The sequence below is a fragment of the Emys orbicularis genome, chromosome 4, assembly GCF_028017835.1.
Source record: "Emys orbicularis isolate rEmyOrb1 chromosome 4, rEmyOrb1.hap1, whole genome shotgun sequence".
Classification (NCBI taxonomy): domain Eukaryota; kingdom Metazoa; phylum Chordata; order Testudines; family Emydidae; genus Emys; species Emys orbicularis.
Window position 1 is genome coordinate 38,940,911 of NC_088686.1, and position 72,089 is coordinate 39,012,999.

The window sequence follows — 72,089 nt, forward strand, 5'->3', positions numbered from 1 at the left end:
TAGTCCCTTCCTACTCATCGGCTCTTGTTCAAATCTTCCAAGAATAAGCTTTCTTGCATCAGCACATTCTGTTTCCCAGCTGAATTAAAATAGCCATTCCCTACTTTTCAGGAGCTAAGAGGCTGCCGTTCGTCCCCCCTGCATAGATATGAAAGCACAAAGTATGCGCCTGAGCAATACTAATTCCCCTTGGGTTTGCTAGCAATAGAAGAGGGGAGGGATAGCTCAGTGGTTTGATCATTAGCCTGCTAAACCCAGGGTTGTGAGTTCAATCGTTGAGGGGGCCACTTAGGAATCTAGGGCAAAATTGGTCCTGCTAGTGAAGGCAGGGAGCTGGACTCAATGACCCTTCAGGGTCCCTTCTAGTTCTATGAGATAAGTATATCTCCATATATTATATTATTATTAAGTGGTCAACACTTTTCAATTTCTGATTAAATTTCAAAATTTCTAGAAGAAAGTAGGTGACATTTTGACAAGAGGTTCAAAATTTGCTACCAGTACCATATTTTCTGTTCAGTTTTATGGCGGGGTGGGAGTTTTCAAATTTTGTCATTCTAATCAAATCTGGAGATTTAAATAAAATGGGAAGAATTTTCTACAAAGCTTTTCCTGATCAGCTCTACAGGGGAGCTTGGTGGTTGGTCTCCACTCCTCAGGAACTGGGGGCAGAGGGGGTGCGGGTTAGCATTAGCTCTGGTGTTGCCCTTTGAGGGTCTTTCCCAGTAGGGTTGCCAACATTGTATTTAAAAAACACAGGACAGACCTCAGATGACCCCAATTTTGACTTGAACCTCTGGAGGGAAGTCCCTTTCCCCATAGGCGCCAACTTTTCCCAGCACCGGTGGGTGCTTGACCCCTCCCTCGCCCCCACCCCTGCCCCACCTCCATTACAACCTCTTCCCCAAAGTCCGCACCCCAACTCTGCCCCCTCCCTGTCCCTATTGGACTCCTTCCCCAAATCCCCGCCCTGGTCCCGCCTCTTCCCCGAGCGTGCTGCGTTCCCCCTCCTCCCTCCCAGCACTTGCTGCCGTGAAACAGCTGTTTCACGGCGGCAAGCACTGGGAGCTAGGGGGAGAAGCGTGGACGCAGCGCGCTCAAGGGAGGAGGTGGAGGTGAACTGGGGCGGGGAGCTTGGCTGCCGATGGGTGCAGAGCACCCACGGAGTCGGCGCCTATGCCTTTCCCCAGCCCCATGCTACCTACGGTTTCTCTCTCTCTCCAGCTGTGGATGTAGCAGAGAACTCAGGGCCTCAGTTGCTGGGCCAGAGCCCCTGCAACTCCTGTTCAGGTTTGGCAGGGGTGCCAGGAACCAAGTTGGAGACTGCAGTTGCTGGTCTTTGCCTGCTACAGCACTGTGCATCCTACTGGGGACATTGGCAGAGACTCTGCAAGCCGGGAGGCTACACCCCAGAAGTAATGACCCCCACTGCCAGACAGAGCTCCTTCCTGACTCCACCCTTCAGCACAGCTCCAGGACACACAGTCTGTACACTCGCTCTGCCTGACATAGCCTGCGCAGGGAAAGTAGATGGGATTTCTGTGCTTAAGGGCTGGAGTCAGCAGGGACCCTGTCCAGCAATGGGCCAGTACTCACAGGGTGCATCTTTCCACTCCCCTCCCAACCCTGGCCCTTGAGCACCGCCTCATCTCCCTAGGTTGCCAACCCTCCAGGATTGTCCTGGAGTCTCCAGCTATTACAGATTAACCTTTACTTAAAGATTGTCATGTAATGCAACCTCCCGAAAATATGTCCAACCACAATTGGCAGCTTCCCCTCCGCAGCACAGAGGGGAGGAGAGGAGTGGAAAGATGATGCACCTGTGAGTACTGGCCCCCTGCTGTTGAAACGTGGGATAAAAGGCCTCCCGTGCTGAAGATTTAGTAGGGGACAAGGGACGTCGCTTATAATACAGGGCTGTTGGGACCCACCAGCTCTTATTTGCACCTCACCCCCACCCCCAGCGGAGGGAGCACATCCCACTGTTCCATCCCACGGTTAAGGGTGAATTAGAACTTGATTCCTAACACTGGCCGCCTCAGCTGGTGTATGACGCACTCTTCGCCATGCCTTGTGGGTATTGTGGTGATAGGCCCGTAATGCATTCTGGGTATTGTGGTCCGGACATTTGATCTCCCTGGGCCGGCGCTGTCGGGGTTGCGTTTCCCGTCTTGAGATTCGGTTGGCCGGGCGAAGGTATCCGTCAGTAAATAATGTGCTCAGCCAATCCGAGTGGGCCATGTCGGAGAAGCCATCGTCCAATCGGCCGCCCGCGCTGTGAACGGCCCACAGTAATTGGTTGTTGTCGTAGAGCTGGTGTGGCGTGATTGGCCCCCTCAAGGCAGGTGGGCGGGGTGGGGAAGCCGGACTTGGGGCTCCTCGGCGGCGTTGTCGCCTCACAGGAGCCTTGCGATGGATGTGCGGAAGCGGCTGGCGTTGCTACTCTGCGCCGCGGCGCTGTTGAGCTGTGGCCTAGCCACCGCTGGTCAGTATTTAGGGCCCCGAGGGTGTAACCCCCACGTCCTTCTCCCGGGCGGGGCAAGAGGCTCGCCTCTCCACCGCCTCCCGGCGCGTGGGGTAGCCACCCCTCTGGGACGGCAGCGCGAGGTGCCGGCCTTGGGGGAGAGCTGGGGGGAGGGTGGCGCGGGGATGGGGGTACTGGGTGGCAGTAGCGCGTGAGGCTTCGGGGAACTCGTGGCTCAGCGACACGGGAACGGGCGTGGTGAGAGGAAGCGAGTGGGCGCGTCGGGATGGCGGGGTGATAGGTGCGTGTGGGGTTAAGTGGGGGTGGGATTTGGGGGGACGGGCGGTGTGGGGTCAGTTGGGGAGGGCGTGTCGGGATGGTGGGGGATGAGTGACAGCGGGGTGGATGGGGTGGTGTAGGATCAGGGGGAGACTGTGTTGGGAGGATGGGGGACAGCAGGGTGGCTGACTCAGCGATGGTTGTAGTCTGGGGTAAGGTGGGGAGGGGGAGTTGGGATGTTGGGGTATAGGTGACAGCAGGATGGATGGGGTGCTCTGATGGTGAGGGGAAGGGGCATGGGTAACAATAAGGTGACTGACCTAACTTGTGGTGTAGCATCAGGGGGGATCACATGTCAACACCTTCTAGACTCCTGACTCTGGTTTGCTGCTGGTGAGGGACTTGTCTGTTTTGGTAAACTGTTTTAGGGAAGGACTGAAAAACATCATGCTTCAGTTAACACACCAACTGCCCCAAATCTGTTAGGTCTTATGTAGAGTAGAAAAAAGGTGTTTTTATTTTTTAAGCATGTTTGCGAAGTGCTGTTAAGGGGGATCATGGAAGGTGTTAAGCATTGTCCACACTGGGTGCCAACATTTTTAAACACCTTGTAACCAAAATGTGTTAGATATATTTTTTTTATTAAAATACCCTTTTCCCTAATTTAGACATGTCCTTACTCAGTAAGCAGTGCTGGAGTTTCTTCTGTTAATAAAACATCTCTAGTGTTGTAAGTGTGCATAATACATCCACAGTGCTTAGTTATGTCATTCCAAATACTTATTTCTTGTTAATTACATTGTTTAATTTGTCTCTCTTTCACATCCTCTCAGCCTCCAGTTCACACAAACATCCCATGTTTTTACATACAGATGCTTCAAAGGATGATAGCTGGCTACAGAGGCTATGACTGCAATAACACTTTTGTTGGTAAAACTTTTGTCGGACAGGGGGGTGAAAAAACACACACCCTGATCGACAAAAGCACCGGTGTGGACAGCGCTATGTTGGTAGTAGATGATCTCCTGCCGACATAGCTACCGGCAATTGTTAGGGGTGGTTTAATTATGCTGGCATAGAACAGCTACATGGGAGACCTTACACCAGCACAGTTGTAGCAGCTGTTCCACTGTAATGGCCGTATTGTAGATGTAGGCAGAGACGGCTTCACCCTGAACTTTTTGGGGAAAAGATCCCTTCAAATGGGCTTTTTGGAAGATTTGTGATCTTGGAAGGTGTCACTCAAGAATATGACCTCACAGTCAGTCTGATAGGTTTTTGGTAAACAAGTCCTAGACTTGTTGTCTTTTGCATATGCTACCAGCTAGCGCAGGGGTGGCCAACCTGTGGCTCCAGAGCCACATGCGGCTCTTCAGAAGTTAATATGTGGCTCCTTGTATAGGAACCGACTCCCGGGCTGGAGCTGCAGCCGCCAACTTTCCAATGTGCCGGGGGGTGCTCACTGCTCAACCTCTGGCTCTGCCACAGGCCCTGCCCCCTCCCCTGAGCCTGCCATGCCCTCGCTCCTCCCTCCCCCCTCCCAGAACCTTCTGCATGCCTCAAAACACAAAACAGCTGATCTGACTGGGAGGTGGAGGTGCTGATTGGCAGGGCTGCCGGTGGGCGGGAGGCGCTGGGAGCGGGGTGGGGGAGCTGATGGGAGGCTGCTGATGTATTACTGTGACTCTTTGGCAATGTACATTGGTAAATTCTGGCTCCTTCTCAGGCTTAGGTTGGCCACCCCTGAGCTAGAGGGTTAAAAAATTAAGGTTGCCTTGTTCAAGGACAACTTGGATCTCAAATACTGTTGTCACAGCTTTTGTAGATAACATAATTGGCCACCTGCGTGTTTCCCAAAGTGTAGTACAGAAGCATCTAGCTCTCTGAAGCCAGAAAGATAACATAACCCCACTTACCCAATACACTTGCTATCTACCACTTCTCAGAGTGCTTATAAAGAAATTAAAAATGAAAACTGGTCTCATCCCACCACATATGAATCAGTCAGTTGTACATGCAGGATATTTAACTGCATGTGATTAGCATGGCTGGTATGCAGCATGTAATTTTTTTGACAGGGCTGTGTTCTCTGGGTGTGATATCCTGGTAGTTGAACTTTGAACCTAGTACTCAAGGGTTTTTTTTAATACAAAATTAAATCATGAGTATATTGAAGGTATAATGAATATCCTCAACAATAGGGTACATTTAAAACACATTGCACTATGTATGTCTGTTGGCCGCCCTCTTTGCTGAAATACTGGGGATTGATCTGGGGACATCCAGAGCTAAGAGCAAGAACAGCTAAAGAGCCAAGGCTCTGTAGCTGAGGGCTGTAACAACTCATATCCTCTGTGGATCAGCACAGAGCGGGACTTGGAACACACATTCACCTGTGTATTATGTATTGCAGAGTTTGATGCTGTCACCAAATTATAATTTTCAGATGCTTAAGTTAGGTACAAACATCTATAATAAAATGCATAGGTAATATGTATTTGGTTTGTTAGGTATTGCTAAGGGGTTGCTATGGCTAAAAATTGGAATGGTCATCATGTCCAGAGCTAGATACAGCTTTGAATGTACCATAATGATTTTTGGCAGCCACTGTGATCCTGGAAAGGCATTTCTTAACTAACATTTGCTTTAGAAGGTTATTTTGTGAACTGGTTCTGGCTTGTGATTGTTATTATTGGATTATCTGATATCCTGCAAAAAAATTGGTACCTGAAACATTCTTTGACAGGGTCCAGTACAAGCCTAGAGGCTTGGTGTTGAATACTAACTCAGTTGTTTTACGCTTGGAGCAGGCCTCTCAAGTGGATATTTGAATTCCTAAATACTCACCCATAACTTCTGGAGGCTAATCCTGAATCATCTGGGTTGTGGAAAAATGATTTCTGAGAAACCTCAAATTCAAATTCTTGAATCTACAATTTAATTGTCTGGATTCAAGAGTTTTTGATAAGGTTTCTATTTGGGTACATAGCTTATCAAGTACTGTCTTTGGCCTTGTAACCAAGACTCGCAATCCTAGTTTGAAATCTTAATTTAATGAAAATCTTAAACTTTGCTCAAATCAGTAATTTACTGGAGACTTTCATGCTTGCTGTTAAGCCAAGAAAAGTGTTGGGCCTCAAATGAATGAGCCTCACCATCTGTTTATAGTATAAGATGTAAATTTGTTTGGTAGAGATTGTGCTTTAGATGAGGACTCTCTTGATGAAGCTCAATCCAGATAAAATTGATGAGATGCAAGTAAATCAGGGGAAGCAACTGGAAGATGTGGCAAGGATTATATCTACCGTTTTGGTTGAGGTTCTGTACACACCACTTGTTAGTAGAGTTTGCAGTCTCTGGTGGTGTTGGACTCCCCCCTGCTATTGAATGTAGAGAAAGGCTTGTTTTTGTTTAATCTGTATTGGGTATGGAGATCTGGTATGGAGATATCTAAACAGTTATTTAGTGGGGTCCAGAAAAAGACTGTTCCAAATCATTCCCTCCTTTGTTGACTTCTTTGGGTTCTTCTAGGTATGTTTATGGAGTATGATACCTGTTTTGATGTGTTGGTTTATTTCATGTCTCAAAGAGTCAGAAATAAATCTTGACCAGGTATTACTGATCTTCCTGCAACAAATCAGTTCCCAGATTGTGGAAGTACTAAGGGAAGGCCTGATATTTCATTATTTTGGCTTCATAAGTGGCTTCCAAAAAAAGTCTGTGTAAAATACAAATGCTGAAATTGCTGAGTCTAGAGATGTGTTTCTGCAGACCTTCATATACAGTTCTGGTTGTTTGTTTGTTTTTTTTACCCACCACCTCAGTCACAGTATTGTACTTGCTAATGCTATCCATTTGTTTTTATCACATTCTTTCTATGTAATATGTTGACAGTCCTCCAGTGAGAACACTTAGATGGGTTAAGCAGGGATAAAAGAAATCTGATTCTTAATTATGAAGGTTTAATATAACCATGGGCTTATGGGAAGAGTATTTATTTATTTATTTTCTGTTTGTGTTTGTACACGCACACACATTCAGGTTTCACATCATTTGCTGTTGTTACATATTGGAAATGTTTCAGTTGTACTTCAAGGTGTTCTGGTATTTGTGAGCCATCAGAATAATGTTTTTTCCTGCTTCATTCCTTTTCACTAAAATCTCAAAACCAAATAACTGTCGCCTAAAATTTTATCCTTTATTCTTCTGTTGTTGCATATAACTATTGCTGGTCTGATTTGAGGTTGTGTCCTGCACTAGTTATGCTGAGGATGCAAGTTTGATTCCTGGCTTGTTTGTGGGATTTTTGTGTCTCTTTTTCTCTCCGCTCTCCCTCTCTCTCTCTCTCCCCGCCCCCAGGTATTTTCCATCCTATCTGATAGAGGAGGTGTTCTTGCTGCTATGCTGTGCTCGTACAGGCTGACTTGAGTGGGAAGTAGTATGCTGAAGTCTGTTCATACAAAAATAAATATTCCCTCAAAGTTCCTAAGCCCCAGATCTTAATTTATAGAAGGGGACCGCTGTAGAGGTAGCTTTGGAAAAGTTCAGCCAGTAGTTCAAAAGGAGTTTGAAGAAACCTTGAATGTTGCCATAAGAGGACTAATACTGACTGACTACAGTCTTTGCAGTGCACTAATGGAATAGTGGTGGGACAAATAACTGAGTAGGACAATTTGAAACTAATCTTGCTGAGGCAACAGCCTGAAGTGACAGTTACTGAATCACTGCATGCCTTGTGATTGGCTGTAATAAGCATGCATTGTGTACAAACTTGGTTCAGGTGTCTCTTACCTGAAGTGCATTTTGTGTCAAAATTTGGCATAGTCAGAAAAATTTATCCATGTGAGGAAAGTCATTTTTTTAATGTTTTATGTTTGTTTATCCTCTTTTTTTCTTAAATAAGTAAAGGCCAAATTCTATTCCAAAGTGTAAACAATCAATTACCCCCCCAAAATGAAGGAAATGTTCCCTAGTTAATAAAAACACACAAAGCCCTGCACTGATGGTCCATTACTGAAATATCTTGGGTATTGGTTGGGTTGTGTGGTATTGTTCAGAATTTGGAGCATTTACAAAAATCTGGATGGAAAAACTTAATTCTCAGAGATAAGTTGGGCCATTCATGAGGCTTTAGCAGATTCCTTATGGCACTACTAGATCTCTGGCTATTTCCAAAGGATGAGTAGCCATCTTAACTTGTAATTTTAATGCTTTTCTAGACTAAACCTAGCAGAATTTCTCTGCTGTTGCTGACTCTTCCACAGCTTTGCACATTGACACCTGAGTTGTCCATTTTTTTTTTCTTCCGGAGTCTGGGCTAAACCTGTCTGACCTCTGGTGGTGGTTTACCCTTAGGTGGCCCGCACTGCACAACTTTTTTCTTAATTTCTGGTTCCTCACACAAAATACTAAAAAATCTTACCCGGCCCTTGTTCCTAGAGGTACTTCTAATGTGAATAGTGTGTACTATCAGTCCTCCTTCATCATTAATAGGTTGGGTTGACTTGAGCGTGTGAGTGCTTAAAAGAAGTGGCAAAACAAGTAATTAATCCTCATGAAATGCCTCATACTTAAGTCGGTAAAATTTCATTTGGGGTATAAGAAGGTTCAGGGCTGATGAAATTTTGCATTAAATTTCTAACTAAAATGTTCTGTTTGTCTTGTATTGTTGGCTCATTACCTTTTAATAATCTGCACTATCCCTCCATTTGCTTAAAAAATGGTAGGATTAATTTCCAATCAGCCCTTTCAGAACTAGCATCTATAGCACTAGGTAACCCTTCAAAAACAGATCCAGCAAATGGTAAGTGACCCAATTTTTCTGAGCTTGGATTTGCATTTAGAAAAGCAAATGAACAATTAGCTCTAATCACTGTTTGGCAAGTGCATAAACATTATAATGTCTGTGATTCTATTCAATGGGCAAACATTGGTTAATAATTCCCTCTTATTTCCAACAGTGACCTACCACTAGCCCCTCATTAACACCTCCAAAAGATCGTTTTTAATTCTCTCTCAAAATAGGCGTGCTTTTAATTATAACTGTAATGTCCATGTACTGTTCAGCAGTTCTGTGTCAAGAATTGTAGGTCTGTAAATGATCCCTTTGCTGTTTGCATTATCCAGTATCACTGCAAGTTAGTCCACCTAATTTAACTGGAAAATCATTTAAGGGCCCAGTACAGCTAAATAAATTAATTTGCCTTTTTTTAGCAGTCTGGTTTGGAAAGAACATCTGTGTAACAGCCTTTTAACTGTGTTATACCTGCAGCCTGTTAACTTAGAGCTGGTTTCTTCTGAGAGAAGCTACATGATGCAACTGCAATGAAACAGTTCAATTGTTTTGCTTTTGAGACAAAAACAAATTTAGTCCTGGTTTGTACTACTAATTCCCTTCACCCTTCCCACCTTAATTTTACATTTGTGTCCCTATACACATGTAATTGTTGTTAATTTGCAGTGGTAGGTCACTGTTGGAAATAAGAGGGAATTATTAACCAATGTTTGCCCATTGAATAGAATGTGTATGGAGGGAATACACCCTATTAAACTATTGGTATTTTGTTCTGTATGTGACTTGGCTTTTGTATGACTTTGCCATACAATTAATAAAGTCTCTTGATTAATCAAAGAACTAAAGGAGGGTAATGTAATTAATCAACATAGATTTATGGAAAATAGGTCCTGTCAAACTAACTTGATATTTTTTGAGATTATGAGTTTGGTTAATAAAAGTAATGATGTTGACTTCTGTAAGGTGTTTGACTTGATACTACATAACATTTTAATTAAAAAACGAGAACAGTATAAAATTAACATGGCACGTATTAAATGGATTAAAAACTGGCTGATAGGTCCCAAAATGTAGTTGTAACTGAGGAATCGTCATCAAGAGGGTGTACTTCCTGTGGGATCCCGCAAAGATCAGTTCTTGGCCCTCTGCTATTTAAATTTTTTATCAGTGACCTGGAAGAAAACATAAAATCATCACTGATCAAGTTTGCAGATGACACACAAATTGGGGGAGTGGTAAATAATGAAGAGGACAGGACATTGATTCAGAGCAATCTGGTTTGCATGGTAAACTAGGCGCAAGCGAACAGTGTGTTTTAATATAGCTAAGTGTATACTTCTCGGAACAAAGAATGTAGGCCATATTTACAGGATTGAAACTCTATCCTGGGAAGTAGTGACTCAGAAAAATGATTTGAGCATGTGGTAGATAATCAGCTGAACATGAACTCCCAATATGATGCTATGGCCAAAAGAGCTAATGCAATCCTCAGATGCATAAACAGGGGAATCTTGTAGGAGTGGAGAGGTTAGTTTACTTCTGTATTTGGCACTGATGCAACTGCTGTTCCAATACTGTGTCCAATTCTAGTGCCCACTATTCAAGAAAGATGTTGATAAATTGGAGAGGGTTCGGAGAACAGCCACTAGAAAAGTTAAAGGATTAGAAAACATGCCTTATAGGGATAGACCCAAGGAGCTCTATCTATTTAGCTTAACTAAGAAAAAAGGTTAAGGAGTGACTTGATTACTAAATATTTGTTCCCCATGTAGGTACTTGTAGATTGTAATGTAAATAAGAAAAGTTGTTTACAATAGAGTGAGTGTGTCAACTATACAGGACCTAGGGAAAATTTATATGAGAAATACAGGAGTCTACAAAACACATTTGAAGCTGCTAAAAATAGATCTATGGAACAATTCTATTTCCCTCTTACCTGAGATCATAAAAACAAACAAGACTATGCAACTGACCTGTGTGTTCTAGAGTTCCTTGTCCTTCTGCTGGCTTAGAGTCTAACAAATGCCTCTTTCCCCAGGGCTAAACAGGCTTTGACAGTTCCAGCCTGCAAGCAAAGAACAAAGTTTGGATCCTTGTATGGCAACATAATGGTTTAGTGCCCTGATAACTTGACATTGTTCTATTTGAATGAATAAATCTCCACTCTGAGGCTTTGAATATGCTGGCCTGATAAACCACATAGGCACCTTTCTACCGAGAACCATGTTTAAATATATCTAACTAAAAAGGTGCTAACATAGCTTTCCTGGTCAATGCCTTTTGATGATTAAACTCTCTGGTTGGCAACTTAAAAGTTGATGCTTCTTAGCAATTCTAATTTAAATGCCTTTTAGATGTATGAGCGAACTCTAGAGCTCTAGTATATCTCAAAAGAGTAATGCTAAGCAATATTGTTTTGTTCTAGCTAACTTTATTGCTTTTTATTTAGGCAATAACACTTTAAAATAGCTTCTGAACTAAATTTTAAAATTCTTTACAGATGAAGAAGGAAGTCAGGATGAGTCATTAGAATCAAAGGTAAGCAATAAGTCTCACCAAATAACGCATTCCATTTTCTTCTCCCTCTTTGTGGGACTACTAGAGTAGGGGTTCTCAAACTGGGGGTCAGGACCCCTCAGGGGGTCATGAGGTTATTACATGGGGTGCCAAACTGTCAGCATCCCCCCAAACCCTGCTTTGCCTCCAGCATTTATAATGGTGTTAAGTATATAAAAAAGTGTTTTTAACTTATAAGGGAAGGGGGGGGGCGCACTCAGAGACTTGCTATGTGAAAGCGGTCACCAGTACAAAACTTTGAGAACCACTGAACTAGAGCAAGGGTCTGAAAATCAGAACTCAATGGAGTCTGTTTAGAAACTGCCACGAACTTGCTATATGACCTTGGTCAAGTCACTTAACATCTCTGAACTTCAGCTCACCTCTCTGAAAAAAGAATATTTGTTACCTCATGCATTGAGGGTTTAGTTAAGTAATACTAATAAAGACCTATGGAAGTATTAAAAATGTAGCATATTAAATTAAATTAAAGGAGATATCCTATCTTCTAGAACTGGAAGGGACCTTGAAAGGTCATCGAGTCCAGCCCCCTGCCTTCACTAGCAGGACCAAGTACTGATTTTGCCCCAGATTCCTAAGTGGCCCCCTCAAGGATTGAACTCACAACCCTGGGTTTAGCAGGCCAATGCTCAAACCACTGAGCTATCCCTCCCCCTTACTATGTAAGGCTACGTTTTAGTCACAGGTATTTTTAGTAAAAGTCATGGACGGGTCACAGGCAATAAACAAAAATTCATGGCCCATGACCCATCCATGACGTACTATATACCCCTGCCTAAATCTGGGGGAGGGGGAAGGGCGGGTGGGCGCATGGCCTGGGACCCCTGTTGGTGAGGGTGGGCACTGGCAGGCTCCCTACCCGGCTCCTCGGGTTCCCCGGAAGCAGCGACATGTCTCTCCCTCAGCTCCTAGCTCAGCACGCTGCCCCCACCCCAAGTGCCGGCTCTGCAGCTCCCATTGGCCAGGAACTGTGGCCAATGGGAGATGCAGGGGCAGTGCGCAGAGCTAGGAGCTGAGGGAGGGACATGTCGCCGCTTCCAGGGAGCCCCCCAAGGTAAGCGCCACCCAAAGCCCTCACTCCCTCCTGTGCCCCAGCCCTCAGCCCCCTCCCAAATGCATCCAAACTCCTGCTGCTGCTGGGGCTGGGTGGAGGGGAGCGGTTGCCTGAGATTGCCCCAGCAGTGGCCAGTGCGGCTGTCCCAAGGGCTGCCTGAGCTGCTCAGGCAACTCCCCGGGCCAGCCGCACCGGCTGCTGCAGAAGCCACGGAATCCGTGACCTTCATGACAAACTCAGCCTTAAGCATAAGGAGAGCTGGTTTAGTGCAAAGGTAAGGTCGTTTTCCCTTATAGTGCACTCTTGAAGCACCTTTCATCAAAGTGCTTTAACAAACACAAATTTAGCCTTACAGTATATCTGTCAGGTAGGTGATATACCTGTCTTACAGGTGAGGAAACTGAGGCAAAGAGACTAGGTGGGGTGAGTTATTTTCCACTTCTTTCTCCCTCCATATTTGGCTATATTAGGGCTAAAACCCATCAATCTTCAATTCTAGTTCTTTGCTCTAAAGACCACTTGCCTTCTAATTTTTCACTAATATTAGAATATAAATGGGAGATTTTAGGAGAGAGGAAACAAAGAATTGTGGTCAGAGGGTGATAGACTTGAAATTTTGTTGGGAGCACTAATATTACAAAACTGATAGGACAAGTGAAGTCCCTTAGGAAGTTTTCAATTACGTGTAATAGAAAAGCCTGTTACGATTCAGATGGAATACCTCAAACATGGAGTCAAGAACTGTTGGTGGAAGACAAGACAGTACAGGAAAAGCTTTACCCTTGTAAGGAGAAATTTCAGTCTACTTAGCTGTTTGACATTAGGATAAAGGATTCCCCTTTAGAAAGCCTTATACAGTCAGCTCTCCACTAAACACTTGGGTCCATGTGTCCAAATTTGATTTTCCTGTGACTTGGGATAGTTTTTTCTCTTAAGTACAAAGGGAACTAGTCTCCCCTTCTGCTATACTTCCAAGACTGTAGTTGAGTGCCTTAGCTTTAAACAGGTCATTCCAAATCAGCACAAATGAAGCTCCATTTTTCACATAAGCTGAAGTGATGTACACACAATCTGCATGAATGAAGAGCAACCAATTTTGTGAGAGAGTTTTGGGAGATCTCCATTGTGGAAAGAGATTTTTTTTTTTTTTAAAGAATTAAAGGGGAAGTGGGGAATAGGGGCTGAAAGAAACAATTCAACACATTTACTTCTCACTCTTGAGTTTAAGATAACATATTAAGTTCAAAGCAACAAAGAGTCCTGTTGCACCTTCTAGACTAACAGACATATTGGAGCATAAGCTTTCGTGGGTGAATACCCACTTCGTCAGACGCATGTGACACATGGGTATTCACCCAGGAAAGCTTATGCTCCAATACGTCTGTTAGTCTATAAGGTGCCACAGGACTCTTTGTCGCTTTTTACAGATCCAGACTAACATGTCTACCCCTCTGATATTAAGTTCAGTTTCCTGGTAGGCTTCATAAACTAAAAAGGGATAGAAATTGAATAATAGTAGTCAATGAGCGGACTAGTCTCCTAAATTCTGCTCTCTTCTTCTCTAGACTTCCTTGCCTTCAGAAGAACAGGTGGGGGACCACTCCACAGGAACCCGTGTTGTGGCAGGTCAGATCTTCCTTGAGTCAGAGGAATCAGACTCTCACACTGAAGATGAAGAGAGCTTTAGGAGCCAAGAAGAGGAGAAAGGGAGCATGTTGGAGGAGCTTAACTTGTTTGAAATGTCAGACCTATTAAATGAGAACTTGGAAGATGTAGAAATGCAGAAACCAGGTAACTTTGCTTGAATTCTGCAGGCTTCATAAACCAATAGCAAGAAGCAAAATCAATCTGGAAAAATTTGGGAGATTAGTGGGATCCAGAAATAATCTTCATTTGTCTCTATTGTCTAACTGAATAGAGGGTTTCAGAATGCAATGGTCATTGCAGCCTTAATTTTCCCTACTGTAATGTTGGCTAATACCTATATCATTTACTTCAGATGCATTTTAAAATGTTTTCCATAGTTTCTGTTGATTGCACAGTATAAGAAAATTCACTCAAGTTAGTGAGAGTGCCTTGCTCCTTTTTTGTTTTTAACAATTTGTGAATGGAAAGAACAATCCAAATCCTGAAGTTCTAACATGAACCTGACTCATCTCTTCTTACTTTGAAGTATAGATTATGATCTAAAGCTTTTCTCTCCCCAGAAGTAGTCACTTTTTTGGCCTGATTATAGCTTTGTTGTATGGGGAAGAGGGGAAAGACTATAAGTGGTAGTTTTGTTCTGGTAGTTGATTGTATGCAGGTTTGAGTTAAATTGAGGAGAGTGGAAGCAAACTTTGACACTGAGGCAACTTTGTGCATTGACAACCTCTCAGGAGCTGTAGGGCAGTACCCTATTTCATATAAACTAGGGTAACTTTTCAAATAAAAATACACATAACCATGCCTGGTTGTTCTCCGATCTTCCAGGGAAACTGAGTAGGAATTGCTTTTAAACTCATAATGAAAAGTTAGAGTTCATCTGATTAATATCCTTGCCTTGCAGCTGGCATTTGGGTATCCCTGACATAGGCCGATGTACATAAAAAGGAAACAACATTTTTAATGTGCCCAGAGTAAACTAACTTTTACACTCTAACCTTATGGAAAAGGGTGATTGCATGGTAACTTAATGTTTAACTCAACACTTTGTCTCTAGCAGTTCTTTTCATATGCCTTTTCACAAATGCAGATTAGCATGGTGAAAGGAAGCAGTAATTGTGCAGAACTACCTCTAATAATATCTGCTAATCTCCACCAGCTCTATACGCTTAAAAAAAAAAAAAAAGTGACTTCCTATAAAACATCAGTAGCCTCTTGCTAATACAAAATGCTCTACACTTTTCTTGAGCACTTGTATATGTTGCTGTAGGTGAGTATGACATTGTACAGAGATGAAAGATATTAATTAAGTGGAAAAGTGAGTAAAAAGACATTTTTAGTAGTATAAGCAATTGTTGCTAGCCTTCAGATTCAAGCATCATGTTTAGTCAGCCAGGCCTCTTAACTGAAGGTGAAATTTCATTAAGGTACTTTGTATCTTCCCATCATAATGCCATGAAAGGTCTTTGTCTTCACATTGTTCAAATCTGATCTGTAAAAATGCCTCAGCTGGTTGCCTGGAACATTCCCTACTATAGCAAGATAGCTGAATCCCAGACTAGACTGTGTGCAGCCGCTTAGATTGTCACCTGAGTAAATATGCTTATTAGCCCATAGCTGATATCTTAATATGTATAAGTTTATAAATAACTTCATCTTATACTTGCCTCTCATACAAAGTTCATGGTTCCATTTTTCTCCCGTAACAGCACTATCACAGTGTATGGACTGTAGCATCTTGCATTCTTTTAGGTGTTAGTAAAAACAACTGTATGTGGGAGAAACAAATACTGTGCCTGGATTTACAATAAAAACAAGAAGGTGGGTGAGGGGAAGGAAATGGGATATGGCTAGCTGAATGTTTGACTACTAATATCATAGCTATGCAATAAGGTGTGAGAGAGGCAGTTGTAAATTAATGCCACCATCTAAAGCGCTACATGATTTGCTTGGTGCATTTTATGTGTTTGTTATTTGCCTTCCTCTGAAGCATCCAGTATTTCTTCTTCGAGTGCTTGTTCACGTCCATTCCACATTAGGTGTACGCGCGCCGCGTGCACGAACGTCGGAAACTTTTTCCCTCAGCGACTCCCGTCGGGCCCGCAGGGTCTCCCTTCCCGCCAGAGCGGCGCCCCGCCCCAGCGTATATATACCCCTGCTGGCCCGACCCTCCCTCAGTTCCTTCTTACTGCCCGTGGCGACGTTGGAACAGCTCTTCTCTCAACTCGAGAGTGTCCCTTAGCATAGTCATTAGCAGTAGTTATCAGTTCTTTGTTTAGTAAGTGTTAGAGTTAAGTAGTTGTTTAGTTGTTACAAAGACCAACCAAACTCTTGGTGATAGGGGTTTGGTCAACCCCGGCACCGGCCCTGGGCGGCGGGGCATGCCGCACGCCCAAGGCTTCAAGGCTTGTGCCGCGTGCCGCAGGCCCATGCCAGTGAGCGACCCGCACGAGTCGTGTCTCCATTGCCTGGGGGAAGCTCACCAGAAGGAGCGCTGTAAGATTTGTAAGGCTTTCAAGCCCAGGACTCAAAAAGAGAGAGACTTTCGCCTGAAACAGCTCCTCATGGAGATGGCGTTACAGCCCTCCGCTCCCACGGCACCGTCGGCTTCGGTGCGAAGTGCCCCGGCATCGGTCCGCAACCCGACACAGGCGGTGCAGACTAAACCTACGGTGCCGCCTCGGCGAGATCACGCCCGGCACCGGTCTGCTTCGCCGGCCAAGCCCAAGAGCCAGCCCAAGGCCCGGGGTCGCTCCCCGCACAAGAAGGTGTCACCTACGAAGACCGCTAGTGCGCCCGAGGCCGTGCCGGCCCCAGCACAAGTCCCGGTACCAGTGGCTCCGGCGCCGAAAGGCCCATCGAGCCCCGGGACAAGCGCGTCAAGTGAGGAGGAGGGGCTGGAGGAACTGTTGGAACAGCCCTCCACCCCGGACACATTTGAGGCGGCGAAGGACCTCATTGAATTGTCCTCCGTCAGCACACTCCGCGCCAAAGACATTCCGCCAAGACTGCCTTCCAAGGGCAAGCCGGCGATGATGCGCCCATCGCGGTCGCCATCTCGGCACCGCCCCCGGTCCCGGTCGAGCTCCGCCTCGGTGGACTCCCGGCTTCCCGCCGCGCAACGGGCCTCCGCGCAGACGGGCCCCGGCGCGAGCGAGGCACCGTCCCAGCAACCCGGCCCGAGCAGGCACCGGGGCGCTTCGACGGTGAGGACCCCAAGACCGTCCTCCCGCAGCCGTTCCCGGTCCCGCGGTCAACGGTACCGTTCCAGATCCAGATCGGTACGGCGCTACTCAAGGTCCCGGTCCCGACAGCACCGCTCCCCGACACCGGACCGGCACCGCTCCACGGCACCGCCGTGGCCCTCCAGGTCACCGTCGCTTGCGTCGGAAGAGAGCTCGGGGCTGTCGAGATACGGTCGCAGAGGGCATGCCGCTACACGGCACGACGCCTCTTGGCAACCGCACTGGAGCCATCCGGGACACTGGCCGTTCTGGACCCCGTGGGCCTATCACCAGCAAGGCCCGCCATCCAGAACTTCGAGGTCGGGCCCTTCGGGGGACCGGTCCCGCTCCCCACGGTGCCGCCCCACCTCCCGTGCGGAGGCTACGGTCTCCAGACCACCTGAGGCCGAGAGGGCGGACTCGGCACCGAGCCAGGCACCGTCCGTGACCCAAGGCAGGGGCCGCACCCCGGAGGGTCAGCCCGCGGAGGAGGACTTGCAGGAGGATGAGGACGCTCAAAAGGCCAGGACCTCCTCCTCCTCACCAGATGAAGCCGTGGCGGGCACAACAGTGTCCGGCCCTCCCCCAATTGACCACCGGGCACACCAGGACCTGCTCCGCCGGGTGGCCCTCAACTTGGGGTTGCAGGCGGAGGAGACGGTCGAGCAGGAGGACCCCATGGTGGACATTCTCAGCCCGGAGGGTCCCTCCAGGATTGCTCTTCCGTTGATAAAGACCGTACAGTCGAACTATAAGACTGTGTGGCAGACGCCAGCCTCCTCTGCGCCGACCGCACGGGGCGTCGAGAGGAAGTACTTTGCCCCATCCAGGGGGTTTGACTTCCTCTTCTCCCATCCGGCCCCATGTTTGCTGGTGGTTTCGGCGGTCAACGAGAAGGAGCGGCATGGCCAGCAGGCCCCGGCCCCCAAGGCCAAGGAGGCGAAACGATTAGACCTCTTCGGCAGGAAGGTCTACTCGTCGGGAGGCCTCCAGTTGCGGATCGCGAACCAGCAGGCGATCCTCAACAGGCATAACTTTAACTCCTGGGCGTCGGTGTCTAAATTCAAGGAGGCCTTACCTCAGGGGTCGCAGCCCGAGTTTGCGGCCATTGTGGACGAGGGAAAGGCGGTGGCCAAGACTTCATTACAGGCCTCGCTCGACTCGGCCGATGCGGCCGCCAGGACTATCGCGTCCGGCGTGGTAATGAGACGCTCAGCGTGGTTGCAAGCGTCTGGTCTTCCTCCAGAGGTGCAAAACACCCTCCAAGACCTTCCGTTTGAAGGGACGGGGTTGTTTTCGGAGCAGACTGATGCCAGGCTCCATGGCCTCAAAGATTCGCGGGCTACCCTCAAGTCCTTGGGGATGCATACCCCCGTGACACAGAGGAAACCCTTTAAGCCACAGCCTCCACAGAGGCAGTACCAGCCTCGCCCTCGACACGAGCCTTACCGTAGGCGGGGCAGAGACAATAGGCGTAGGCGCAACAATACGCCTAACCAGGGTCAAGGCCAGGGCAACAACAGCAACAAGCCGCAGCCGGGCAATAAACAAGGATTTTGAAGATGCGATCGAGGACAGCGTACCGATCTCTTCCCCGGATCCTCCCCTGTGTTTCAGGGACCGCCTATCCCGTTTTTTCCGTGCCTGGTCCCATATAACATCAGACCATTGGGTCCGCCGCACGGTAGAGTCAGGATATGCCCTCCAGTTTTCCTCCCCCCCCCCTCCCACCCACCCCCCCGTCCCTCTTCAGGGACCCCTCTCACGAGCAACTCCTTATGCAGGAGGTACGGACCCTCCTCGCTGTAGGGGCGGTGGAAGAGGTTCCTCCAGACCTCAGAGGAAAAGGGTTCTATTCCAGATACTTCCTCATCCCCAAGGCAAAAGGGGGCCTCCGTCCTATCCTGGACCTTCGCAAGCTGAACAAGTACTTGCAAAAACCACGTTTCCGTATGGTCTCCCTCGGTACCATCATTCCTTCCCTGGATCCGGGGGATTGGTACGCTGCCCTCGATATGAAAGACGCTTACTTTCACATCGCTATCCGCCCGGCTCACCGGCGATTCCTGCGCTTCACTATCCAGCAACGCCATTTTCAGTTTGCGGACTTGCCCTTCGGCCTCGCAACGGCCCCGCGTGTTTTCACGAAATGCATGTCCGTGGTGGCGGCCTTCCTTCGGAAGCGACGGATGCGCGTCTACCCATACCTAGACGACTGGCTCCTAGCGGGCCGGTCAGAGGCAGAGGTTCACGCCCACGTGACTTTGGCGCCACAAGTGTTCCGCGATCTCGGCCTGTTGGTCAATGTGCCCAAGTCCTCACTAGTCCCCACACAGAGACTGGAGTTCATAGGGGCAGTCCTGGACTCGGTGGCGGCGCGGGCGAGCCTTCCCGTATCGCGTTTCCGGGCAATCCAGGAGGCCGTGACCTCCATCCAGAGATTCCCCACGACCACGGCCAGACGTTGCTTACAGCTCTTGGAGCACATGGCAGCATGCACCCACGTGGTTGGACACGCCCGCCTCCGGCTCCGGCCTCTGCAGCTGTGGTTGGCCCAAGCATATCGCCCCAACAGCGACCCATTAGACATGGTTGTCACGATCCCGGCTCGGGTATCGAACGCCCTCTGTTGGTGGCTCGACCAACAGCAGGTCTGTGCGGGGGTCCCGTTCGCAGCCCCACAACCAGTTCTGACGTTGGTGACAGACGCGTCGGACCTGGGTTGGGGGGCGCACCTAGGGGACCTACGCACTCAGGGCTTGTGGTCCAGGGAGGAACAGTCGCTTCACATCAACCTGAAGGAGCTGAGGGCGGTTCGCCTCGCCTGCCAGACCTTTCACGCCACCATAAGAGGGCACGGCGTGTCAGTTCTGACGGACAACACTACCGCTATGTTCTACATAAACAAGCAGGGCGGGTCCCGGTCCTCTCCCCTCTGTCGCGAGGCGCTCCTCCTCTGGGACTTCTGCATAGCCCATTCAGTACACCTCCAGGCTGCGTATCTCCCCGGGGTCCAGAACGGATTGGCGGACCGTCTCAGCCGGTCCTATCTCACACACGAGTGGAGGCTGAGGCGGGACATCCTCCGTTCAATCTTCCTGAGGTGGGGGTTTCCCCAGGTGGATCTGTTTGCCACCATGGACAACAGCCAGTGCCCGCAGTTTTGCTCCTTCCAGAACCGCAGTCCGGGCTCTCTGGCGGACGCCTTTGCAATCCCATGGGGCGGGAGCCTGCGGTATGCCTTCCCCCCGTTCCCACTCATCCACAGGGTCCTTCTAAAGACCCGCAGGGACAGGGCGAAGGTCATTCTCATCGCCCCGGCGTGGCCACGTCAACACTGGTTTACAACTCTCTTAGAGCTGTCCGTGGCCTCTCCGATAACCCTCCCCCTCCATCACGACCTCATAACACAAGACTGAGGTCGCCTACACCACCCGAACCTGCCATCGCTGCATCTCACGGCATGGCTGCTCTCTGGCTAAATGAGGCGGAGCACAGATGCTCTCAGGAGGTCCAGCAAATCCTCCTGGGTAGTAGGAAACCCTCCACAAGGGCAACCTACCTGGCCAAGTGGAAGCGCTTCTCCCTCTGGTGTGAGTCTCAGCGCGTCCAGCCCTTGCGGGCCTCGATACCGATGATCCTGGATTACTTGCTGAGCCTTAGGCGCCAGGGCCTTGCCCCCGCTTCTATTAAGGTGCATCTAGCCGCCATATCGGCGTTTCACCCGGGGGAATTGGGGCTGTCCGTGTTTTCCAACCCCACTGTGGTCCGATTCATCAAGGGGCTGGATAGGATGTTCCCCTACACTCGCCCACCTATACCCCCGTGGGACCTCAATCTGGTCCTCACTAAGCTCATGGGGCCCCCCTTTGAACCCCTGGCCTCTTGCTCCCTCATGCACCTTTCATGGAAGGTCGCGTTCCTCGTGGCTGTCACCTCGGCTAGGAGGGTGTCGGAGCTGAGGGCCCTCACCTCAGAACCTCCTTATACTGTTTTTTATAAGGATAAGATGCAACTTTGGCCCCACCCTAAGTTCCTCCCTAAGGTGGTCACGAGTTTTCACATGGGGCAGGACATCTGTTTGCCGGTGTTCTTCCCCAAGCCCCATACGGACCCTCGCCATCGTAGCCTGCATACCCTCGATGTGCGGCGGGCGTTGGCTTTCTATCTGGACCGTACCAGGCCTTTCCGCAAATCGACTCAGCTATTCGTGGCCATTGCGGAACGGATGAAGGGCCAGCCTATTTCAACGCAACGCCTGTCGGCGTGGATCGTGCTTTGCATACGCACGTGCTACGAGCTCGCCAACGTGCCTGCACCTCCGATCCGGGCTCACTCTACTAGGGCCCAAGCGTCCTCGACGGCCTTCTTGGCGCAGGTCCCGCTTCAGGAGATCTGCAAGGCAGCCACCTGGTCGTCGGTTCATACCTTCACAGCCCACTACGCGATCCACCATCAGACCAGAGATGACGCGATGGTCGGCAGGGCGGTGCTGCAATCTGTTATTCCTTGACTCCTACCCTCCTCCAATGGTAAGCTTGTGAGTCACCTAATGTGGAATGGACGTGAACAAGCACTCGAAGAAGAAAAGACGGTTACTTACCTTCTGTAACTGTTGTTCTTCGAGATGTGTTGTTCACGTCCATTCCACTTCCCACCCTCCTTCCCCTCTGTCGGAGTCACCGGCAAGAAGGAACTGAGGGAGGGTCGGGCCAGCAGGGGTATATATATACGCTGGGGCGGGGCGCCGCTCTGGCGGGAAGGGAGACCCTGCGGGCCCGACGGGAGCCGCTGAGGGGAAAAGTTTCCGACGTTCGTGCACGCGGCGCGCGTACACCTAATGTGGAATGGACGTGAACAACACATCTCGAAGAACAACAGTTACAGAAGGTAAGTAACCGTCTTTTTCCACTGCTAGAGGCCAGGAACCAGACTTGATAAATCCAGTAATTTGATCTGGTATGGCAAATCTTGTATTCATTGAACTCTAGTCTTGGCCTGTAAAAAGCTGTTGAGTTCCAAGAAGGTGAACTGATGAGTGGAGGAGGGGGAAATGTTCATTGCTATTGGTTCATATGAAACCATCATTTGTCTATTTATGCAACTTTGAGAGAGAGAAGTTCTTTACCAGAGTTTCAGTTTTACACTACATTTACCCAGCAGGTGCAACCTAAGCTGACTTAATTTTTTTCCCCTTCACTGCTATGCTATGTCACCAGTACTTAAAGACCTTTCTAACTTCATAGACTTTAGCATAGTGTTATGTGAAACCAGCTTAGGGGGATAATGCTAAATTTAGGGGGTAAATTTAGGATTCTTATAAAAAGTGAATGAATATTCTTCCATAGCTTTTTAATTAACATGGTTATAAGGGGGAGACACCAAAAAAGTAACTTTAAAACTTCCCCTTGACATGGAAAAAATTGTCAGACCTTCCAAAATAATAACTGCAATACAGACAAAATCCAAGTTCTCAACAGGGCTGATGCCAAGGTGCTGAGTTTGTTGGTCACTTATTGTGGACATCTTTTAGTTCAGTACTTGAGCAGGTGACAATAGAATATACATGTAGTCAGTTTAATTCTGCAGACTACTCCAGGATTGGCAGTTACTCATGACTGTTGTGCTAAGCCCCTGTGCCATAGGTGCTGGAGCTGGCCAATAACTGTGTGCATATTCTGAGGAAAAATCATTCTGCCACTAGTTAGTGTATACTGTTGGGCAAGCAACTAACTTGCTCATATGTCATTGTCTTCCCAAAAATGAAATCTTTGGAATTGTCCAGCATAGCAGTGTTCCTAATAATTCTAGAAGACCTGTATGTAAACAACTTTAATTTTTTTTTATAGAGGAGACTTAAACCATACCTATAAAATAATGTATCTTTAAAATATTATTGACACCACCAAGCATTCAAAAATCATAAGTTGGGCTCACTTTAAAAACAAAATTTAAAGTGTTTTATGGCTTTCTGGTTTTTGAGCCTTCAGGGGGTCATGTTTTCAAGCTTTTCTCTCTAACCCTGAGGACTAGAAACTTATGTTTTTGTTTAAAGTAAAGTTGAGTATCTTTTATTCACGACTCCAGGAGCTGGGGGTTTAATGAAAATAACAAATTGTGAGACTCACAATTTAATCATGAGAGTTGGCAGTGCTTGTAAAATGAGAAGCTTTAATGAAAGCTAATAGAAATGTTGTCCATTTTTAAAAAATCCATAAAAATTCAGTGAGATTTAGATCTAAATATTTCCCTATGATGTTAGAGACTCAAACTGCAGTATTGCGCAAGTTAGTACATGAGAACCAACAATCAAACTTCCTATAACCAAATGTCAATCTAATCGGTCTTTTTCATTACCCTAGCTGAGCAAAGTGTAATACAGGAGCAAGTAGTATATGGGCACTGGAAACTAAATTAGATTTTCAAATTCTAGCTTTGATATCTTAAGACTTTTAATAATCTAAAACTGCTAATAATATAGTAAGGATAACATTAAAATGTGAATCTTATTTATCAAATATGTCCCTTTTTTATTTCCCTTCTTTATAGTGTTGCATGAATAATGAAACTGCAGCTTAATGAGTTTGTCGTAGTAAAACTCAAAAACCTGGCGTACAGGGAACAGTCCCCTGTGGTGGTGAATAGTTTGTTTGCTACATGTGTGTGAGAGACAGACTTTAACTTGGGGAGAAATCATGAGAGAGATCTCATTCCTGGTGGGTTTTTTTTTTTCTTCTTTTTTCAGTTTTAACAGCCATCGGAGGCACTGCAGACAGTGAGCCCTGCCACTTCCCCTTCCTGTTCCTGGAGAAGGAGTATGCAGAATGTACTGCTGATGGGAGGGAAGATGGCAGGCTTTGGTGTGCAACAACCTATGATTACAAGAGAGATCAAAAGTGGGGCTTCTGTGAAAGTAAGTAGCCAGATACATTTCTATTTTCTTTCATCAAAGAATATTTACTGCGCTTAATTGTCTCCTTATCCCTTGTGAGCAAGTGTCTCCATAAACATAAGGTTTGCACAGTAGAAGTAATGGGAAAGGGAGAGCCATCCTAGTGACGTAGATAGCTGTTCCTACACTATCATGTGGTACTCCCATTTCCTGGGCTCATGGAAACTGAAAGTGACCTTAATGGGTACAATTTGAGAGTTACATGGGGAATTCACTGTATACTTCCCACTGAAGTCGGTGGCTTGCTGCACAAATATGACCTTTTTGTCTCTTGCAGAAAGGAAGCCAAAACATGTGTGTTCGAGGATATTTTATCTCTTTTATCCCCACCTTCCGGGAGGATGATTTGAGCAGCATGGTGATAGCAAAATAAATGAAAGACTAGGCAAACGCACAAAAAAGGGTGGCTATAAAAACCCAACAGCCCATTGAGACAACTTTCTCCCTCATTGCCAGCACAACCTCTGTATCTTGTCTTGCAGTAACAAGATCATGTATAGGGCCCTACCAAATTCATGGTCCATTTTGGTCAATTTCACGGTCATAGGATTTAAAAAATTGTAAACTTCATGATTTCACCTATTTAAATCTGAAATTTCAGGGTGTTGTAATTTGCTGGGATCCTGTGGAGGATCCCCAATTTGCCTCCAGCATTTATAATGGTGTTCAATATATTAAAAAGTGTGTTTAATTTATTGTGGAGGGATCGCAAGGTTATTGTAGGGGGGGTTGTGGTACTGCTACCCTTACTTCTGCGCTGCTGCTGGCGGCTGCACTGCCTTCAGAGCTGGGCAGCTGGAGAGCGGTGGCTGCTGGCTGAGAGCCCAGCTCTTAAGGCAGAGCTGCCGTTAGCAGCAGCGCAGAAGTAAGAATGGCATGATATGGTATTGCCACCCTTACTTCTAGGCTGCTGCCTGCGGAGTTGGGCCCTCAGTCAGCAGCCACCACCCTCCAGCCGCCCAGCTCTGAAGGCAGCTGCGCAGAAGTAAGAGTGGCATGGTATGGTATTGCCACGCTTACTTTTGTGCTGCGGCTGATGGGGTGCTGCCTTCAGAGCTGGGCGCCTGGCCAACAGCCACCACTTTTCGGCCACCCAGCTCTGAAGGCAGCGCAGAAGTAAGGATGGCAATACCACGACTCCCCTAAAATAACCTCACAACCCCCCTGAAACTCCCTTTTGGGTCAGGACCCCCAATTTGAGAAATGCTGGTCTCCCCTGTGAAATCTGTATAGTAGAGGGTAAAAGCACACAAAAGACCAGATTTCACGGGAGGACACCAGATTTCACGGTCCATGACGCATTTTTCATGGCTGTGAATTTGGTAGTGCCCTAATCATGTGGCCAAGGAAGAATCTGCCATGAAGGCCAGCAGAAACAGACTTTTAAGAGACCAGCCTCTTGCATTTGATTAAACCACTTATCTTTTTTCTTTTTTAGCTGAAGAGCAGTCTAATAAGAGAAGACAAATGCAGGAAGCAGAGGATGTTTACCAGACTGGGATGAAAATCCTTAACGAGAGCAGTAAAAAGGCACAGAAGAAAGAGTAAGTCCATGCTTGAACATTAACATAGGTCTTTCTTGGGAGAAACGGATGACTTGGTTTGGTATGATGTCTTGTAACCAGGAAACAGCTTAATGAGACACTGGGTTTTAGACTTGAGTGATACTAGAAGTTATATAGACTTAATTTTATATAAATCAGTCATGTGGCGTTGAGAATAAATGGTAATTGGAGAACATTCACAGGAGCAGAAACTCATGACAGCTTTCTTTGAGTAGATCCACAAAAAGTAGCCAGACTTTTTCTAGCATGTGTTCAGATAATTCTAACAATGTTCATTGTGCTGCTAAGCAGTGCAATTCTCTACTTCAGCACAACAGCCATTGTTTGTTTTTCTCTAGCCATGTAACAAGAGCTGGGCAGGAGGAATCTGCTTTTTGTTTTTTTTGTTTTTTGTCTTTACACACACACAAATTCAAGATTTAAAAAAAAAAAAAAAAACCATCCTATAGCAGGACAAACCTAAAACCTTTTGAAATCTTTAATGAAAAACAAGACACCCCCCCCACCCCCCAGCAACAACCTGAGTAGCCAATAGTCCAGTTGTTAAGGTGCTCGCATGAGATGTGGGAGACCCAGGTCCAAGTCCATGCTCTGCCTGGTGAGTCCTTAACCACTTGTCTGTGGTTTCATTGAAGCTGCCATGTTTACATGAAAAGTTTTTGACAAATCAGCATTTTCTGAGTTAAAAATCAGAAAAAGACTTTGTCAAAAAATTCCTAGCCCTCTCTATACCTTACCTATACTGAGAGCATGAATTGTAGAATTTTTTTGTTGTAACATGTGGCACCTACTTAAGCAGCAGAGAAGAATATCTTAAAACAGCCCTTGCAGGATGTAACAGCTGCCCTGATATGAACTCTAAAAACTCAAATCTGGATTCACTGACATTTGACATATCCACTGCGTGTTTGGCACCTTTGACTCTCCTCAAATCTTTTTCCCTTTCAACTCAGGATCCCATGACTTCTTCAAAGATTAGATTAACAAGATTCAGTAGGACCTTCTCTACTGTTGCTTGGTTACCATGAAAGCACTATATATAACTGCAAAGTATTGATTATATTCTCTGTACTAGCTAATTAACTCAATTACTACAATTTAGTTTTGTATAACATAAATGAATAAATGCAAAAGAGGAAACCAAGGAAGAGCAAGGGTGAGATGAAACTCTCATTCTGCTCAGTCTGGATTCTTTGTGCTCCATCCATCTAGTAATCCAGTTACCACTTCAGCTCTACTCATGACAATGTCTCCTTCAGCAACAATGTCAGGTAGTTCCGACTTATTGTAAATACTATAAATCATGTGTATTACAGTAACATCTAGAGGCCACATTTAAGATCAGGGCCTCTTGTACTAAGGCACTCTACATAGACACAATAAGAGACAAAGACCTCCAAAAGTTTAGTTTGGGCAAGATAGAGTGGGAGAAAGGAAGCATTATTCCCACATTACACATGGGAACTGAGGCACAAGAGGCTACGTGATTTATCCAAGGTCATGCAGGAAATCTTTGACAAAGCCAGGAATTGGACTCTGAAAATCTGGTTCCAGTCCAGTACCTTATCTGTAAGATCATCCTACCTTTTGTGCTTTAAATATTATAGGAATTAGTAGTGGTGGTCTTTCAGTTTCAAGTCACTATACTCCCCTTTCTAAGGATATTAAACATAAGACTACAAGAGAGTGGTGCAAAAGAAACCAAAATGGAGCCTGAAGCATAAAGATTTATTTACAGGGGAAAAGGAAGAAGTCCAGAGAACGGGAAGGAATTTGGAAAGCAAACAAATAGGAAAAAAGAAAGAAGTGAGACAATTTCCTTTAAACTCTTCAGGGTAGTTTAATATCTTACACAGATTAAAGTATACAAAACAATTTTTTTATACATTAACCTGTTTAAATGATAACTTTTGGGGAATCAGTGAAGAAACCTTTTGTCTATATTTCAACCATGGATCTTGCAAAATCAGCAAAACTAATTTAGCAAAAAGGCCTTTTCCCAAAAACTTCTCATGGTTAATCTGGCCACTTCATTACAACAATAACTACGTAATCATTTTAGCCCAGTATTTGTATGGAATCCGTTGGTGCTTTTAGTTTAAATTGATTTAATATTGAAGTGAATCAAGATAGTTGAGCTGATGCCCTCCGTTTTTTCATGTGACCTATGAAACCATTAAAAAACAGTGGTGATGGTAACTTTACTTTTGTCACTAGATCCTATGTCTGGTGTCTTCCATTACCAGAACAACAACAGAAAAAAACCTCTGTAGTGAGCAGGTGTCTGACTCTGTGAACTGTTAAAAAGGCTCATGAATAATATTAATTTATATGTTAACAGTGTATGTGGAGGATTGTGAACCCATGGATATGCTCTTAATTTGGGTTTAATCATGTGAGGTTTTGAATATTATACTGTGTTTAAAAAGGAAATGCCTGTGAATTAGGTAGTGGTAGATATAGAGTGGCAATTAGGACAGAGTGAGGCAGTGAAAAGTTTCCTCTGTACCTTTTAGCTTTACTGATAGAACTTGTTTTGTTTGTTTAAAGGTGACTAAACCTTTAATTACATTCTTCTTTAAGAGCATATCAGTATCTTCTGAAAGCAGCTGACATGAACCATACCAAGGCAATGGAAAAAGTGTCTTATGCTCTATTGTTTGGGGATTACCTGAAGCAAAACATCCAGTCTGCTAAAGAGCTGTTTGAGAAACTGACTGAGGAGGGATCTCCTAAAGGGCAAACGGTATGTATGCTCTAAAGCAGTGGTCTCCAAACTGTGGGAAATGCCTGTCTAGGGGGGTGCAGAAGAATGTTTGGGGGGACGCAGCGGGGCCTGGGCCATTCCCCCTGGGGGTCAGGGAAGGAGCACCACTCAGTCCCACTCTGCTTCCAGCTCAGCCCCGATCCAGCCGCGGCTCCACTTCCAGCCTCAGCTGCCAGCTCCTGACCCCAGCCATGGCTCCCAGCCACAGCTCCGCTCCCAAGGGGGCACGGGCAGATTACAGTAGGGGGGCACTGCTCTAAAGGGAGTTTTGTTTAGCCTTCATGTTGTCAGCTTCAGCAATGACCAAGGGCTGGATGAGCCATGAAGACTGACCTCCCTTCTCACCTCTAGAATGGGATGAGGAACGTTGATGGGGGAAGCTGACTCTGCTTTTCCTTGGGCTATAAATGTTCTGTGGATAAACAGGACTTAAGTCTCTTGGGCTGCAAACCAGCACCTTTTTTGCTCTTAAATAAATCTGACATCTAGAACTGATGTTTTGACTTAATGACATTTAGAAGGAAATATTTATTTATTTTAAACCTATGTGTAAGTAGCGAGTTCTGGTCTGCTCATCGCTTTAACTAACTACCAGCTTGGGTGTAGGTCAGGAAAATACAGGCAGCTACAATTTGAAGACTTTAGACAACCAAATATCTTTTAAACTTCTGAGTCAATGGCCCGGTGTTGTTTGTTTGGCTATGGGATTTCCATAAAGATAACTGCTGATAGTTAAGCTCTTTCAAGGTTATGTAGGCTACACTGGGAATTTGACAACTGTTGGATGAAACATAATTGCCCTTTTAGTCACAAACATACATGTTTTAAATGTTCTAGAATTGTTGACCTTTGGTTTCAAAGGCTGTAGGTATCAACACAGAATTTTCATTAAATATTTACACATACACTTTATGCAAGGTGCAGATACCTAATTTTGAAGGAAAGCCTCATCCTGACACCTTAGACTTTAGACTGAGATGTTTTTTCCCCCTCACACTTCTCTCCCTTAATTTCTTTTGTTGCCTCCATCCACTTCCACTTCCTCACACACACCTTAATGTCATTAAAGTACCTGCTCTAAGTAGGAGGCTGAAAAATAATTTTTGTAGTTTTTGTTAAAATGTCTTTTATAAAAATATACAAACTTCTGGCAATGGAATGGAACGCAGCTATTCCTATAAATATAACCATGTGCATATACTAATCACATTAAGTGGGATTTTTTTTTGCTAGTCTAAAGGAATTATGCAGTCTAAACATATGATCAGTAATGTATTACTTCAAAGATATCTTGCCCCATTCAAGTAAACTCCCTCACTCCACTCCATAACCTAATTCAACCCCTCCTCCTGGGAAAATAAAGGAATCTTGGAGCATGCTGTGTGAAGTTCATTCTCTTAATATCCATGTTCTATCATACGAGTGGAGGTGATTCAAAGGCTTGTTAGCAACACTGAGGTTTGTTTGTAACTTGTCTAAAGGGTAGGACTATTGTTTGAATGGTTGTCTAAATGAGTACTGTTCCCCTTCCCTTACTCCCCAGCCCTGCATCTGCAGCTCTGAATATCTTGAGAGCAAATGACAAGCAATAGAACTTTTTCAGTGACTGTTATGGTGTAGGGCTGCTGAGTACTGGAAATTTCAGCAGGAACATTTGTATCTTCTTTCAGTTACTAAAGACTGTCTACAAGAAAGAATTCTTGAGGGAGAGAGCTAGTGCATAGGCCCCTTATTCACCTAGCACAGGGGTTCTCAAACTGGGGGTCAGGACACCTCAGGGGATCGTGAGGTTATTACATGGGGGGTCGTGAGCTGTCAGCCTCCACCCCAAACCCTGCTTGCCTCCAGCATTTATAATGGTGTTCAATATATTAAAAAGTGTGTTTAATTTATTAGGGGGGTCGCACTCAGAGGCTTGCTGTGTGAAAGGGGTCGCCAGTAAAAAAGTTTGAGGCCCACTGACTAGCAGTATTCATACTGCAGTACCATCACAACCATCTACACTGGAGGTTTTTAAGTGGAATTACATATTAGTCTTCATTCCAGGACACACCTGTTTTGATTGTGGGTACAAATGTCTGTAGATTAGTATTTGTAAACCTGTTGGCTATCCTGTCTCCACAATTTCAGGCAGTGAGGTCCAGATCAAGACTGATGCATGATTCATGACTTGCCCATAGCTGTGTTACTTCTGAAATCCTGTATGCAGCCATCACTGATAACTGATCAGCTGGTGTGGCTACAACAGACTTCTGGTTTTGGTGGAATGATATTAACTGTTCACTGTAGGTGAAGTCTCTTGATTATCCTAACATGTCAAACTATGGAAGTTAGCTCTTATATTTGTGTGGGACACTGTATCTTCTGTGTTCTCTCTCTCTGCTGGCCCACACAGCTATACCAGGTGGCAGAGCTAGAGCAGTACTTATTTTTGTTTTTTCTTCAGAAAGTTCTAAGTGTCATAACTAATTAGATTTACAGTCGCAAATGATTACTGCCCAGCAGCAAAACTGATCATATACAAATAATGAATTAGCTCAGCCAACCAGTAAATTAAAGCAACACACCTGCCCCCAGGAATATACACTCAAACTCTGCCCTGGCCGGATTTATGTCAAATAGATTTTGCAGCATACCTGAAAATCCATCAGCTCTGGGCTGTTTTGAACCAAGGTGGGGAGAAAGTTCCACAGTCCCAGAGCCTTCTTGGAGAACACCCTGCTGGCAGCCCCTTCTCTGTATAGAACTTAATTTTTTGTATAGAGCATTGAAAATTAAGTAATCCTTGCAAAACACTCCAGGTGAGAGAGAAGTTATTTCTGTTTTACTAATGAGGGAACTGAGGCATAGAGGTTAAGGTGCTTGCTTAAGGCAACTCAGCAAGTTTGTCAGTCATTATTAGATCTCTTGAGTCTTTGGCTTGCAGCCCTACGCTCCAGGGGATACTAGACAGCATTGCCTCTTCTAGAACATAAGAGAAATCCATGGTAGCCTACTTGACCTTGGAGAAATCATGTACTTTATATTTAACAATAAAACATGTTGCAGCTGAATTAGACGTGGGGGTTACCCAAATAAAGTGGACTTTTTGGTCTGCTTATATGCACTCAAGTACCTGTTGTGTTTTCCGGGTCACTGCAGCTTCATAGCAGTATAGGTCTCTAAACTGTGACAAGTCCTTTTTCTTGTCGATATAAACATATTTACCTTTTTTTTTTTTGTTCCTAGTCTACAAACCTAATCCTAAAACTTCCAAATATTCATTGACTTGTATTTTTATTTCAGGCTCTTGGATTTCTCTATGCATCTGGTCTTGGTGTTAATTCCAGTCAAGCTAAGGTAACTGTCAAATCTTCACTTTTGCTTTTATTTCACTTCAGATGCAAATGATTAAATATCTTCTATTCTTATTTTAGGCCCTGGTTTATTACACTTTTGGAGCTCTCGGAGGAAATCTTATAGCGCACATGATTTTAGTAAGTGAGATTTCATAGCTAATACACAGAACTAAAGTTAATAGAAATGCTCCTTTTTATCTAATTTTATATCTCGATTTTTAAGATCATGAATGTTTTATATTCTCTTAAAAGTGTAGGTGGTCAGTTTTTAAACACTAGAGCATGTGTATACAGTGCTTCTTATTGCCTACCCATTCCATTACGGTTTAATACATAGCTTCCACCTTCTGTGGAAGGTTTGTAAAAAGCAACAGAGGGTCCTGTGGCACCTTTAAGACTAACAGAAGTATTGGGAGCATAAGCTTTCGTGGGTAAGAACCTCACTTCTTGCATCTGAAGAAGTGAGGTTCTTACCCACGAAAGCTTATGCTCCCAATACTTCTGTTAGTCTTAAAGGTGCCACAGGACCCTCTGTTGCTTTTTACAAATTCAGACTAACACGGCTACCCCTCTGATACATGTGGAAGGTTTAACGCTTAGGGCTTGAGTCTCCTTTCACAACGGTTTTGTCCTTATTTATCTCCAGGGATTTCAATGAAGTTACTCCAGAGTTACACTGGTATAAATGAGAGGAGACTCAAGCTCTTAAAAACCAAAGCAGGATCTTGTTTTTCTCCATATAAAACACACAAATAGAATATGGTATATAAAATGCAAAGCCTTTAAACAGAATGTGTTAAATTGTTGCTCCTGAGGCATCAAAATCTGTTTAGTTGTTTTGTTTGATTTAAAACACAAGGCTCATTGACTTCTCTTGCATTCATTTGTAGTGCCCTACCAAATTCACAGCCATGAAAAACACATAATGGACCGTGAAATCTGGTCTTCCCCCATGAAAACTTGTCTTCTGTGTGCTTTTTACCCTGTACTATACAGATTTCATGGGGGAGACCAGCGTTTCTCAAATTGGGGGTCCTGCCCAAAAGGGAGTTGAAGAGGGGTCACAAGGTTATTTTAGGGGGGTTGTGATATTGCCACCCTTACTTCTGCTCTGCCTTCAGAGCTAGAGGGCCAGAGAGTGGTGGCTGCTGACTGATGGCCCAGCTCTGCAGGCAGGAGCGCAGAAGTAAGGGTGGCAGTATCATACCATGCCATCCTTTCTTCTGTGCTGCTGCTGGCGGCGGCTCTGCCTTCAGAGCTGGGCTCCTGGCCAGCAACTGCTGCTCTCCAGCTGCCCAGCTCTGAAGGCAGCACCGCCACCAGCAGCAGCACAGAAGTGCGGGTAGCAGTACCGCAACCCCCAACAATAACCTTGCAAACCCCCCCCTCCACCCCCCCCCCACACACAACTCCTTTTTGGGGTCAGGACCCCTACAATTACAACATCAGATTTAAATAAGTGAAATCATGAAATTTACGATTTTTAAAATCCTATGACCATAAAATTGACCAAAATAAATTTGGTAGGGCCCTATTCATTTGTGTTAGGAGTAACTGGCTGACATCCGAAAAATCCTTCTGACCTTGTATTTAACAGTACGTCTAATCTTAAGCATTTCTTCTGGTGTGAAAAGTTGATGAAAGTCACACGAGTGCATCCAGCTATTTAACTGCATAAAATGTCCAATAAGTGGCTGTATAACAACTGATGGTTCCTTGCTTTTGTATCTCTGCAGGGTTACCGGTACTGGGGTGGGATAGGAGTCCTTCAGAGTTGTGAATCTGCTCTCACTCACTATCGACTTGTGGCTAATCATGGTAAAAAAAATTCCTATTAACGAAGGAGCAAATCTAGAATTACCTACAATATTTGTTGGGGCATACTTCAAAATATTTAGAATTTTATATTCTTATACTTCCATTAGTTGAACATACTGGTAGGTTAGGTCTTACAGATATTGTAGACCAATTTATGATAACTTCTTCCATGTATAACCTTTACATTTAAGCTTTTAATTCTAAAGGATGCCAAAGTACTTCACAAATTGATATTCCCAGGCAGGATTAATCTTATAAATTAACTGATCTTTCTAGAAAAATTTCATAGATTTTTGTATTTATTTCAAAAATATCCTTCGAATTCTGGAAATTCAGAGTTAATGTTGGTTGTGGAACCTAAACTGTCTTGCATTGTGCACCATCCATGTACAGCAGAGTCACAACCAAAACTGTCTACTCCCCTTTATCACCTGCCTACAATACACAAAATCATAGTATAACTAGTTTGTTCTTGAGAAATACTTACTCTAATGTACAGGCTTATTTGCCCAATTTATGGGATCTGGGTGGTTGTTTGATTTCAATAAAACCAGTCTTTTGGGTGGTGTGCCAAAAATGTAGCACTCAGTTGAAAGTTGTCTGCAAATGGCTTACTTTATATGTCTTAGTATGTTAACTTCATGTTGCTTTCCTTGTTCTTCTCATCTTCTTGTCACCAGTGGCTAGCGATATATCTCTGACAGGAGGCACAGTTGTGCAGAGAATTCGCCTGGCAGATGAAGTGGAAAATCCAGGAATGGCCAGTGGGATGCTGGAGGAAGATTTGATTCAATATTACCAGTTTCTAGCAGAGAAAGGAGATGTACAAGCACAGGTATGATCAGTGTGACACGATGGGGTTGGACTCTTCCAGAGGCTGTTGGAGCAGTTGCAAATGTGTGAAGCTCTCAAGAATCCAGTTTTTTCTCTTACTCCCAGACCAACATGGTTACTAGAGCTGATCAGAAATTTTTCACTGAAACTTCTTTTGATGGAAAAGAGCTTTCTGATTATATATTTGTTTTATTAAAATTTTCAGGTATTTGTTGAGAAACCAAAACATTCTTGGTTTTCAAACTTAATTCCACCAATAAAAATTGACGAACAAAATTTTTCTTTTTTTTATTCCTCTTTTGATCAACATTCTAATGGTTGCTTTCCTCACACCCTGAGGAGGAGAGAGCTTTGCAACACTCCAACTCCTCTGGCCAGTTTAGGAGCAGAATTGGCTGTTCTGGAGGGAGCCTTGGCCAGAAGGACTGTCACAGTGCAGGGCCTTCAGGACAGAGGAATAGAGGACTGCTGAGGGCCTCGGAGAAGAGACCAATATCACCATAGTTAGGTATCTTGTCAGTGGTTGTAAGGTGGCTAGATTTAACTAGAAGAACTGTTGTCTGTAACCATGAATGTTCTCCATCCCCCTTCGTTGCTGTTCTCTGCCTCTGTTCGGTAGAACCCAACAGAATTCTACCTAGCATTACATTAGAAATGTTCACCCTAAGGAATAAACATGGCACAACACTGGAGTGGCCTTTGGACCAACAACATACCAACCATGTATGGCAGCAGTGACACAGTTAAGTAGAAGCCAAAGGATCTTTGGTGGAGTTCAAAAGTGATCTTGCAGTGTTATCTGAGATGCTGTAGTTAATTCTTGTAAATATATGGAAATACTCCATTCCTTAGACTGCTGTGTGGTCACTTACGGCATATAATCCATTGCATGTAAAACTAATTGTTTTCAGTCAAGTTAGTGGACAAGTGTCCACATAACAACTGTCATTAATTGGCTCCTTTGTTAGCAATCTCAGCAGAGAGACCATTGAAAATAAAGTAGCCATTCCAGGTCAGGTTTGGGGCACACTGGTAGGGCCAGGTGGAGGAAGCTTGGCCTGCCACTGCCCACATTGTATCTATTCTCTGGGTAGAGGATTTTGCTGTCTGCAGAGTGTAAACATGACTCCCTTCCACTACATTTAATCCACATTAACAGAAGGAATCAGGAAGAACTGAGAGATGACTGACCATAACAAATAAAGAATTGAGAGGATATGATTTTTAAAAACTAGGGTAACAAATTCAAAGATGTTCAATCTTTTTTTATATCATAACAAGGATCTTAAACCTGGGGGAGCCAACTCATTTGCTTTAATCACCCTTTTGCCTCAAACTGTGGTGGCTACTGAAGTAGAATAATTTTGTTTTCAAGCTTAATTCCTTTAATCTTTATCTCTGATAAACAATTTGGTATGCTGTTTGCTGTGCATGTGATTAATTTTCTCAATTTGTAATTGTATTGCTTGTGTATAAAGCTTCCGTATACAGGGGCACACAATGCTTTAAGTTTTCATTTTATTTTTCAGGTTGGCCTTGGTCAGTTACATTTACATGGAGGAAGAGGAGTGGAGCAAAATCACCAGGTACCCATTTTATGTCATTGCTGGCATTTATGCCCTAGTGATAAATATAATGATTTACAAGAGAGTAAATTGTCTAGTCCTCCTGAAAAACTAAAACTGTTGTCTAAACGTTGGCTTGATACAGCAATTGTGACTGGCTTTCTTAGCAAGTTGTATGCACTATTCTGATTGGTAGAAGGACCAGATTATTTCCCTGCCCAACATTAGTTGAAGACATTGGAGATGAAGTCAAAATACATGGCGCAAGATTCCTGTACATAAGAGACAGCAGACTTCATTGCACATATCAGTGACTGAGCTTTTGCATGTGTAAGAGGCTTTTCTTGGTGTGCTGATACATAGTTTTGAAACTAGAATCTGGCCCATGTTGTTTACAAGAATTGTTGCCATACAATAAATATACTCTTTCATGGCTGAATAAACAGCAAATGGATGTGTGGCTTTCAGTACTGCCAGGTGTTCACAATTCCCAGCTCAGTGCGGGGTTGGCTTATGCAATAGGAAGAAATTGGTTTGCTGCAAAGGCAGGCAGAATTTTTAAAAAGCTTATGAGATGGTAAATGAAGAGCTGGTGCAACTCAGACTCAGAGTGGGCATGTCATGAAGATGATTATTCCAGACTGATTCCCAACAAGAGAGTGAATGAACTCCGCAGTTGTCTTTAAGTCAACTTAAAACAAACAAACATCCTTTGTTCAGCATTGTTTTTGATCCATATGTATCGTTCAGACTGGGCACAGTCTGCACTGAAGATGGAGGCAATTTGAAATACCTAACATGCAGTTTTGTGACTGCCAGAGTGATCAAGTGTTCCCACTCGCCTCTCAAGTATCAATCAAGAATTTAAAACCAAGAAGGCCTCTTAGAGCCAGCAGCTAGTTCTGGTCAAACTGAACTTTAAATTTAGCCAACTTAAATGAGCTTTCCCTATTGACATCAAACAGTCCTGGTATTCAGCTCAGAAGAGTACAAAATAAGATCTAAATATCTACCCAGACTGGAAAACATCCTATAGACACACATGTCCCTGCAATTAAGTTTTTTGGGATGAGTTAGGCTAGGCTAATAGGGCTCAACTACATAGACTGCTCACAACTGGAAAAATGAGGCATCGCCTCCCTGAATTTTGGGGGTATGCCAGGCCCAGAGTGGCTGTTGGTCTAGGTATGCAAATTATGTGGGGGAAATCTCCTATTATGTATATTTAATCATTCAGTGGACTTGGGCAAAATGTCTAATTAAACAGCTCCTGTTTCCCAATAGTGACACTCAACTTTGTGTTAAAATCTTGGGCAGGATTTTGGCCATTCTGTGCTTAAAAATCGTGAGCCATTCTGCAGATAGAGGAAGACCAGGCAGGTTTCATGCATGGCAGGTTGTCCTCAGACATTGTGTGCAGCCTTTTCTATGGCAGCGAAAAAAAATGCACCTGGGGGCAGTGCTCTCAAAATGTATTATGGAAAAAGAATTGTAATTATAGAGTGAATTTACCTTATGCAAGTGCCTAGAGAATTCATCTTCTGAAACAGGTTGATATGAAGCTGCTTTGTAAATTGAAATGAATGGCATTATTTCTGACCCCTCTTGCTAACTCATGGCATGCCAAGGGATGTTCATCTTCATGTTGGAACCTTTACTGTACATCACAAGCAATATTTGGTAATATACCTGTTACCAATGGAGTGTAATATAGAATCTACAAACACTATTTGTTTATGGAAAGGAAAAGCTTTTATTGACTAAAATACTTTTGGATTCTTTCTCACAGAGAGCATTTGAATACTTCAACCAAGCAGCTAATGCTGGTAACTCACATGCCATGGCCTTTCTAGGAAAGGTAAGACACAAGTATTTTCCAGAGCATGCAAATGTGGATGACTCTTTCATTGGGGGCTGCTGGGTACTCTCCACTTTTTGAAAATCAGGATGATTATTTAGTTGCCTAATTAAAGACTTCAGCTCCTCAGTTAGGCATTCATTTTAAAACAAACAAAGCCTCTTTAGAGAGACAAGGAGGGTGAAGTAATCTCTTATTGGACCAACTTCTGTTGGTGAAAGAGAGACACTTTTGAGCTACACAGAGCTCTTCTTCAAGTCCTAATGCTTTAGAGGAGGGTGTAAGAAACTTCACAATAATTGGTCTCCCTGAGCAGCCACAATAATACAAGAGTGCTAGCTCTGCCTTATTGACTCCTAAGCCTTTCCAGCATATTAAGTCTATGTGTGTATGGTATACACTACTGTTAATGGAGCAATATGGTAGCTCAACTTTTTCCAGAATGCCTTTTGATGAAATACAATAGTTTCCCATAACAAAGCCTCCTAATCAACATCATCTTATTGGTTAAAGAGCAATTTCTTTTCATAGATGTGTTTTTCTTTTATTTTTTAAAAGACAACTATTTAGCCTTAGTCTAAAAACACATCTTTTCTTATCTATACATGTTAACATTTGCACTAAATAGAATTTTTTTGTATATTTTCAATGACAGCCAATAAAAGAAATTGACATGAATTCAACATGGAAAGTTAGTCGAGGTTCTTCACTTCTCCCACTTAAAACTAAACTATGCCCCTTTCTTAATTAACTGTTAGTTGTGCTTTTGTCTCCCAGATGTATTCGGAAGGAAGTGATATCATACCCCAGAGCAATGAGACTGCTCTTCAGTATTTCAAGAAAGCTGCTGATATGGTATGGGGTTTTTTTTTGTTGGTTTGTTTTTGTTTTTTGTTTTTTACTCATGAGTTAGAAATATAAAGGCCATATCTTCTGAAAGGTAGATAGTGATTGGTTCACAAAAGTCTCCCTTTGACTTCATTTTTTGTAACTTAAATAGCTAAAAATTCATATGTAAAGTACTTTACAAACATAGACTGTTTCATAAGACCTAAAATTAATCTCCTGACCACAGTGCTTCGTGGAGTCTGCTCAATGTAACAGGTGCAACAATTCTCTTATGACCTGCAACTATTGATTCTGTTTTAGATGTTTAAATCCCATCTCTGAATTTTCCGTGGGGTGTGTGTAGTCTTCACTTACTCTCCTAAATGGTTGTATAGCAGAGCTGTAAATTAAACTGACACTGTGTTCTATCATGGGCTGCAGTTTTTCTCTTGTCCATGCACCATATGCTTTCATTTCCTTTGATAATATATTCAGATTATCTCACTGAGTTTTAAATACGAAAGAAGCTTGAGCATTTAAAATGTTTATTTTATGGGAAGATTAGCTTGAGGCAGAAGTAGCTTTTTGGGAAAGAAATACAGTGTATGTATAAAATGTGGTGAGAATGCAGTTCTTTGGGTTTTGGGATGAAGTGCTAGTACTTTTCTTGCTCTTCCATGCCCTGCAAGATAACTAACGTTAGCAACTTGATTACTGCTTGAATTTGTCAAGATACCTGGGGTGAGATTCTCACTCCCTTTCCAGACCTTTTACACCACTCCAGCACTTTTTACCCAGCGTAACAGGATCCTAACAGCCCTGGCTGGGGGAGAGTCCCCCCAGTGCATGCACTGTGGAAGACAGCTGTGTAAAGCTGCCTTCAGAGGAACACTTACAAGCCCTGGTGTATGGAGATGGGTGTCGGGCAGAGCCATAGCACACAGTGCCTTAGAGATTCTAGGCAGTGCTGTAGGCCATAAATTGACCATTCCAGAGAGGTTGTCATAACTTAGGGCCCCAAGGCTATTTGCTACACCACGGGCCCCTCCAGCCCTCAGAACAGCCCAGACTCAGGAGCACATAGGTGGCTGAAAGCTACCTTAGAGCCACCTCCCCTTGGCCTGCAAGTTCTGTTCTGTGTCTCTGAGAGGCACAGCACAGGATCTCACTTCTGGTATTGGGCATACCCTAGTTTTCTTCTGAAATCAATGGAGTGGTAACAGAATAAGGGTAGCACAATAGGCACCAAGGAGAGGCTAGCACCATAGGGCTTAAAGAGGTACAATGACCTATTAAAGAGTTTATGAAAATCTATTAATCTTCAACAGTAGCTATCCTAGAGGGAATTAAAGGACATATTAAAGACTTTGGTAAAACTTGTAGCCAGGTCCCCCACTTTTTTCCCCTCCTTAAGTGTTCTTTTCCTTTGTTGTCAGGGCAATCCAGTTGGACAGAGTGGGCTAGGAATGGCTTACCTGTATGGAAGAGGAGTTCCAGTGGTAAGTCTGAATAGTATCTTTTCAGTCCTGATCACCTAGTGGAAAAACCAGTCAATTTCTAAAATATCTGGTTGGTAGAAGAGAATTATGTGTTATGTTACATAATCTTATTTGCTGACTTTTCCTTCATATGTAATCATTTTTTAGTTGCTCAAATCCTATGGATATAAATCGTGAAAGTAAAACTCCAGTACTGAGAAACATACCATGATATTTTCAAATAACTTGAACACCCAGTGCCCATTAAAGATGTTACTAGTCACAGAACTGAAATAATTCTTAAAATACAAAACATTCTATAAAATACTTTTAAAATCCAGCTTTATTTTGTCTTGCAATTTAGATGTAGTTCTGAACTATTCCTATTTATTTCTTGGTTCAAGGACACGCAAGTCTATGTATAGATTTTTATGGAAATCTGCAGAGACAAATGCTTACATCACTTGCTTTGCTAGTGATCCCATGTGCAAGATGTACCTTCCCGGAGCTCTAGGTGTTCAGCTTTGCAAACAGATACATTCAAAATTCAAGGTGTGTCTGTAGTTGAGCTGAACTATTTCAAAGCTAAATCGTGCAGCTAAGAGGTTCTAGAGCTGTTTTCTCCTGAAACAGTACAACGTGTCCATTCCATTTAGCTAAACAAACTAATTATGTCTATGCACAGCACTGCAATCAGCTATTGTAGTATCAAAGCTTTATGGATACCCATCCTATAGCTACTGGCATAGGTTTTTGAAGCAGAGGTTTGTTGGAGAACCTGTAAAGTATTTAGTGATTTCTTGGGTGTCCTAAAAGACTGAGTTAATAGCCCCATTTTTGACACTTGCCATCAAGTGCTAGAGAATAGTCTACTCTGAAGAGTACATAAAAATCGTAGAAACATAGGGCTGGAATGGACTGTGGGGGTCATCTAGTTCAGTCCCCTGCACTGAGGCAGGACCCTAGTATACCTAGTCCACTCCAACAGGTGTTTGTCTATCTAGCTTGTTCTTAGAAACCTCCAGTGACAGGGATTCCAAAATTCCCTTGGAAGCCTAGTCCAGAACTTCACTACCCTTATAGTTAGAAAGTTTTTCCTAATACTTAATCTAAATCTCCCCTTGCCGCAGACTAAGCGGAATACTTCTTGTCCTGCCTTCAGTTGACATAGAGAACAACTGATCCCCATCTTCTCCGTAAGAGCCGTTAACAATTTGAAGACCATTATCAAGTTCCCCCTCACTCTTCTTTTCTCAGGACTAAACATGCCCAGTTGTTTTAACCTTTCCTCATAGATCAGGTTTTCTGAACCTTTTTGTAGTTCTCCTCTGAACTCCATCCAGTTTTTCCACATCTTTACTAAAATATGGCTCCCAGAACTGGCCACACGCTCCAGCTGAGGCCTCACGAGTGCCAGGTAGAGCAGGACAGTTACCTCCCGTCTCTTACATGCAACACTCATGTTAATACGCCCCCCCAAGAATGATAGCTTTTTTCACAACTGCATCACATTGTTGTCTTACTCAACAGAACTCTTCTTTGTGTTTTATGTGTAACTCTTCTACATAGCTGGACAAGAAGCATTAATGTATTTATTCTCCTGTTGTCAGCAAAAACATATCTTATAAAGATTTATGGGCATATAATCCATTCTTGATACACAGATGCATTCATACAAGTCCATCCTCATTTTGATGAGGATATATCTCCTTAGTGTGCCACCTTGCTAGGCTCTATAATGACTCAACTTGTCTTCCTGCAGAATTATGAACTGGCATTAAAGTATTTCCAGAAGGCTGCAGAACAAGGATGGGTAGATGGACAGCTTCAGCTGGGCTCAATGTATTACAGTAAGTGGCTTCAGAATATTGTTGCATTAAGTATTCACTAGATGGCGCTAGGACAGTAGGAGTGTGTTTAACATATATGAGTCAGTACTGTATATTCATCACAAGAATTTAGACCACCTAGCACAAAATATAGTAAAATAGTCTTCATGTTCCTTCAGTTTGAATACTTAGACCTTACCTGATGGAATTTTTCTTAATAAATTGCCTTCAGCTACTGTTACTTAATTGTTTAAATTAAAAGCACAAATACTATATCCTTCATTTTGGTTGCAATTCTGCCTTTGTGGGGTATTCATTCGCAATCTCTGAATAATGTTGACCTCTGGTATGGCTTCTTTCTTTGTAGATGGCATTGGAGTGAAGAGAGACTATAAACAGGCTTTGAAATATTTTAATTTGGCCTCCCAGGGTGGTCATATTCTGGCTTTCTATAATCTGGCACAGATGCACGCCACTGGCACCGGGGTGATGCGCTCCTGTCATACTGCTGTTGAGGTGAGGACCTCTCTTCATAAACTTACAACCCAGGCTAAGTTGTAGAGCTGCTCAGGAATTTTTCAATGAGATGATTTTTGTGGAAAATGCTGATTTGTCAAAACAAAACTGTTCATGAGAAGCGGTCAGTTTTGTTCTGAAAAAAAAAATGAAAATGTCTTGTCTTGATGCTTCTGAAATAAAAATTCCAGGTTTTTTTGTTAGAATATTATTTTTTGTTTTGAAATTTAAGCTAATTAAAAAATAGGTCACAATTGAAACAATGTTTCAATTGATTCCAACCAATATTTTTTTTCAGACTGTTTATGAAAATCTTCAAGATTTTGACTTTGTCCCCATACAGGACAGGAAATTTTTCAAATTCTTAAACGTTCTTGGGACAGGAAAAGGGTTTCCCATCTAGTTCTAGTAATATGTGAAACTGAGTGAAATGTACTGACTGTGTAAGTAAGTTGCAACCTAGTTGAAATCAGTGGAATTGTACACTTCTCCCAGTCCCCACTAGCATTGAATTTTTCCTGTTGAGTTTGGACCCTGTTTCACAGTATAACTTGATAAATGAACAAGCACCTATATATTCCAGGCAAGGTTCCTAGATTCTGTGGCACTCTGCAGTGGCAGACTGGAAGTGTTGCAATAGCTTCACTTAAATTAGGGAAAGAAAAAAAAGCGGGGGTGGGGGGAAGGATTTTTACTGTGAAAGCAAATGATACAACCAAGATGGTAGTCCCTATTTATTTTTAAACTTGAGTTCTCCAGCTGGGGAGGGCTTCAAGATTATCTTTGTAGTGGAGAGCTAGAAACTTTTTTTCTTTTTTTTTTAGCTGAGGTTCTGAAGTAATGTGGATTCTGCCACAAATTTTGTGGATGTGTGGGCCCTGTGCACAAAAACATGCAATACAGACAATTTTGAATTCTAAACAGCTCTTTCTTAAAAGAAACAAGAAAACTGGTGACCTCATTTTTCCTTATGCTGTCTTGCCTGGGATAGGTATTCACTTTGCTTGGGTTAGCCACTTATTCTTCACACTGGTTGAGGTATGGACCTCCTACAACAGTGACTGCCTTTTGGATCTAGAGTTATACTCGAAGAAACCTAGTGTTTTACTGGTTTGTTTTGAGGCTGTTGTATTCCTGCTGTGCTTCCATTGTTAAGGATGTGCTATTAGACTATTAAGCCACTTAGGTCCTCCTTCTATGTTTCTTCCTGTTTCCAGAACCATTACTGTCCACGTAAATAAACTGTTTCAAAGGCTGTCTAAGACATACCTCCTCTTATCCTTTAAACAATAAACTTCTGAAGAAGCTCCTGATAATTGTGTATTCTTCTGGTTTTTTTCCTACAGTTATTTAAGAACGTATGTGAACGAGGGCGCTGGTCTGAGAGACTCATGACTGCCTACAATAGCTATAAAGATGGTGATTCAAATGCTGCTGTGGTTCAATATCTCCTGTTGGCAGAACAAGGCTACGAAGTGGCACAGAGCAATGCTGCCTTCATACTTGATCAGAGTAAGGGGCTGTGCTAGCTTGTGTCAAACAATAGCTCGTTGTGGGTTAGTGGTAACTGTCCATTTAACATGCAATGCATCATCAAGCAAGGCATACCTAGGATTAAGTAGCTGGTCTGAACTAATAAGGTTTCTTGGAAAGCAAGAATTCTCCCCCATCTTGACTGCCTCCTATATTCAGAAGTTATTGATTCTGTTTCTCTTGCCCTGTAAAGATATTTGTCTGGTCTGAGTGTTAATGAACATTTGAAGTCTGACATACCTGTGTTACGGAAAGAGAGGGTGAGACAGTGAGGCCTAGTGCTTGACTTCTTAGTGAAGAGTTGTTACCCTCTTATTCTTGACTAGAAACAATGACGAATACTTAGCTGGGCAGCTGAGCTCTTTCGTTAGACTTGAAAGAACTGCTTAGTAATTAAATCAAGCTTCACTAAAAATGGGTGACCAGAGTAAAGTCTGTTGCAATACCGCAGGGTTATCAGAACATATTAGAAGTATAGTGATACATGTTTTTAAAAAAAAATCTAGACATTTATCAGAAAAATGCTGGGTTCCTGCACTAAGTTTTGTGCGGCTCTCAAAAACACGACTGCTATGGGCTTTGTGTAATTACCTTACTAAGTAAGTCAACCTGTTGACTGCTAGTAGACGTCATAGTTTTGTTTTGTTTTTAATGATGCTAAAAGGTGCCACACTAAGCACCTTGATGGCTTCAATATCCAGAAAGGATACAACAGTGGCAGGGCATTTTGGAAGCTTGTTCTGTCAGTATGTCTCAGTCTTGATCTGGAAGACATCACCTCTAAGTGTAAGAGGGCAAGTTTCCATGGACTCTGAGACTGCCATTTGTGGTGTCACTCTTAAGAAGTGATCACATGTCCATTGGGGACTAGACTGACACTAATTCAATTTACATAGGGTATCAATTGCTGCCACATAATATTTCAAATTTGAAACCAATACTTTAGAGTTGAACGAATTTGAAATGGAATATTAATCTCTTGACCTATGCAGCACTTCCACAGCCATCCATTTGTGTGACACTGTGTCAATAAAAGCCTAAAACTTCCACACGTTTCTGAAATGGATTCTAGCACTGCACAATGTGTGTAATTTTTCTTAACTACTTAGATCCTATCCCTTCAACCATGCTTGGAGGTTACACGCTTTTGAAACTTGTACCCCAAGTTAAAATAACTAGAATTGTTCAACTCCTGTGTTCAAAAACTGTGCTTTTTAAGGCCAGATTTTCAAATCTGCCCAGCTTTCATTGAAAACAGTGGGAGTTGCTGAGGGCTGAGCTCTTGAAAAAAAAATCTGACCACTGTATTACATGCCTACATGGGAGCTAAAATTGTGATAATCTGGCCTCATTAAAGGTGCTAAGTCCTCTGTTATCTGCAGCACAAGTTGTCTACAAGAGAAATAAACTTTATATTGTAACATGTCATATGTTTTCTAACTTGGCTGCTCTACATTACTCCAGCTAGAGAAATCTAGGGAATGTTGCGCCATATGTGGATTGCCCCTTTGTACTTCTGGTCCACATGGGAACCTAGAAAAGGGTATAGAATGGGAGGCATAGAGGTAACTACACCAGCTTTACACCACTCAAAATTCTGTCCCCTTTGCACCACAAGTGCAGCATAGAGAAGAAAGAACCAAAGGTCAGAATCTGACCCATGACCTCTGAGCCACAGCCGTTTAATCCAGCTCAGCAAAGGTTTTTGTAAATGGTGAACATGGACACTGACATGCACGTAATCAGGAAGACAGTATGGAGGTTCTGTGCCCTGTTCCTGCTTGACTTAATTACTTCCTTTTTTTCCTGCAGAAGAGGCCAGCATAGTAGGAGAGAATGAGACTTATCCCCAAGCCTTGCTGCATTGGAATAGAGCAGCCTCCCAAGGTGAGTCACAGTTCAGTGATGACAATTTCACTTTGGGCACCTGGTCTAGTTTATTATCTACAGGATATTTATTAAGTAAGTTACTCTGTCCTTTGGAATAAAACAAGTGTAGTATCAACAGACAGTTACTTTCTGGGTAGTTCCTTGACTGAAGTATTCTGCTGTCTGTCCAGGACTTACTCTTTATCCAGTTTTCAATATGAGAATTGGCTCACATACTACTTGAGTCTTCTGGGGTTAGAAGAGATTCAGTGACTTTCAGCTCTGCAGTCTTACACTTGCTGCCTATCTTATAGGCTTTCCTACTAACATGGCTACTGCTCCCAGTGATTTCCCTTCTAAATCACTACTTTGAAGGATTTATAATTACTTTGACAATAATCAGACAGTGTTTTTTGTCTGTCTCAAATCTGTTTGATAGTCCTTGATTTGAGTGCAAACAATAGCTTGCTGGTTTGGAGCACATCTCTTGGGGGTCATGATTCAAAGAACAGATTTATTTTTCAAAAAGCTGTTTTGCTGGCCACTGGCCAAGATTAAAGTAAGTCCTGGTGCTGTTACAGAGAGACTGGGTGAGAAGGAAAAAGTCAGATATTTAAGATTCTTGCAGATGGCACATCCTCCCAAGCATATGTTGGTTTAACTGTTTCTGAACTGATCCTTGAAGGATATAATTTAATGATCTAAGTACTGACACTGAACTATGTAGACTCGCTGGAATTCCAGATTTAAATCCCTACAGGCTTGATTCAGCCTTTCATCCTTCCAAGCTAGAGTGCCATGCAGTTAACTGTGATGACGATCTCTGGAATGGGTCCTTATAAACTGAGGCTCTGCACAGTGTAGCCACTGACTGTCCCATGGCTCCTTTCATAAGAGTAGAGGTTTACCCGTGTGTGGTTGGGAAACTTGCTTCTCCACATCAGGTATGCTCTGTAGTGCTTACCTGGTGCCCTTCAACCCAGAGATATTTCAGTGGTATCATAGAGACAAGGTGGGTGAGGTAAATATCTTTTATTGGACCAACTTCTGTTGGTGAGAGAGACAAGCTTTCAATCTCCAGTAAAAGATATTACCTCACCCACCTTGTCTCTCCAATATCTTGGGACTGACACAGCTACAACTACACTGCATATGATGATACCTTCGCTTTCAGTGCACGAGGCATCTGGGAATCCTTCAAGTGAAAGGCCTTGTATAAATGTATAAACCTACATTATTTTTCTGGATAATAACTTCAGTTACCATTCAAACTGGCAATGCAAAGTGTGAAATTATACATAGGATCTTAAACAGCTTAACGTCGAAGGGACAGTGTCAAATGATCTGTCTCAACTTTGACTTGTTTTTTAGACTAGCTGCAAGTATCAGTTGTTGTAAACAATACACTACTATTTGACCACCGAGACCTTGCCTCCTTGGCAGTGTGCCCCAAATCAGTGGCCAACCACTAGTGTAGTTGCAAATGCCTGGTGTAGACAAGTTAGGATATGATTGTGTTGATAGGGCATATCCTGATTAAAGCAGGGGTAAGCTCCACCACTGCAAATTGCAACTTGCCTTTTCTAAATTAGGGGTTTGCACTGGTGCAGCTATATCAGCAACTGGATACCAATGGGTTAAACAGGGGCAAGTTTGCAATGTAGACAGGGCCTAAGGAATTGCCAAAAAAAAGCAACCCTGCTTTATATCTAAAACTTAAGTTGACCTAGTTACATAGGGGCTGTGAAAAAATTTCACACCCTGTGCAATGTAGTTAGGTCAACCTAATGTTCATGATAGATGCAGCTAGGTTGACGAAAGAATTCCATTGGCTTGGGTAGCAGCTCTAGGAGAGGTGCATTTACTATAGCAGTGGAAAAACCCCTTGTGTTGCTGTAGGAAGTGTCTACGCTACAGTGGTACAGCAATGTAGCTGCACCTGTGCTGCTGTAGCATTTATAGTGTAGACATACCAAAAGTCTTTGGGCATGTGGCACAGATCTACAGTGTTGGCTCCAACAAAACATTGGAAATGTGAGAAAATTGATGTATGAAAAGGACTAACACACTAACCCATTTGGCAATTATTTTTTGAAAAAGCTAAAACTGTAAAAGTGTCTCTTTTCTGAGCAGGCGGGGGTGGGAGTATATTTTTAAATTAGCCAATATAAGGACATTGTAAGGTAAAATATATAAGGTAAAAAATTAGCAAATAAAATAGTAGCTGAACCATTATGCAAGACACCCGAACATGTTTTATAGCTTTCCCAGAGGCTTCAGTCAGTCTTACACTGCAGTTATTTTGCTAATACTGCTGTGAATATGGAACACTTCATCATTTTATTACTTTGAACACTTACATGAAAGCAGGACAGTTCAGCTGCTGATGCTCTTATTAACACCTTGGGAATAAAAGATTTTGTGTTTTCATTGTGCAAGAAGAAAATAAAGCAAATGATATGATTTACAAGACATTGAAACAAAATGCTTTTCTAGAAATCATCAGTGCATCTTAAAATGAAACTAGAGGCACACTTTGCATATCTCACTCGTCTCTTATACTTGTACTGTCTTTCCTCTAATTAGGTTACACTGTTGCTAGAATTAAGCTTGGAGATTACCATTTCTATGGCTTTGGTACCGATGTTGATTATGAAACTGCATTTATTCACTATCGACTGGCATCAGAGCAACAGCATAGTGCCCAAGCCATGTTTAACCTGGGGTACATGCATGAGAAAGGACTGGGCATCAAACAGGTGAGCACAGCTTGATATGAGTAATTAGTTTTATTCAAAGTATTATTTATTTATTAATAAATATATTTGTATTGCAGTAATCCCTAGAAGCCCTAACTGACATCGGTCCCTACCATGGTAGGCACTATATACAAGCCTAAATAGACCAGACTGACAAAGGGTGGAAGGCAGAAAATATCATTATTATCTCTATTTTGCAGATGGGGAACTCAAGCAAAGAGAAGAGTGACTTTCCCCAAAGTTGCAAGATGTCTGTGGCAGACAGGAATTGAACCCAAATCTCCTGGGCTAACACTTCCAAAGTGTCCTAAGGGATTTAGGAAGAGGGAATTGGGTGTGCAAATCCTTTAGACATCTTTAAAATCTCAGCCCAGAGTCCCCATCCAGTGCTTTAGCCCCAAGATTGTCCTTCCACTCAGAGGTCATGTTCAGGTGCTCTGGAGATTGCCCATCAGGCTTTATGCATCCTTATTCTTAAGCAACAAAATAGTAGCCTTTACTGTCTTGCGATATTAGCTGTGATTTCACATTGAACTAAGCTATGATTCTATCCCCAAACCACACTCCTTTAAAGAGAAGCCAACACATTTGGTTCCTGAGGAAACATTGTTCCTCATCACTTGGGAATCACTTTTAGGATCTAAAGGAACCTGGAAAGCATGAATAAATAGATCTTTTGGTCTAGTAAACCTCAACCCTATTCTCTCACTCTTTTGTGTAGTGCGTGGTGAAGAATATATGTACATGTAAGAACTGCTCAGAACTCTCATACATTATTATAGGGGCATTTAGTAGCAACCTGTCTCTGTGTTGCCTATTACTTTCCATCTAGAAAGGATTCTTGAGACCTTTTATTTATCTCTCACCTCCTTTGCAGCAGGTCTTTGAAATCCAGCATACACTCAAGCAAATGTGCTTTGGTTTTTTGGTTTTCTTTTGTTTTGTACCCCCCATCCCCAATGAAATTCATTCAAATTTCTCAGGGAGAAAACTTTTTTTAAAAAATCTCTATTTCTCTTCTCTTTCTTGAGCCTCAGAAAACTTTTGGCAGCATGCCAAGATAATTCATCATGAAAATGCTGGACCCATGCTGTTGCCAAAGCAGCAGCAGACAATATACAGAACACCTGGGTGACAAGGAGCCAGACTATGGACCCAGCACATGTACTTAACAGTCCTGTCTCCCACTGTGGTAACATTACATGGGGCAGGGGAGCCCCCACCTCTGCAGGGGAGAAAGAAAGGAGCCAAGCCAGACTCCCCCTCACCCACTTCTAGCACCTGGCTCCGTAGACCCATAACCCCTCCCCAAAAAATCCCCCCTTTGATGGCAGCCTTCTCCTGTTGTGAGCTAGTGTGATTAGTCCTATAACAAACAATAGAAGTCTGTGATGCAATGCTGAAGATTCAGGGTTCAAACTGTGATGACTGGAGAGGGGGCGGAGTGCAGATTGTTCCAGATGTACAATTTTTGTTTACCTTTCCTTAACGTACACACACAAAGCCAGGAAATTTTATGCAAAAAAATGTATTTAGGTTGACAAGTCAAGCCATTGAAAGTTAAGAAATGCCAGATTTGCGATTGCCTATGCCGTCTTCATTCTGCCACCTTATGTGTATGCATTATGTATCTTTAATTGCACTGTAATATACTGCTTTTCCACAGAACCTCAACCATATTCAGTGCATAGGTTGGTTACACAAGGAGGCAGAATTATGGTTGCAATAGGCAACCGTAAATCTGTCACTTCATAATTTTAGAGTATTTGCGTTTGAAATTTTAATATTCTCTTAATGTGTTGGGTGATATGTTATAATAATAATAATAATAATAGGCAGAGCTGGTAGCAACACCTGTTATGAAAGTGGCCCAACATTTCCCATTATAAGACTCTGTTTTCAGTTGCTTATAACTTTTTGCTAAACTTTAACTGTTTGGGAAGAAATTTTGCATGCTGGGTGTCTGCCTCAGGCTGAATACCTTGTGGAAAATTTCAGCCAAATGGGTCAGCAAGAATGAGGCTTGGGAAATGTTTTTGCTCATTTTTAAAAAATCACACAACCTTTTCTTTGAAAAGCTTTCGTGTCCCCATGCTTTGGAACAGGGACTTGAAATCAGAAATGTGCCTTTTGCCATCTCTGTGAAAATCTATTCAAATTTGGCAATGTTATAAGCCTTTCAAAAATCGTTACTATATGCTCTGTAGAGTTATTAAATTCTAGCATCTAAATTTCCAAAAATTGCATAGGCAGCCTTAATTCTGGCATTTCCTAAAATTTGATTGCTTGGCTTTGCAACCCTAATGTTCTTTTAACAATCTTTATTTGCCTCCAGGGAGGGGGGGAGAGAGCGTGTGTGTGGTGGTGGTGGGGGGGATTTCAGGCAGCTTCTTAAGTATGAAAATATGGATCATTACTCACATTAAAGTAGCATTAAAGAATTATAATAAGAAATTAGAAATAAGACTCTTGCCATTAAGAAAACACAGCAATTTACAAAGTTTAAACGAAAGCCCAAGTTTGTGTTTACAGTAATTAAGGATATGAACATACCCTGTTTTCACTTTCACTAGAGTTAGTCAACTCATGGTTTTTTATTTAAACACTTACAAGTGCTTCCACAGTTCAATAGTGCTCAAATTTTGAAGAGTTTGTAATAAATAAATAAATGGTGTTAACATCAATATTTCTAGAATTTGTCCCAAATGAGAGATGCTTAATTATGGATCTAAAAACACAAGTTTTTCAAGGGATGGAGAATGGATGCAGAAGAACTGTTTTTATTGTGTTGGTTTAATATTTGAGAAAAATGAGTTTGCCATGTTGTATTAGTTTCTTTTTTTTTTTTTTTTTTTACAAAAGTTTCTCAAAAAGAGACTTGATGGGGGGGCTGCTTTTAACAGGTACTGGGTATCATTAATGTTCAAAATTGAGTTTGCACCTTACGAATTTATAGCAAATATTTTGTGTAGGGAACAAACTCACTAAACATTCTCCTTCATAAAGCAGCAGAAGGAAATGGAAATACAAAATGTATAAAGCAGTGTATAAACTGAACACAACAGCTGTGATTCTAACGAAATGCACTAACAAACTTTATGGCTAACTTCATTTCCCTTATTACTGCTAGTATAGCACAAGTGTGAAAAGGGAAGTGTTCCCTATCACCTTGAACAAAAAGCTTGCTAGGGGAGATTTCTAAGGAATTCTCTCAACCTTTCTTTCTTTTATTGAAATAAAAAAAATAATAGTAAAATATCTAACATAACCCATTAGCACAAGGTATATATAAGATGGTTTTCTGTATTTCTTAAAATTCCAATATAAATTACGGCTTTGTCATATAGCAGCAAGCAGAAAGATTATGGAGTCACTTGGCAGCCATCTGCATAGTTAGGGTTGCATTCTAAAATGGATTCAATGAGGCCTAAAATACTGGGGCTTGATTGGTTGGTTGATATTCTCTAATGTATGTGGCCAGTCTGCTATAGGAGTGTCTGCGAAAGGAGGTTTTAGAATTAAGGCTCCCCTACTGCTTTGCAAAGTTGTGTGTGTATAAAATACATTGATTGAACAGCCACTCTTGCATCAATTTCAACAGTTTTACTCTCGCACAGATATAAACCTAGCATGGATGTGGTTGCAAATACATGGCCTGAAACAGAAGGAGGTGGGGTAGAACAGATCTTAATGAAAGAAAGTTGACCACAAAACGATTCTTCCTTTGAAAAGTTTTTTTTTAATGAATGGGCATTATTGGCTCTTATCTGGCAAACAGGCAAAGTCTAAAAACTCCTTTTGGTATCAGAAATTCTTGGCCCTGAGGTAACTGCCAGCTTCTTCTTCGAGTGCTTGCTCATATCCATTCCAGTCAGGTGTGCGCGCGCCGCGTGCACACCTGACTGGAATGGATATGAGCAACACATCTCGAAGAACAACAGTTACAACGGTGAGTAACCTTTTAACTACCTTAATTTTGTTTGGGTTTCTTTGGAAATAGATTTCACTGTATTATGTATTAATTATAGGATATTCATCTTGCAAAACGCTTCTATGACATGGCAGCTGAAGCCAGCCCAGATGCTCAAGTTCCTGTCTTCCTAGCACTCTGTAAACTCGGGATTGTCTACTCCTTGCAGTATGTACGAGAAACCAATGTAAGTAATGCGAATACTTAAGAGTGATGGCAAGGAATCCTTATTCCTAACTCTGGAACCTCTTTAGAAGTGGAATCAAAGAATCACATCCTCACCCTAAACTCCGCACCTTTTAGGATAAGCTTTTCTGCTCTGTCTTGTTTTCTTCTATTTCACAAGAGAAATGGAAAGGACTAAGGTCTCAATGCCTTTCCTACCTCTGCGGTTGCGGGAAACTGTGTGGGATATACTCATTTTATCCTAATAATTAATCCCCCAATCAGTATTCTAGACGCTGTGCTAATACTCCCTTCAGGAGAACTTTCCTGGCCCAAAACTTGATAACTTACGTATGTGAGCAGGTTTCCCCAGAATTAAGCTTACCATCCCAGGACAGCATGCCAGTGTTTGTTTGCGTTCCTTCTTTCTGGCTTGATCATACTGTATTTGCACTGCCTTATATGCAACCATAACAATTCCACCCCACCCCAGTTAGAAACTATTATCAATACGATTATTGTGCTGTTCTCTCAACAGGATCTCCACATAGTGCTTGGTGATGGGTATTAAAGAAATGTTTGTCTAGGTACTTATATGGCCCCCATCATCATATTATCGGACTGCCTCCGATGTTCATTAATTTAATGTATTCCCTCAACACCCTTAAGGACAGGACAGGCAAAGGCTGAGAGCAATGATCATACCCATTTTGCAGAAAGGGAGCTGAGGCACAGAGATTAATTGACTTGCTGATGGTCAAACAGGAAGTCTGGGCAGAGTAGGAGGCATGGATTCAGTTCCCTGAGACCTGGTTCAGTGCCATAAGCATAAGTCCATCATCCCCTTCTCTCTGTTTCTCCACTTCTGGTTTCTACTTCTGCACTTTTGTTCAGGACATTTGGCAGGCTCCAGCAAATGAAAAGAAAAAAAGAAATAAACTTCAGCTTTCATCAGAAAATAAGCAAATGATACCTGAACTACTGCAAAATTCTTTTCCTGTAGTTTTCGTGCAGATGTTAAGTCTTGAGCTTCAATGAAGAAAATATGATAGAAAAAAAATTCAGTTTGAAGGAGGAGCAGAACAGTTTCTACTAGTTAATATGGCAGCGTAGGTTATTCTTGCCTCAGGCTTAAGACTGGTGGGTTAAAGGCTTTGCTCACATGAAAGATATGTAAATTCATAAGAAGAAGTTGCAGGTGTTCATTGTATAGTGCATAGCATTTTCTGTTGTAGCTGTTGAAACTGGAGCTTGATTTTGGTTAATCTATAATGGCAAATATTGGTACTGGTGTATTAAAAGAAAACTGCTAAAAATAAAAAATGCAGGTGGCTTTCCCCAGAATTAAAGATGTCTGAAACTGCTACAACATTTCTGACTCATGCAGCCAGAAGAACATAATGGTGAGTTGTTGGTTTTGTTTTTTAGATCAGAGAAATATTGTCACATCTTGACATGGACCAGCTGTTGGGACCTGAGTGGGACCTTTACCTTATGACTATCATCGCTTTGCTCCTAGGAACAGTTATAGCTTACAGACAGAGGCAACACCAAGCTATCCCCAGACCGGCAGGGCTGCGGCCAGCTGTGCCCCAACAAGAACCTCCACCAGAACATCAGCCACCACAATAGCAGCAACAGGAATCTCAATGAAAAGAACTGTATTCTCCAGCAGAAACTATTTTCATTGTGATTTAGAACAGATCAATGGTCCTTTTCCCCCCAAAAGAGGCTCAAAGAAGCATAAAATTCTGAAAGCTGCTTAGAATGATGCCTTTTTTCAGGGATAAGTAACTTTTTCTAGACTGATTTGAATGTTATTTCAGTGCCAATGGAATAACATAATGGCTTTTTTTGTGAAACACAAGTGTGCTACTACAAAAGTGATGCCTGCTATATCCAATTTCTCTTTATTCGAAGTCCCTTTTTCATCATCGCTTAAAGTGTGTGGAAAACATTGGCTAATAGGAGCTGGCCCATGTAGAAAGAAAAAATGTTGAAAGGCTGAAAACCTGAACTCTGCTTTTCTGAGCAAAAAGAGATCCTCTAGAACTGTGAGAGAATTTGTTTTTCTTATCTGCATCCCAAGTATTCCTACAGACCTTATTTTAATTATTCTTTAATAGTTTCACAGTTCATGTAGTCTCATTATTTACCTTTGATGGCTTAACCTGGATGTTCCATTCAGAGGAAGCAAAAACAAAAGCAAAATCTGTAACTAGTGAGAAAACTTCTTGTTCTCTGTGATTTGCACTTTTGGGGTCTTGTTTTTTCCTTGCAGCATACATTTTTGCTAATTGCCAATCTCTATTCCAGAAGGTGAATAGGGATAGATTGCATTTGTAAAATAAAAGAATGATTTAACAAATCCTCCACAGAATGTCCTCCACAAACATTTGGAAAAGTGGTGAATATTTTCTTGTAGCCTCTGTGCACCTTGTGGGATTTCTTAGCACAAGAGCAAAAGGGCAATTTGTTAGTCTTCCTGCTTTATTTTTTTAATCTTGTCTCAATAGTAAGCTGAGAGAGTGGCTAACTGTAGAATGTAGCAAGAATTATTGTTAAGAAAAGACTCTGATGGGGGGACGTAGCCAGAAGCCTTCTCAGCTCAGTTATGGGTAGACTATTTTTCTAGTGTTTCTTTTATTAAAAGGTGGGACTCTCATGTTTCTCCAACTAGTCTTACAACTTCAGCAATCCAGTCAGTAAGTACAATGGAAATGACCTGTATCACAAGGTCTTTATGCAGTTACATTCTACATATCTTGCTACATACACAGTGGGTGCAGCAGAGAATCTGCCTCTATCTGCTGAGCACATCTAAATGAAGGGAGGTTCAAAAGGATGAATTCCAGCTCCCTACTCTTGGAGCTGAATTTTCATCAGCATTGCTGCATTTCAGAGTAGCCTAAGAACTGCTCAGAAATGTGCTGGCTGGTAACAGCCCCTCACTGGAACACAGGAACATCTAGAATGACATAACAGATGGCTATAGCATTTGAGGACTCCCCTTGATGGGGGAATCCAGAGTGGAGGTGGTCCTAATGGATTATGGCTCCTTCGTGTCACCAGAGCAGTGCAAAGGTGCCACACTGGGGTAGCGAATCTGACCCATAAACTCAAGGTTCTTGTTTTGTAAAATTCTTGATTGTTGTTTTAACTGATCATAACCATTTGGAAGCTAAATGCACAAAGTAAATATGGGAGAATAGCTTTCTGGGGGAAGAAGGCAGAAATCTGTACTCCTTTTTCTCAGTAGCAGATATGGATATTTGTTTCCATATTAACACTATACCCTGTGGATACACTATTTTAAAGCAAAATGAAATTTGAATATTCAAGACTCTGACGCTGCCTCTAGATCATACATTGTGCATTTAAAGAGTTAACTGCTTCCTTTTTAAAGGCTTTTGTTCAGTAGATCGGAATTTAAGTAAGAACCAGCCTGTATGAAAAGGCTTCGAAACTGTGAGATCTTGTACGTTTTGTACATAATGTATTATAAAGAGTTGAATGAGCAAGGTCTCTTTGCAGTTAACTTGTTGAATTTTGGGAGAAGGGCTAAATATTCTTTCCTGGAAGCTAATATTTTGTGGCTGACTGCAGTATTATGAATACAGAAAAAACTTTTAGATACTCCAAGAGTGTAGAGTCAGAATCTCACTAGGTCTTCATGGAAGTTCCATTCTGGGGCAAGGGGATGTTTCAATTCTGTTTGAGAGGGAACAGTATTGAATTTCTACATGGTCTGATTAAAATGTAGAGCAGTCCATTAACTGCATTATTTTAAAAAAAAATTCAGTGAACTTCTAAACCTTTTCCCTCTGCAGTATTTTACCTCTTCCCTTGATTTTGTAGATCTCTCTAGCTCAGCATGAGGTAGTTAAAGGTGGATGGAAAACATTTTCCAATTCACCACCACTGAATGCATTGTGTATCTATTTTGTTTTTTTAGCAGTTCTACCATTTGCTAATCTTAATTTTTATTTAAAAGGTTTTGAATGTTATAATCTAATAGAGCTAAATTCTAATGGCTTACTCCTAGCTATGTGGGAATTCATTCCCACCAAATGGTTTATAACAGCAGTCTTTTGTAGCTGGCTTTGCACAGAGCTGAAACATTTTACATTAAAGAAATCAACAGAAGGCAATATATCCTCAAAACATTTTTTCATTTTATAGAATTGCCTTTTGAGAAGTACAACATAAGCAATAAGGAAGTTTTCCCCTACTGTTGACCATCGCTTAATCTTGTCAAATGGCATCCATTTGAATAAAGTGATAACAGCAGAAACTAGTTAATATGAATAACATCAAACTAACTCAGGGATTAAAGAAATATGAGTAGATTTTCTAGGTCAGCTGCCTACAACGTGGTTTAGTTTTTCTGATAATCCCTTACTGTTCTGCTCCAAACTTTGCAGCATATTTTTGCTTCTTACAAAAATAAGACTTAGTAATATTGAATTATTTCAGGTTGTGCATACAGTTTATCAACCAGTTCTTTCAATTTCCTAAGTAAGTAGGAGTGGGTTTTTAATTATCTTGCTGGTATTTGTTTTTAAAGAGCGTCTTTTCATTTTTAGTGGCACACCTTGTCTTTCTAGTTGTGTGCAAGAGCAGTTTGAAGGGAAATTGGGTTTAAAATACAATTTCCATTCAGTTGAACACTTGGTGTGGCAGTTCATTCAAATTCTTTTTCCAATTCAATGAAGTTATGTTGCTAAAGTTGAGTATGCACCTGCCTAACTTTGAAGACTAGTATGCGAGTTCTGAATACTTCACCACTGGGAAGTTAGGTAACTTCAGTCAGAAATACGTGATAATTTGAGGTTGTACTTGGTTAAAAATCTACTGACACTAAATTCTGCTCAGTTTATTTTCCCCTATATTTCTTTTCTCTCATTCTTTATTCTGGAACCTTGAATGAGAACAGGGTTTCTGAATGTGAACTGCAGTGTGTTTTGAGTGAAATAATTTTATACATACCCTCCCCCCCCAGCAGTGTTTTAAGTGCAGACTTTACCTATCTGATCTTCCCAGTGCTTACTGTACTGCCATCAGTGGGAGTTCTACATGTGGAAAGAAATTAGGAAGATGAAGATCTGAGGAAAGAATTTTATTCCAGTGACCCCAAATCACTAACCTTATGTACCTGTCAACTTAAAAATGTTGCTTGTAATTTGAAAACAAAACTCTTAAATAGTTGATTTAACTTTCAAGTTGAGAATTTAGGATTCTGTCATCTGCCTTTTCCTTGGTGATGTTTGTCCAAGGGTCTGCTTACATCAGTTGTCATTATTCATTTGTTTAGAAATATTTCACCCTATGACTAATCATTTCAAATGGGGAATAAGTAGCAGAAGAAAGGAGCTTGCGTCAATACAAATGTCCTTAGATAGTTTTTTCAAAACAAAGGTGAAACTTTTTAAAGTTTTCCATGAGACTTTGGCTGTTGCGATAAACTTGCTGAAGTAAAACTCATCAACCTGTCTTTCCATGTGACTTTTCAAGAAGGTTAAATGTATTGTCAAAGCATTCATAGTGTTCAAAAATATTATGTACCAATCCTGTTGCTGTCAATATACAAATTAAGTTTGGCACATTGTTATTACAGGGGGAAAGCTCAACTTCACCAATCTTTTCCTTTATAAATAGGCAACCATAAGTTGATATTTATGTTTGGGTTCCAGAGAATATTCACAAGTATACAACAATGAAAAGGCTTAGTATGACTTGAGAACTACTACAAGTGCATAAGGGCAGGCAAGGGCTACTGGCAAAAGTCCTTTTTGTCTTTATCAGCTGCAGCTGTTAAGAGGGTATTTTAGGGATTTTTAAAATTTATTTTGTATTTAAGGAAATGCAGCATAAAGGCTGGTAAAGTGTAATATAATTGTGTAAACAAATTATGTTAATAGAAAGATGTACAGATTCATTTTGTACTGTATCTTTAATCCTGTGAAATAAAGTTACCACCTCTATGGTTAGCCTGTATGCTGTGAGATACTGTAGTTCTGATAACAAAGGGTTCTAACTATAGGCTAAAACTATATATAAAGTCCTGCTTCTTTGTATTTTCATTCCAAATGCTGCCCTGAACACACAAAGGCGTTGCATCTGCTAATTCAGGGTTGGTAAGGCACTGGGAGTTGTGAAACCTGGGTTGTAATGCCAGATCTGCACAAGTCCACGTACCAAGTCTATGGCATATTGCTTAATTTCTGTGCCTCCGTTTTCCAATATTTAAAATAGCAATAATGCTTGTTGCAGACATGGAGCTGCTGTGTAACACTGATCTGTAATTTAATGTAACTGTGTGTGACCTGCTCAGTGAATTAGATTCTTCTTTGAGTTAGATGCAGCCATGTATTCCACTTAGGTGTGCATGCCCAGCACGCTGCCAGAGAATGTGCCTAGCAGTACCTGTAGGGGGGTGACGCTCATATCTCATGGCGGTAGCTCCACCCCTGACTATATTCAGCCCCAACTTCTCTCAGTTCCTTCTTACTGCCCATAGCTGGAGTCGGAACTCTATAGTTTTCAGCCTCACAATCCTCTACTCAGTGACTTTTTTTTCTAATTGTATATAGTTCATTAGTAGCCCAGTATAGTGTTAGCAGGGCCGGCTCCAGGCACCAGCCAATGTTTGGGTGGCACTGGCGGTGTTTTTGTGGGGGGGGTTTCGGCGGGGCGGCGCTCGAGGGTTTTTTTGTTTTGTTTTGTTTGTTTTCTGGCTGGGCAGCGCAGGGGGTGTTTCAGCGGCGCTGGGGGGGGCGGGGGGTTTGGGCAGCCCGGCGCGGCGCTCGGGAGGTTTGGGCAGCCCGGCGAGGCGCTCGGGGGGGTTCGGCGCGGCGCTCGGGGGGGGGGGGGTTTGAGCGGCCTGGCCCGGCGCTCAGGTGGGCGGGGGTTTGGCCGGTGCGGCGCTCCGGGGGTTTGGCCGGCCCGGCCCAGCGCGGCACTCCAGGGGGGGCAGGGCTTTGGGCGGCGTAGCGCTTGGGGGGTTTGGGCGGTGCTTGGGGGCGGGGGTTTGGGTGGCCCGGCGAGGCACTCGGGGGGGGTTCGGTGTGGCGCTGGGGGGGGGGGGGTTGAGCAGCCCGGCGCTCTGGGGGTTTGGGCGGCCCGGCGCTCCAGGGGGGGCGGGGGTTTGGGCGGCGCAGCGCTCGGGGGGGGTTTGGGCGGCGCGGCGCTCGGGCGTGGGGGTTTGGGTGGCCCGGCGAGGCGCTTTGGGGGTTTGGGCGGCCCGGCGAGGCACTCCGGGGGGGGGGGGTGTTACGGCGGGGCGGCGCTCTTCTTTTTTGCCTGGGGCGGCAAAAAAGTTAGAGCCGGCCCTGAGTGTTAGTTAGACTTTTTGTGTTAGTTGTAGTTTAAACATTGTTGTCGGGTGGGGTGGGGGGAAATTCCCAGTAACTATTCCCACATGTGGTGTGTGGTGTACCTAGGCGAAGCCCATGTCAAACAGCAGTGTTCAATTTGTAGATCGTTCACTAAACAGACTCAAGTGGCAAGAGATCTTTGTCTGAAGTAGCACCTGTTCAAACAGGCCATGCAGCCTACTTCAGCATCGAGGCCTTTGTCAGATTGCAGATCACCCTTGAGTTTGAAGAGTGCTCCCGCTTTGCGTCCTGGAGTTGGCACCTCTCCGAAGAGATGGAGGAGTCATTCCCCATCAAGTGCTCTGAGGAAAAGTTCACATAAGGCCGACTGAGGCCGCTCCAGGTCCTGTGGGGACTCGTCTCTCTCCTCCAGAAGGAGAGTAGATCAGCACCGGGTGAATGCCAGTGTGCATGGTGGAGAAGGTACAGTCAACCTCTCCCCACCACCATGCAGGGAGCTGTACTGTTGACATCAGTTCCAGCCCTGGGGTATCCATTGAGTCTGATACCGACAAGACCAATGCCAGCACCGACTGCTACCACCCCAGTGGTGTATCAGGCAGAAGCAGATCTCTGCCTTTCTGTCCCAACCTCTCCCCTGGTCCAATACTTTGCCAGGGCTGTATCTTTTATAGCCTCGTTGGCTGGGCAGACCACTGAATCTATGGGTCTGTCAGCACTGCACCCCACACTCAGTGGAAATGGGGCCAGTACCAGACTCAGCACAAAGGATCTCCTTGGCACTGGGAACTTCTCCGGTACCCCCATAGCTGGCGCCACCAGTGTTGCCGTGGCGGCAGTCACCAGCCTCCATTTCAGCACCATTACTTACTTGTGGTACTAATCTTTACTTTGGGACCAATACCACTGGAAATGATGAAGCATACTTGGTGTCAGCAGTTCCGTTTCTACTGTGAGCGCCAGCCCCGTCATCATTCTGGGCTATGGATAAGTCAGACTGGCTGCACCCTTACCCCACCATTATATCCCGAGACTCCTTGGCGTCTGAGTCAGGATCTTACTCCTCCTGCTCTCCATTGCCTGAGCGAAGGCCATTCATGGAGGGCTATGGGTACCAGGATTGGCACTCATTTTGTGCTTAGGACTGGGGCCCTAGCCCAGTGCCTACTGGCCACCAATGCCCTATCCATACCAGTGGCCTCTGTGGATTTTGTGGGCCACTCCTGGGTCATGGAGGTCCCACTTCTTGTCCCACTCGAAGCTGAGATCACCGACCAGCTCTGTGGTAGGAACAGTCGATCCACCACAGGTCCAGGTACCAGTGAAACTTCCCCTTGAAGCCTCCAAAGTCATCCTGCCCAGGCCTGTCAGCCCTGGAGCAGGATCCAGCACTGACACAGTTAACTGCCTCATCCTCATCCCTGGACAATTCTGGGATGCAGGGTTCTACCTCCCCTTCAGTACCAGAGGATTTCAAGGCATACCAGGACCTGTTGCGGGGCAAGGCGGCTTTCCTGGGAATTCAAGCGGAGTCCCAGCAGGAGAACACTCACAAGTTAGTGGATATCCTGCAGCCATCAGCCCCTTGGAGAGTTGCCCTCCCTATTAACAATGTGCTCATTGAGCCTGCTAAGGTCCTCTGGAGCACGCCAGGTTTGGTTCTGCCTGCAGCTAAGTGCAAGAGCAAGACTAAGTCCACTCCCAAGGAGGACTAAGTGAATGGACCTGATGGGCAGAAAGATTTACACCTCCCCTTCCTTGCAGATGCAAATTGCTAATCAGCAGGCACTACTGTCCAAATGTGACTTTGTCAACTGGACAGCTATATCTAAATTTGTAAACCAGCAAATTCCCTGCGGAAGAAATTTCGGACATTTGTCACCAAGAGCAGCTTGGTGGCTAAGACTTCTTGGCAGTCCATGCTGGATGTCACGGATACTTCAGCCAAAGTGATGGCCTCTGCGGTGACCATGATGAGGTCTTTCTGTCTGCAGAACTCGAGCATTGCTCCCAGTGCCAGCAGGCCATTGAGGATTTGCCAGGCACTTTTCTCCGATAAAACAGAGAAGACTGCACTCCTTAAAGGACGCTAGGGCTACCGTTGGGTCCTTTGGGGGTGTAAACACTGGCACTGCAGATATACCAGTATGGCATTCAACAGCAACAACTGCAGTAGCATCTGTAGTGCACGTTTGGGCAGCCTTTCTCTTCCCCAAGACAGCGGTACTACCCCAGAAAGGGGCTTAGATCCCACAGAAAGAAGCAGATGGGTTCAGGCAGTCGATGCGCCCTCTCCTGGCAATTCTCAAACACCCATTTTGACTCTTTCATCTAGAGCGGTGTTCCAGTCATCGCTCAAGGAAGATAAGGCCATTGTGGAGAAACTAAATGAATTCGTTGTATCAGTCTTCACTGCAGAGGATGTGAGGCAGATTCCCACACACAAGCCATTCTTGTAAATGACAAATCTGAGGAATTGTCCCAGATTGAGGTGTCATTAGAGGTGGTTTTGGAACAAAGTGATAAATTAAACACTAGTTAAAGTCACCAGGACCAGATGGTATTCACCCAAGAGTTCTGAAGGAGCTCAGATATGAAATTGCAGAACTATTAAGTGTGGTATGTAACCCATCATTTAAATCGGATTCTTTACCAGATGACTGGAATATAGCTAATGTGGTGCCAATTTTTTAAAAAGGCTCCAGAGGCAATCCTGGCAATTACAGGCTGGTAAACCTAACTTCAGTACTAGGCAAACAGGTTGAAACTATACTAAAAAACAGAATTATCAGACACCTACATGAACACTATTTGTTGGGGAAAAGTCAACATGGCTTTTGTAAAGGGAAATCATGCCTCACCAATCTATTAGAATTCTTTGAGGGGGGGCATCAAACATGTGGATAAGGGTGATCCACTTGATATAGTGTACTTAGACTTTCAAAAGCCTTTGACAAGATCCTTCACCAAAGGCTCTTAAGCAAAGCAAGCAGTCATGGAATAAGAGGGAAGGTCCTCTCATGGATCAGTAATTAGTTAAAAGATAGGAAACAAAGGATAGGAATAAATGGTTAGTTTTCACAATGGAGAGAGGTAAATAGTGGTGTCCCGCAGGGGTCTGTACTGGGACCAGTGCTGTTAAACATATTCATAAATAGTCTGGGAAAAGGGATAAACAGTGAGGTGGCAAAATTTGCAGACAATAAAAAATTACTCAAGACAGTTAAGTCCAAAGCAGACTACAAAAAGTTACAAAAGGATCTCACAAAACTGCGTGACTGGGCAACAAAATGGCAGATGAAATTCAATGTTGATATATGCAAAGTAATGCACATTGCAAAACATAATTCCTACTATACATACAAAATTATTTAGCTAATTTAGCTGTTACCCCTCAAGAAAGAGACCTTGGACTCATTGTTGATAGTTCTCTGAAAACAACTGCTCAATGTGCAGCAGCAATAAAAACTAACAATGTTAGGAAGCATTAGGAAAGGGATAGATAATAAGACAGAAAATATCATAATACTCAATAGAAATCCATAGTATGCCCACATCTTGAATACTACATGCAGATCTGATCGCCCCATTACATAAAAGATACATTGGAATTGGAAAAGGTACAGAGAAGGGCAACACAAATCATCATTAGGGGTCTTGAACAGCTTCCATATGAGAGGATATGTTAAAAGTCTATAAAATCTTGACTGGTATGGAGAATGTGAATAAGGAAATGTTATTTACTCCTTCACATAACACAAGAACTAGGGGTCACCCCAATGAAATTAATAAGCAGCAGGTTTCAAACAAAAGGAAATATTTCTTCACACAATGCACAGTCAATCTGTAAAACTCTGCCAGGAATGTTACGACGGTCAAAACTATAACAGATTAAAAAAAAAAAAAGTAGGTAATTTCGTGGAGGATAGGTCCATCAATGACTATTAGCCAGGGTGGGCAGGGTTGCAACACCATGATTTGAGTATCCCTAGCCTCTGCCAGAAGCTGGGAGTGGACAACGGGATGAATGCCTGTTCTGTTCATTCCCTCTGAAGCACATGGCATTGGCCACTGTTTGAAGACAGGATACTGGGCTAGATGGACCATTGATCTGATCCAGTATGGCCATTCTTACATTTGCATTCACCCCATCCCCTCTGGGGACAGGCTGGCACATTCACAATGCTTGGGGCTCAATCACCACTTACAGCTGGGTCCTAAGCCCCATCAGGTCAGGCTATGCCATCCAGTTCCTCTCCATCCCTCCTACTCTCCCTACCTCCCCGTCCGTCGTCAGCGACCCCTCTCACGAGTTGCTGCTCCTTGAGTAGGTTCATTCTGTGTAGAGAGCGGTGGAGGAGGTTCCACCAAATCACCAGGGTCAGGGTTTCTATTCCCAGTACGTTCTGGTGCCCAAATCCAAGGGAGGGGTAAGACCCATTCTCGACTTTTGCGGCCTCAACAAATATATCAGGTACATGAGGTTCTAAATGGTCACTCTGTCAACTATCCTCCCTGCATTGTCTCAGAATGACTGGTTTGCTGCCCTGGACCTTCAGGATGCCTACTTTCATGTGGTGATTTTGCCGAGCCACAGAAAATTCCTTTGATTCGTCATAGTAGAGCACCATTTCCAGTATGCAGTGCTTCACTTTGGCCTCTCTTCTTCCTCTTGAGTTTTTAAAAAATGCATGGCTGTTGTCAGAGCATATCTCAGATAGAAAGGGATCCCCATCTTCCCGTATCTGGACAACTGGTTACTGAGAAGCAGATCCAGAGAGGAAGTCCTTTCTCACATCAACACCACACTGTGCTTGCTTGACCATCTGGTTCTCATCCTACACACTAGGAAGTCAACTTTGGTTCCCATTCAGAATATAGAGTTCACTGGGGCCCTAATAGACTCTACGAGTTCGAGAGCATTTCTGCCGACTGACCATTTTAAAGCAATTTGCAACCTCTGCCTCAGTCTGCAATCCCAGCCTTCCGCAAGAGTTTGGATGTGCCTGAGGCTCTTGGACCATCTGTCTGCTTGCACTCAGGTGGTCCAGTTCACAAGGCTGCATCTTTGCCCTTTGCCTCAGGACAAATTACTGTCCACCTCTTCACTGCCTGGACAAATTGGTCTGTCTTCCTCCATTAGTCCTGGACTCCTTACAGTGGTGGATGCTTTTCGAGCATGTTTGTCAATGTGTTCCTTTCGTCTGGCCCTTACCAACCAGGATTGTTGTCACCAACACCTTGATGGGCTGGGGAGCACATCTGGGGTTGCTGAAAGTCCAGGGTCTGTAGTCAAAGTCCTCTCTGCATATCAAAGTGCTGGAACTTCAGGCCATTTACAATGTGTCACACTTTTCAGATCTATATCAGGGACTCAGTGATTCACATATCTACCAACAGTACCACTGACGTGTATTATGTGAACAAGCAAGGAGAAGCACATTCCAGAATCTTCTGCCAAGAGGCAATCAGATTGTGGCAGTTTCACATCAAGGAAAGTATCACTCTGATAGCCGAGCACTTGCCCAGGATTCAGGATCACCTTGTGGACCACCTCAGCAGGAATTTTTCACTGAGTCACAAATGGTCTACGTGAAGACAATCATCCTTCAAACTATCTTCACAACTTGAGGCATTCTGACAATTGACCTCTGTGCCACAGGGACAACAGAAAATGTCACCCGTTCTGCTCTCGAGAGGGCTCAGTCCAAACTCCCTGGCCAACACTTTCCATCTCAGGTGGCAAATGGCTCTCTTCTATGCCTTTCCCCCAATCCCGATCATCCCACAGTTGGCGTGGCCAAGGCGGTGCTGGTTCTCCAACCTCGTACTGTTAGTTCAGTCTCCCATATTGCTTCCTCTCCATCTTGACGTACTCACTCAGAATCATGGCTGCACCGTGTACCCTGTGCTCAGCTCCCTGTATCTCATGGCCTGGCTGCTGCATGGCTGAATGAAGAGGAAGAGCAGTGTTTGGCAGCTATTCAGCAGGTTCCACTCAACAGTAGAAAACCCTCTACCAGGATGGCCTATTCGGCAAAATTGTTTTCCATGTGGTCATTGACCTGCAGAAGTCAGTCACTGCTGCCGTCCATCCAAGACATCTTGGAGTACCTGCTGCACCTTCAGTCATTGGGACTTGAATTTAGTTTATTGCAAGTGCATCTTCAGCGATATTGACATTTCCTCCCCCTATTCAGGGTAGAGCAATCTTCTCCAATCCTAGGGTATCAAGAATCTTAAAGGGCGGCTTCTCCAGTCCGAGAGCTGGTTCCTCTGTGGGACCTTAACATGGGCCTACCTGCACTGATGGGACCTCTGTTTGAGCCCCTAGCATCTTGTCCCTTTCCTCTCTTGTCAGAAAACTGCATTCCTGGTAGCAATAACATCCACAAGGAGAGTGTGTGAGTTGCAGGTTTTGATGGCAGAGCCTCCTTATACACAATTCTCCAAGACAAGGTGACTTTAGACCAAACATCTTAATGTGGTCATTAGGAAGTTTCTCAGTTTCATTTGAACCAGCTGGTATCCTTACCCGTATTCTTTCCTAAGCCACATTAGTCTCCAGAGGAACAGCATCTCCATACATTAGACATCAGGCGATGTCCAGCCTTCTATTAGGACAGGACTAAACCATTTTGTGCTTCACCTCACCTGTTTGCGTCATATGCAGATCATATGAAGGGTTAAGCACAGACTCTTCACAGATTATCTCTAGATGGATAACATCCTGTATCAGGACTATGGATGAAATAGCGTTAGCTACACCCCCTCAGCAGGTGTGAACTCATTCAATGAGAGTGCAAGAAATGTCAATAGCGTTCCTCGGTGACGTTTCCATCTGGGATGTTTTCAGGGATGCTACATGGTCTTCCGTACATGCTTTTATGAACCATTATGCCATTACTGCATCTTCCAGGGTGGATACAACCTTGGAAAGGGTGATGCTGCAGTCCTTGTTTAGACAGGCTCTGAGCCCCGCCTCCTTGGAGGGGTATTGCTTGTGAGTCATCTAAGTGGACTACATGGCTGCATCTGCTCGAAGAAGAGGAAGAAATGGTTACTTACTGTAACTGTGGTTCTTTGAGATGTGATGAAAATGTGTATTCCATGACCCCCCCCCCCCGTCTCTTTGCATCAGAGTCTCATCTCCCGGCTTTTGGTGCAAAGGAACCAAGAGGGGTTGGGGTGGCATCACCTCATATACATGGGGAGGGGCTATGGCCACGAAGTGCAAGCATCACCCCTCTACAGGTACTGCTAGGTAAATGCTTCCACTCCAGCGCACTAAGTGCACACAGACCTAAGTGGAATACGCATCTGTATCACATCTAGGGTTGCCAGGCATCTGGTTTTGACCGGAACACCTGGCTGAAAAGAGATCCTGGTGGCTCCGGCACAGCGGGGCCAAGGCATGGCTCCCGGAAGCCCCCAGCATTTCCCTCCAGCTCCTAGGTGGAGGTGCGGCCTCGAGTGCTGTGGTTAATTGGAACTGCGGGGGCAGACGGGCAGTGCACAGAACCGCCTGGCTGTGCCTCCACCTAGGAGCCAGAGGGAAATACTGGCCACTTCCGGGAGCCACCTGACGTAAGCACCGCCCGGAGCCCGCACCCTGAGCCCCCTCCTGTGCCCCACACCAGAGCCTGTACCCTCAGCCGGAGCCCTCATCCCCTCCTGCACCCCTCCTTCTCCCAGCCCAGTGAAAATGAGCGAGGGTGGGGGAGAGCGAGCCACGGAGGGGGGGGGATGGAGTGAGCGACGGGTGGGGCCTCAGAAGGGGCGGAGCAGGGGCAGGGCCTCAGGGAAGGGGCAGGGCAACGGTGTTCGGTTTTCTTCAAGCAGAAAGTTGGCAACCTTAATCACATCTCGAAGAACCACAGATACAGTAACTGTTTCTTCTCATTAACCTCTGTGGATAGGACAAGAAGTAATGGGCTTAAATTGCATCAAAGGAAGTTCAGGTTTGACATTAGGAACAACTTCCTAACTACCAGGGTGGTTAAGCATTGGACCAAATTGCCTGTGGAGGTTATGAAATCTCCATCATTGGAGGTTTTTAAGAACAGGTTAGACAGATCCTGTCAAGAATGGTCTAGTTACTATGTAGTCCTGCCTGCGGTGTAGGGGACTGGACTAGATAACCTATTGAGGTCCCTTTCAGTCCTACACTTTTATGATTCTATTAAATTCCAATAGCCTGTTGTTTTGACTAACAAGTAAGGGAACATCCTGCTGTAGAACAAATGCATGATCAAACTGCTTCCTTGCTTTTTCCATTGTTTGTGCACACTGGCTATTGAATCACTCACATTGTGGTCAAGGGGGAAGTTGTCATATTCTGCCATGGGAGAAGAGAGCCTCAAGTATGCAGATTACAATGCTATAAAATTACCACTAAACCTTGCTGGTGAAAGGCATGTGTAATTGATGCTGTCCCTTGGCTCTTAGCCCTACCGTCCTCCCATGTTGTCAGTTGCTTTAACTACTTCAGTATGAGACCAGGTCAGGGGCATGAAATGTCCATAAACATTCAGAGGGTGATACTTAATCTAGGGTTACCATTCGTCCGGATTCCCCTGGACATGTCTGGCTTTTTGAGCTAAAAAATAGTGTCCGGGGGGAATTTGTAAATGTCCGGACTTCCGCCCCCCCCTGCAGAGCGCGCGCTGCTAACAGGGCAGCCGGCCGGATGGTGCCACTTACATGGGGCTCCGACAGCCAGAGAGAGCCCCTCCTCCGCTTCCCCTGCAGCAGAGATCACTCCCTCCCTGCATTCGCAGATCACCTCGGGCAGTCTGGAGCTCCTCCCCCACTCCTCCTCCCCTGCTGCCCAGCGTGCCGGGACGAGCGGCTCAGGCCGTTCCTGAGCAAGTTCACAGAGACGTTAGGCGAAGGCCAACAACAAGGGGGCCAGGGGGTCGGAGAAGGGGCAGGGAGGTTTTGGAGGGGGCAGTCAAGAGACGGGGGGGTCGGGAGTTCGGGGGGGGCTTTCTGGGGGGGTGGATAAGGTTTTGGGCAATCAGGGTACAGGTAGGGGGTAGGCTCCTGGGGGGCAGTTAGGGTGGGGGGTTCTTAGGAGGGGGCAGTTAGGGGACAAGGAACAGGGAGGCTTAGGTAGGGGGTGGGGTTCTGGAGGGCAGTTAGGAGCAGGGGTCCCAGGAGGGGGCAGTCAGGGGACAAGGAGCGGGGGGGGGTTGGGTTGGGAGTTCTGGGGGCGGGGCTGTCAGGGAGCAGGAGTGGGGAGAGGGATTGGAGCAGTCAGGGGACAGGGAGCAGAGGGGTTTAGATGGGTCGGGAGTTCTGTGGGGGGCTGTCAGGGGGTGGGGAGTGGTTGGATGGGGCGTGGGAGTCCCAGGGGTCTGTCTGGGGGTGGGGGGGGTGGATAAGGGTTGGGGCAGTCAGGGTACAGGTAGGGGGTAGGGTCCTAGGGGGCCAGTTAGGATGGGGGGAGGGTCTCAGGAGGGGGCAGTCAGGGGACAAGAGGCAGGGAGGCTTAGGTAGGGGGTGGAGTCCTGGGAGGCAGTTAGGGGCAGGGGTCCCTGGAGGGGGCAATCAGGGGACAAGGAGCGGGTTGGGGGTTCTGAGGGGGGCGGGAAGTGGGAGGGGCAGGATTAGGGCGGGGCTCCTCCTGTCCTCTTTTTTGCTTGCTGAAATATGGTAACCCTACTTAATCATGAATTTGAATAAAGAATACTTTATATTTATAACATAGGGAACAGATGTAACCCCAGGGAACAAAAATCTTGGAAATAAAATGTACTAAGGATCAGGGCTGGCTTTAGGGGGGTAGCAAGCACTGCAAAGCCAAGTTGCAACATATATACAGAGTCACTGTGGGTAAATGTAATGTGACCATTACAATAATTTAATCTCTAAAAGTGGCAATAAATCACCCTAAAGCAGCAGATTTCAAACTGTGAGATATGCCTATGGGGTCTTGGAGGAACATTTGGGGGGGCAAGCGGTGATGCCAGGCAGCTCAGGTTTCAGCCCCCAGGGCTCAGGGTTCAGTCCTGGGAGGCGAGGTGGGGGCCCACTCCTTAGTTTCTGTCCTGGTCCCCTGCGAGTCTAACACCGGCCCTGCTAAGGATTTAATCCAGGGTATTGGAGCATTAGAAATGAGATTGTTAATGATAGAGAAGGAAAAAAACTGAAAATCAAATCTATCATTGTTAATCTTCTGAAGGTTTTTGCTTGGAATTTTTTTTTATTTTTTATTTTTTTGAGGGGGCAGGTCAGGGAAGGGGTTTCTGTCCTATTATGTGAGTGAAACAAAAGCCAAAGAGTGACCCAACTGAAATAATCAGTATTGGTTTTTTTCCCCCTGTGGATAGAAAAGAAGAATGACATTACTTCCATGGCTGTATTTTGGGCTCGATAGTGAAATGTACCTTGAATTAAACCTCTCCCAGATGGACTTTAGCAGAGAGCAGAATGTTCTCCCCCCTGCCCCAATATATAAAAAATGAAGCACCCTGGACTTAAGCATGAGTTCATGAGACCTCCTTACTAAGATAATCAAGATCAGATCTTATCCTCACCTCCTGGAAGCAGGAGCAGATAGAGATTAGGGAAAGGCAAGAGTGGATTCTTCTGGAGCTACCCACTCCTGAGCAATGGAAACAGCTGTTGGGAGGCTGGGACAGATCTCTGGTGTGATCTTGTTCCTTCAACATTTCACTCTGATAGTCACTTAATAGGACTGCATGGACCTGACTTTCAGAAGTGCAAGCACTTGCAACTTCAGCTGAATGTAGTTGGAGCTGTGACTTCATAATCTTCCTGAAAACTGGATGCTAGAGCAATCTTGTCTTCTACCATTGATGTTTTGGCCCCTAGGGATATGTCTACATGGCAAGAAACATAAAAATAAAAAAATACAGCAGAGAGTCTCAGAGCCCAGGTCTACAGATTCAGGCTTGCACTATGGTGCTAAAAATAGTCGTGTAGATGTTCAGACTCAGGCTCTGAAGCCTAGGGAAGAGGGTGGGTTTCAGAGCCTGAGCCTGAACATCTACACACTTAGTTTTAGCACCATAGTACAAGCCTGAGTCTGTAGACCCAGGCTCTGAGACTCACTGCTGTGGGCTATTTTTGGCATGTAGACAGGTGTCCTCTTCTATGGCTTCATCTTCACAGGCCACCATGGTTTATAGATCTGTGCTAAACAAACCAAGTGGAAAGTTAGCTATAGAGCTACTGCTGGATATCTCAGGGCAAATCTGATCAATTGTTCCACAAGGATTTCTTGACATGCTATGCCATGGTTATACAGGAGGCCAAGCAGAGGGTCTTTGCCTCCATCATACTATCTGGAAAATCTTAGTCAACTGGTTTGTCTCCGGTTGTGGGCATAGTTGCCAATTAAAGTCCTTCCTATTACTGGTCAGATGCGGGCTGAATTCTCCAGTTCCATGGAAGCACAACAACATGAGAGGTTTCAGAGTAGCAGCCGTGTTAGTCTGTATCCGCAAAAATAACAGGAGTACTTGTGGCACCTTAGAGACTAACAAATTTATTAGAGCATAAGCTTTCGTGGGCTACAACCCACTTCATATATGCATCCGAAGAAGTGGGTTGTAGCCCACGAAAGCTTATGCTCTAATAAATTTGTTAGTCTCTAAGGTGCCACAAGTACTCCTGTTATTTTAACAACATGAGAGGAGGGAAGACAGATACAAACAGGTCTTTCCTGCTTGAGTTTCATCCTGTGTTGCTCACCAAGGTGTTAGTATTTTGAGCTATCAGCTGTACATTTAGCCCATCCCTCCTAGTTAGTTAAGGCCCATAAGGAAGTGCAGCATTTATTACTGGTGGAGACTGTTAATGCCTTCAGCATAGCAGCAGGTTTGAAGGAGACTTGAATGTATCATTTGCTCAAGAGATTTATTGATCTTGACAAACTGGCTAGTTATCAACCAGTTTCCAATCTTCCCCTTTTTATTTCCTTCCTAAGAAAGTGCTGTGATTTTATTTTCTCTTAGGAACACCCCAGCCCCCCACAAACCCAAAAAACAAAACCACCAGGGCCTTTAGAATCCAGGGGATTTTTCTTGGAGGAATTACAAGACT

The 72,089-nt window shown here is 43.9% G+C and overlaps 1 protein-coding gene across 1 annotated transcript; it reads left to right on the top strand.

Moving 5' to 3' along the window:
* The first annotated feature begins 2,393 nt into the window (after nucleotides 1-2,393).
* On the top strand, nucleotides 2,394-54,312 carry SEL1L (SEL1L adaptor subunit of SYVN1 ubiquitin ligase). The gene is made up of 21 exons (XM_065403594.1): nucleotides 2,394-2,485; nucleotides 11,038-11,075; nucleotides 13,734-13,959; nucleotides 23,782-23,949; nucleotides 25,427-25,532; nucleotides 28,137-28,299; nucleotides 31,606-31,659; nucleotides 31,737-31,796; nucleotides 33,395-33,476; nucleotides 34,157-34,311; nucleotides 35,840-35,896; nucleotides 37,665-37,733; nucleotides 38,511-38,588; nucleotides 39,998-40,060; nucleotides 41,802-41,889; nucleotides 42,236-42,384; nucleotides 43,731-43,896; nucleotides 45,730-45,804; nucleotides 48,373-48,545; nucleotides 52,574-52,702; nucleotides 54,109-54,312. The coding sequence occupies exons 1-21, from the start codon at nucleotides 2,413-2,415 to the stop codon at nucleotides 54,310-54,312; spliced, it is 2,376 nt and encodes a 791-aa protein (XP_065259666.1). The 5' UTR covers nucleotides 2,394-2,412.
* Nucleotides 54,313-72,089: the final 17,777 nt, after the last annotated feature.

What these genes read in the sequence shown, in the direction of transcription:
- SEL1L (XM_065403594.1), top strand. Translation starts at nt 2,413, where the DNA reads ATGGATGTGCGGAAGCGGCTGGCGTTGCTACTCTGCGCCGCGGCGCTG. An exon ending in CCATGGCCTTTCTAGGAAAG is followed by an intron (nt 37,734 to 38,510) that starts GTAAGACACAAG and finishes TTTGTCTCCCAG; the next exon opens with ATGTATTCGGAAGGAAGTGA. An exon ending in AAGGACTGGGCATCAAACAG is followed by an intron (nt 48,546 to 52,573) that starts GTGAGCACAGCT and finishes TATTAATTATAG; the next exon opens with GATATTCATCTTGCAAAACG.